At 45.0% G+C, this 71,829-nt stretch overlaps 3 protein-coding genes and 2 pseudogenes across 5 annotated transcripts in view; 3 read left to right on the top strand and 2 right to left on the bottom strand.

Annotated features, from left to right (window-relative positions):
- Window positions 1–20,759: 20,759 nt before the first annotated feature.
- Window positions 20,760–21,906, bottom strand: LOC123407940 (annotated as a pseudogene).
- A 14,908-nt stretch (window positions 21,907–36,814) lies between these two features.
- Window positions 36,815–38,539, top strand: LOC123407939 (BURP domain-containing protein 9-like). The gene is made up of 2 exons (XM_045101189.1): window positions 36,815–37,547; window positions 37,733–38,539. Exons 1-2 carry the CDS (start codon window positions 36,815–36,817, stop codon window positions 38,476–38,478), a joined length of 1,479 nt encoding a protein of 492 aa, XP_044957124.1. The 3' UTR covers window positions 38,479–38,539.
- A 13,780-nt stretch (window positions 38,540–52,319) lies between these two features.
- On the top strand, window positions 52,320–54,201 carry LOC123408717 (geraniol 8-hydroxylase-like). The gene is made up of 2 exons (XM_045101768.1): window positions 52,320–53,229; window positions 53,449–54,201. The coding sequence occupies exons 1-2, from the start codon at window positions 52,333–52,335 to the stop codon at window positions 54,052–54,054; spliced, it is 1,503 nt and encodes a 500-aa protein (XP_044957703.1). The 5' UTR covers window positions 52,320–52,332; the 3' UTR covers window positions 54,055–54,201.
- A 10,152-nt stretch (window positions 54,202–64,353) lies between these two features.
- On the bottom strand, window positions 64,354–68,859 carry LOC123407261 (disease resistance protein RGA4-like). Of its 2 annotated transcripts, none has more exons than XM_045100358.1 (4): window positions 68,024–68,859; window positions 65,778–67,822; window positions 65,332–65,661; window positions 64,354–64,858 (listed from the first exon to the last, which is right to left on the bottom strand). In XM_045100358.1, exons 1-4 carry the CDS (start codon window positions 68,845–68,847, stop codon window positions 64,797–64,799), a joined length of 3,261 nt encoding a protein of 1,086 aa, XP_044956293.1. In that variant the 5' UTR covers window positions 68,848–68,859; the 3' UTR covers window positions 64,354–64,796. The 2 variants fall into 2 exon arrangements, with proteins under 2 accessions (XP_044956293.1, XP_044956294.1); XM_045100359.1 differs by lacking the exon at window positions 64,354–64,858 and adding an exon at window positions 64,870–65,026.
- An 833-nt stretch (window positions 68,860–69,692) lies between these two features.
- LOC123407260 overlaps window positions 69,693–71,829 on the top strand; it is a 5,220-nt pseudogene continuing 3,083 nt past the window's right edge. The window contains exons 1-4 of the transcript XR_006612574.1: window positions 69,693–69,843; window positions 69,939–70,055; window positions 70,221–71,145; window positions 71,265–71,829. The exon at window positions 71,265–71,829 is cut by the window's right edge and continues 1,542 nt beyond it. The product of XR_006612574.1 is annotated as a disease resistance protein RGA5-like (transcript). The remainder of the gene's footprint in view (window positions 69,844–69,938; window positions 70,056–70,220; window positions 71,146–71,264) is intronic.

Below are 71,829 nucleotides of genomic sequence, written 5' to 3'. Positions count from 1 at the left end.
ACCCTGCAAAAACAAGTTAGACGTCCTCTAATTGTTGTTGCATGTTTTACGTGGTGACCAAGGGTATCTAGTAGGATCGCATCTTACTTACGCAAACACCACAACGGAGATATATGAGTTGCTATTTAACCTCATCCAAGGACCTCCTTGGTCAAATCCGATTCAACTAAAGTTGGAGAAACCGTCACTTGCCAGTCATCTTTGAGCAAAGGGGGTTACTCGTAACGATGAAACCAGTCTCTCGTAAGCGTACGAGTAATGTCGGTCCAAGCCGCTTCAACCCAACAATACCGCGGAATCAAGAAAAGACTAAGGAGGGCAGCAAAACGCACATCACCGCCCACAAAAACTTTTGTGTTCTACTCGAGAAGACATCTACGCATGAACCTAGCTCATGATGCCACTGTTGGGGAACGTCGCATGGGAAACAAAAAATTTCCTACACGCACGAAGACCTATCATGGTGATGTCCATCTACGAGAGGGGATGAGTGATCTACGTACCCTTGTAGATCGTACAGCAGAAGCGTTAGAGAACGCGGTTGATGTAGTGGAACGTCCTCACGTCCCTCGATCCGCCCCGCGAACAATCCCGCGATCAGTCCCACGATCTAGTACCGAACGGACGGCACCTCCGCGTTTAGCACACGTACAGCTCGACGATGATCTCGGCCTTCTTGATCCAGCAAGAGAGACGGAGAGGTAGAAGAGTTCTCCGGCAGCGTGACGGCGCTCCGGAGGTTGGTGATGACCTTGTCTCGGCAGGGCTCCGCCCGAGCTCCGCAGAAACGCGATCTAGAGGAAAAACCGTGGAGGTATGTGGTCGGGCAGCCGTGAGAAAGTCGTCTCAAATCTGCCCTAAAACCTCCGTATATATAGGTGGGAGGGAGGGGGGCCTTGCCTTGGGGTCCAAGGACCCTCAAGGGGTCGGCCGAGCCAAGGGGGAGGACTCTCCCCCCCCCCCAAACCGAGGTGGACTAGGTTTGGTGGGAGGGAGTCCCCCTCCCTTCCCACCTCCTCCCCCTTTTTTTTCTTTTCCTTTGATTTCTTATCCTTGGCGCATAGGCCCCTCTTGGGTTGTCCCACCAGCCCACTAAGGGCTGGTGCGCCACCCTCATAGCCTATGGGCTTCCCCGGGGTGGGTTGCCCCCCCCCCGGTGAACTCCCGGAACCCATTCGTCATTCCCGGTACATTCCCGGTAACTCCGAAAACCTTCCGGTAATCAAATGAGGTCATCCTATATATCAATCTTCGTTTCCGGACCATTCCGGAAACCCTCGTGACGTCCGTGATCTCATCCGGGACTCCAAACAACATTCGGTAACCAACCATATAACTCAAATACGCATAAAACAACGTCGAACCTTAAGTGTGCAGACCCTGCGGGTTCGAGAACTATGTAGACATGACCCGAGAGACTCCTCGGTCAATATCCAATAGCGGGACCTGGATGCCCATATTGGATCCTACATATCCTACGAAGATCTTATCGTTTGAACCTCAGTGCCAAGGATTCGTATAATCCCGTATGTCATTCCCTTTGTCCTTCGGTATGTTACTTGCCCGAGATTCGATCGTCAGTATCCGCATACCTATTTCAATCTCGTTTACCGGCAAGTCTCTTTACTCGTTCCGTAATACAAGATCCCGCAACTTACACTAAGTTACATTGCTTGCAAGGCTTGTGTGTGATGTTGCATTACCGAGTGGGCCCCGAGATACCTCTCCGTCACATGGAGTGACAAATCCCAGTCTTGATCCATACTAACTCAACTAACACCTTCGGAGATACCTGTAGAGCATCTTTATAGTCACCCAGTTACGTTGCGACGTTTGATACACACAAAGCATTCCTCCGGTGTCAGTGAGTTATATGATCTCATGGTCATAGGAATAAATACTTGACACGCAGAAAACAGTAGCAACAAAATGACACGATCAACATGCTACGTCTATTAGTTTGGGTCTAGTCCATCACGTGATTCTCCCAATGACGTGATCCAGTTATCAAGCAACAACACCTTGTTCATAATCAGAAGACACTGACTATCATTGATCAACTGGCTAGACAACTAGAGGCATGCTAGGGACGGTGTTTTGTCTATGTATCCACACATGTAAATGAGTCTTCATTCAATACAATTATAGCATGGATAATAAACTATTATCTTGATACAGGAATTATAATAATAACTATACATTCATTATTGCCTCTAGGGCATAATTCCAACAAAGGAGTCCACTCCTTCCTTTCCACCTCCCTCTTTCCTTTTTTTTCCTTTTGGTATTTTCCACTTATGGCGCCATGGCCCTATTGGGCTGGCCTCACCAGACCACAAAGGGCTGGTGCTCCACCCTAGGGTCACTGGGCTCACTCCCGAATGGGTTGGCCCCTCCCGGTGGAAACCCGGAACCATTCGTCACTCCCGATACACTACCGATAATGCCCAAAACTTTCCGGTGACCAAATAAAACCAGCCTATATATCAATCTTAGTTTCCGGACCATTTCGGAAACCCTCGTGATGTATGTGATCTCATCCGGGACTCCGAACAACATTCGGTAACCACACATGTAACTCAATTATACTAAAACATCATCGAACCTTAAGTGTGCAGACCCTGTGGGTTCGAGAACCATCTAGACATGTGACAGCCCCAGTGCACCCCTTTCCTTTTATGTAACATTTCCATGTATGGCACCTTCCAACTTGGCATGTTGTGGTTGATATGAAATGAGATTGCCTACTTCTCTTGTGCATCATGGCATCACATCATTTCATCTTGTTGTTTTGTGTTTCACCTTCGGTGATTGAAAGTGTGAGTGCTTTGTGAGTGTGGCATTGTGATTGTTGTGTGGTTGGGTGCATCAAGGATTCTTCTCAAAACCCCTTTTGTTGCACCGTGGTTGCAAACTCTTTCTTCCATTTATTTTGTGGTACTTTAAAACCTTTCTGTTTTGACCCAATAAAAATGTTCCTCCTCTTTTAAAAACATTCTTATTATTTATGGGGCAACCCTCTGATTTTTATTTTATATTCACCTTTTGTTTTTATTACAAAACAGAGTCTTTTGTTTTTAAAAAGAATTTAATTTTTACTCTTATAAATTCCCAATTTATTTTTATAAATTGGGGCATGATTTTAAAAGCCCATATTTTTTTTGCTAAACTGTTTTCTTTTAGCCACTGGCAAGCTTCTTTAAGTCCAGCCTTTTTTATTTTTCTTTAGAAGGCCTGTGTGGGCTGTTTTCGCTGTGAGAGAGAGTGTCGGCCCACCTGGGCTTCCTTCGTTGCCACGGCCCAGTCATCCAGCGATGGCTCTTTCCCGTGTGGCTCGCGTTGGGCCCAGTGTCAGCGTCCTTCTTCCTCTCTTCTTTCTTCCCCTTTCCACCTCCCTCTCACAACGTCGACGTAGAGAGCAGCGAGCACATGGCCACCGTGGCAGCCACGATGACCAGCGCTCGGGCTATAAAGCCTCGTCGTCCGTGCCCCTCTGCCTAGGGTTTCCCTCTATCCATCTCCGCCGTCGCCTTCCTCTTCCTTCTTCCACCCTCCTTTGTTTCTCTATGAAGAATCGGGCGCAGGTAGGTTCAGAGACAGGAGCTCGATCGCCGTCGTCGCCGCGTCTTCGTCGTCACCTGCGGCTCGAGCTCCTCCTCGAGCACGTTCCAGGGTACACGGGGAGTCCCCGCATCCCGTTCCCGCCGCTAGGGTGGCCGGAGGGCCACCACACCGGCGACCCTGTGCTCGGCTCCGTCGGGCGCTTGAAGGGAGTCTGCAGCGCTAGCGTCGATCCGCTTCTCCGCATTGCCCCGATCTCCTCTCTGAACCCTTGGTGAGCACCTCCCCTTCCCCGTGCGTGTTTGCCTGCGCGTAGCCCTCGCCGTAGCCGTCCGCGTCGTCGGCCAGGAGTGAGCTCCGCTCGAGCTCGTCGCCTCCGCCTTGCCCCGCTCCTTAGAGCTTCGTAGCCCCGAGAATGGAACCCCCAAGGGTTCCCGCACCCCCGTCGTTCGTTCCTAGCCGCCGTTGTCGCCGGCGTCGACCCCTCCTCCTCTGCAGTTCCGATCTGGATATAGAAGAGGGGCCCGTGTGTTAACCTATTAGGGGTGGAACCCCTTCTGGTTCAGACACCCCCTCCACCAGGGGGTCGTGTGTTCGAATCCCCCCTGGCCCCTTTTTAATTTCGGTGTGTGTGTGTGTGTGTGTTGTGTTGTGTGTGTTGTGTGGTGTGTGCCTGACAGTGGGCCACAGGGGGCCACGTGTCATCCAGTGAGGGGTCTGGGCCATTGCCAGGTGGGTCCCCCTCCTTATTATTTATTTCCTATTTATTTTATTGTTTGTGTTTTCTGTGATAGATAGAAATATTTCCATTTCTGGAAATGTCCAGATATGGACTTGCCAAATTGGGCAGGCTCAAGAACAACCCTGTTCTTGATATAGCTCAATTGCTAGAGGCGGCCATGTTCTTGATATGGCCCAGCTCAATTGTTAGAGGCAGCCCAGGTGGGTGACGATGTGACCCCTTAGTAGTAGTGACAGCTCGCATACTCATGCTGCTAGTACATAACTACCTATAATGTCTCTTCTTACACCGCATTACCACTAAGTAGCAGTACGTCTTGAGCAAAAAAACAAAGAGGGGTTCATACCGACTATCGATTCAGATGAAATGGAAGTTGTGTGGTGTGTGGCTGACAGTGGTCCACGAGGGCCCACGTATCATCCAGTGAGGGGCCCTGGCCACTGCCAGGTGGGTCCCCCTCCTTATTATTTATTTCCTATTTATTTTATTGTTTGTGTTTTTTTTGTGATAGTTAGAAATATTTTTATTTCTGGAAATGCCCAGATATGGACTTGCCAAATTGGGCAGGCCCAAGAACAGCCCTGTTCTTGATATAGCTCAATTGCTAGAAGCATCCCTCTTCTTGATATGGCCCAGCTCAATTGTTAGAGGCAGCCCAGGTGGGTGCCGATGTGACCCCTTAGCAGTAGTGTCAGCTCGCATACCCATGCTGCTAGTACATAACTACCTATAATGCCTCTTCTTACACCGCATTACCACTAAGTAGCAGTAGCGTCTTGAGCAAAAAATCAAAGAGGGGTTCATACCGACTATCGATTCAGATGAAATGGAAGTTGTGTGGTGTGTGGCTGAGAGTGGTCCACAAGGGCCCACGTATCATCCAGTGAGGGGCCCTAGCCACTGCCAGGTGGGTCCCCCTACTTATTATTTATTTCCTATTTATTTTGTTGTTTGTGTTTTTTTGTGATAGTTAGAAATATTTTTATTTCTGGAAATGCCCAGATATGGACTTGCCAAATTGGGCAGGCCCAAGAACAGCCCTGTTCTTGATATAGCTCAATTGCTAGAAGCATCCCTCTTCTTGATATGGTCCAGCTCAATTGTTAGAGGCAGCCCAGGTGGGTGCCGATGTGACCCCTTAGCAGTAGTGTCAGCTCGCATACCCATGCTGCTAGTACATAACTACCTATAATGCCTGTTCTTACACCGCATTACCACTAAGTAGCAGTAGCGTCTTGAGCAAAAAATCAAAGAGGGGTTCATACCGACTACCGGTTCTGATGAAATGGAAGTTGTTGGTCAGGGTTCGTTCTTGCAACCAAGGGAATCAGACCAGTGGCAAATTGTGCTATCTAATCCCGATCTTATGTATGATTTGGCCGAGAAGGTGGCAGGAAATGATTGCTTCAGAAATCAGAATGGAGAATGGCCCAAGAAGACCAGTTCCTCGTGATGTTCACCATCTTTTTGTTGTGAATGGAACAATGGTTACCAAGGATATTTTAAAACTGAAAAACTTGCCACTAGTGGAGAAAGGGGTATTAGAACCGGTTGGTAAGGGCCTTTGGACCCGGATACACATCCGGTGCTACGTATCCGGGACTAAAGGCCCCCCACTTTAGCACCGGTCTCTTACAAACCGGTGCTAAAGGCCTCCACGTGGGCGCCGAAAAGTGCGCACAGGCGGAGGACCTTTAGGACCGGTTGGTAACACCAACCGGTCCTAATGCTTTTTTTTTTCTTTTTCTTTTCCTTTTCTTTTCAGGGTTTTCGATTCCGTATTTCGGTGTTTCCGTGTTCCGTATTTTCAGGGTTTTCGTTTACGTGTTTCCGGTTCCGTATTTCCGTTTACGTCTTTCCGATTCCGTGTTTCCGATTCCGTGTGTCCGTGTTCCGTTTTTTACGAACACGTAATCGGAAACACGTATCCGGAAACACCGATTCCGTGTTTGCGGTTAAGTGTTTCTCCGATTCCGTGTTTGCGGTTAAATGTTGATGCACCAAATAAAAGTACATATATACATGTAACACGAAGTACTGGACCGAATATCATTACATAATTTGAAGTTCGTTTCCTATATATAGCTCTATACTTGCATAGAGAAGGGAGCTGGCTATTGGTTCATAGGATGGAAAAATTCTTCGCCTTCATCTATGACTTGCGTGAGGAGAAATCCTGCCAATTCCTCTGCAACTGCCTTGCAACGTTGGATTGGTCTTAGCATCGCCCGCTTTCGTTGCAGCTTTAAAAGAAGTAGATGAAAACAATTAAGTTATGAACAAAACTAACATAATTGATGGCAACATAAATAAAGTTACGAAGATCCGGTTACGTACCTCTAGATTTCTGGAAGTACGGGATTTCTCATTGATAATCCTGTGAATGTACTCGCAAACGTAGTATCCACAATAATCAGTGCCCTGTGGTTGTTGCGGGACGCCCTATATACGAGAACATAATTCAGTCAAATTAATAATAATCAAGAGAATGGTAATGGTATTGAAACCAGGGTACGTAGTACTACTTACTTTATTAATCTGAAAGTGGAGCTTGTCTGCCCATGTACCGGGTTCTTCCTTGATGAACATTTGCCAAACCCTGGCCGACAAAGAAAAATGAATACAAGAGTTAATTATTACTTACTTGATATCAGGAAATGAACGAAAAAGAGGCCGATGAACGAAAGAGGCCGATATATATATACCTTTGAAGCATCTGACGCGCGCTCTTCCATTTGTCAGCGTCCCAGGTTAACGGGTCCCAGACTTCAACCACTCCTTGATCGATTCTAATGATGAACAATATGAAGTGGGACCTGCGCACGTGTACACACGCAGTCATGCATACTCATCAATTACACTTAACATCAGGTAAGCAAAATGGAATGTGTACAAGACAGTAACACTCACTTGAATGCGTAGGGCCAAAGTATTTCTTTTTTGGTACTTTGTCGCTTGAAAAACCTTAGCAAATCATCCGGTGTATCCTTGTTGAACTTTTCTATTGTCTCTTGATGAAACGAATACGGGTCAATGAACCCAAAGTCCCAGATTCCTGCCAGCCTGCATTCACGAATCTTCATTCTGCATAGTAGCGTACAAAAAGAATGTCTCGTGAGTGATAATTATACGGGCAATGAACGCGAGCTTAACTAAATAATTAAATTACACAAATAAATCACTTACAAACAATAGCAGCTGACGATAGCTTTGTCGAGGGCACGTTGATTGTACATCTGGAAAAAATCATCGAACCCAACCTCCACACCGTACTCTCCGAAGTAGTGTTGATCCTGAACTGCCGCCATGATACAGTCTCTCTTTTGCCTTGCGGCCTCCAAGTACCAACCATGTAAATTCCATAGTTGGGTTGTTAGAGCACTAGGATTTTCGACCAGAGGCTGCTCGGGCTTATATTTATATACCACATCAGCAATAGCGTAACCTACGTCGCCCATGCATGGACCGGACACTGAAGCCTGGTCAGATAACACCTTGAGCGGGGCAATTGACTGTGCTTCTTGTTGTCCGAGCTGGGGAACTTGTTTCCCGCATTTCGTCTGCTCCGCCTGCTTCATCTGCTCCGCCTGCTTCATCTGTGCGGTGTGCATCTTTTCAATGAACCGTTCATAGTCTGAAAGGGGCGGCGGTGGCGGCGGTTCAGGATAATATAAGTTGTCGATGGTGCGCTCAATTTTCCACTTTGGTACGTTCTTCAGAGTTTCCTTCCAGATGTCCGGAGGGGGCTTCAGGGGAAACCGTGCGAACCATGCTTTGTTTTTGGCTTTCACGGCCTCGTCTAGTTCCTCCGGAGTCATCAGGCCTGGTAACTTCGGGGGAGTCTTGACTTTATTGGGTTTCCTTTCTCTCTTCTTGGGAGGACTCCCGTTTCTTCTGAACTGCAGCTTCCGCTTTGCCGTACCCGTAGTGCGCGCATCCGTCGGCTCACTGGAGTGCATGGGCGATGGACACTCGTCCTCGGGCTCCCTATCTTCGTTGTGGGGTGGACTTGGAGGTGCGTTGGGGGGTGGACTTGGAGGTGCGTTGGGGGGTGGACTTGGAGGTCGTGCATTCTCTGTACGAAAGTGAAAAAACTATTAAAAATAGGCTTACATGTGGTGCAACATTCAGTAATTGTTGGAGGTGGTGCATAATTGTACCTGGAGGAGTCGGTGGCCTTGGCGCCGCGTTAGGAAACACGATGTGTTTCTTCTTCCACAAGATGATACCAAGCTCCATTTCTCCCAGTGTCTTCTCGCCTTCACCTCCAGGAATATCAAGCTCAATTGACTGGCATCCCGGCGTAATTGTTGACAACCCGACACGAGCATGGGATGCTGGAATCTGACCACCATGGTAGGTTGCTCCAGGTTGATTCGGTAAAGCATAGCCTGACGCCACCATGAAGGATATGTTCCCCATTGGCATATGTATCTCACAGTTTGTCTTCTCCGTGACATCATCCACGGGGTAGTGAGGCGCCGACGGTTCGACTGCAGGACCGTCTTCTAGCTGCAGCTGCGTGGAACCCACGCTGCTTCTATGCTGAGATGGGACGGCATCTGCTACAGGATCGTCTTCTAATTGCTGCCTATCAGCGTCAGGTGCAGGATCTTCTTCCTCCTCTTCAGTGTCAGGTACAGGGTGTCCCCCTTTCTTCAAGAGAAACGACACCTTTTCTTCTAATGTCGCTATCCGTTCCAGCGCCTTCCTCTTGCTTCTACCACGGCTTCTGTAAGTGCCAAGGTCCGCCGGAAACCCTTGGTTCCACGGGGTAGTGGCTCCAAAGCCTCGTGTTCGTCCCCACTTTTCGGGGTTCCCGAGTGCCTTCGTCAACTCGTCGTTCTCTCTATCGGGAACAAAAGTTCCTTTTCGAACAGCTTCTATTGCCTTCTCTAGATCTGATACGACTTGTCTTATTTTTTCCGACCATGGTCCCTCCGCAACAATCATCCCAGTCTCAGCGTCCAACGTTGCCCCATGCGCGAACAACCACAACTTGGACCTATCGGGCCAGTCATGTGTCTGTGGAATGATATTTCTTTTCAGAAGCGCATCTTCATAGCGTCGCCACCTAGGCAGGGAAGTCATGTAGCCACCTGACCCCAAAATATGGTGATATTTCTTCTTCTTCGCATTCTCCGTATTTGTGGCTGATCGGGATGTAAAGACACCCGATTTCTTGTACGCCTTAAAATCAGGCCAAGCGTCTCTTATCTTCACTAGGTGCCCAGTGAAAACTGGATCTTCGTCCTTATATTTCTTCCACAAGTCTTTCTTCCACCTCTGGAATTGTGTGGCCATCTTCTTCAAAGCCCACTCCTCGACTTTCTTCTTCTTATCTTCCGCTACGCTGAAATTTAGCCAGACCGTGTCGCAAAGCACTCTTTTCAATCTGCCATCGACATAAGTAGCTCCAACGTTGGCGCCGGTCTTCGGCTTATTCCATTCTATTAAGTTGATCGGGACCAGGTCTCTTACAACAACTCCGCACTGATTTACAAATTTGCGATAAGTTTCTGGGGGCTCCAGTGGTTTGCCATCAGCAGCAACTTTATCGATCGAGTACCTTGCAGTATCTTTCAACCTTGCGGCCGGGCCTCGTTTCGACTTTGTCTCAGTACTTGCGCTAGGTGTTCCGGAGGGCACCTAAACGGGAAAATAATGATTCGTTAGTAAGTGCAATACAAATTAATTGTTGCGTCAACAGTGACTTGAGATATACATTGGCAGAGTTTGTTCCGGAGGGCACTTCTTCATCTACTACATCTTCTATATTCTCAGCTCCGTCACCGGAGTCGTTCAAAAATTGATTGCTAAACGCATGCCCACCGTCGTCATCATGATATATGGCCGTTGCATCTTCAAAAATCATCTGGCACATGTATCTTTCCTTCTCCGCCTCACCCATTTCCGCGAGCTGATCGGCGTGCTGATCATGTGGTTCTTGGGGATCCATAGCTCAACACCTGCTAGTAACAAGAATTTAACTTAGCAAAATTATTTACGGAAAAGTTTTACGGAACCGGAAATTTTACGGAAAAGTTTTACGGAATCGTCGGAGTCGTAATCATCGCAAAGTTTTACGGAATCGTCGGAAAGTTTTACGGAATCGTCGGAAACTTTCCCCGCAGTTATGGAATTAATCGTCGGAATCGTAGGAAAGTTTTACAGAATTGTAATCGTCGGAAAGTTTTACGGAATCGTCGGAAACTTTCCCCGCAGTTATGGAATCGTCGGAATCGTAGGAAAGTTTTACGGAATTGTAATCGTCGGAAAGTTTTACAAAATCGTCGGAATCGTCGGTTTAGGGTTTTACGGAATCGTCGGTTTAGGGTAAACTATGAATCGTCGGAATCATCGGTTTAGGGTTTTACGGAATCGTCGGAATCGTCGGTTTAGGGTAAACTATGAATCGTCGGAATCGTCGGTTTAGGGTTTTACGGAATCGTCGGAATCGTCGGTTTAGGGTAAACTATGAATCGTCGAAATCGTCGGAATCGTCGGTTTAGGGTTTTACGGAATCGTCGGTTTAGGGTAAACTATGAATCGTCGGAATCGTCGGAATCGTCGGTTTAGGGTTTTACGGAATCGTCGGAATATGATGAAGGCGGCTTCACGTAACTTTTTATTTATAGGATGTCCTTACGTGAATATACGAAAATATGGATATACGAAAATATGGATAGACCTTTGACGACGGCGCGGCGAAGAGGCGGCGAGGAGGCGACGTTGCGGCGAGGAGGCAGCGCGAGGATCGGCGAGGAGGTGGCGCGAGGAGGCCGCGCGCGAGGAGGCGGCGAGGATCGGCGAGGAGGCGACGGCGCGGCGAGGAGGCGGCGAGGATCGTCGGCCGGCGAGGCGGCGCGAGGACGCCGCGGCGCGAGGAGGCGGCCGGCGCGGCGAGGAGGCGGCGGCGGGCGAGGAGGCGGCGCCGCGCGCGAGGAGGCGGCGGCGGCGCGAGGAGGCGGCGCCGTGCGAGGAGGCGGCTGCGGTGCGAGGAGGCGGCGGCGCGGCGAGGAGGCGACGGCGCGGCGAGGCGGCGAGGAGAGATCGAGGCCGAGTCGGGAAGGAGAGAAGGCACGCGCGGGAAGGCGAGAAGTTGGTGACCCCGGAGAGGTATAGGGCCTTTAGCACCGGTCTGTGTTAACAACCGGTGCTAAAGACCCTTTAGCACCGGTTGCTAACACAGACCGGTGCTAAAGGGTCCAAAATTCGGGCGCGAACCGAACCCACCTTTAGGACCGGTTGTTGTTACAGACCGGTCCTAAAGGTTTTTTTCCTTTTTCTTTTTTCCTTTTTTCTGTTTCCTGTTTTCTTTTTCTTTTTGTTTCCTTTTTCTTTTTCCTGTTTCTTCTTTTATTTTTCTTTTTTCCTTTTTCTGTTTCCTGTTTTCTTTTTATTTTTGTTTCCTTTTTCTTTTTCCTGTTTCTTCTTTTATTTTTCTTTTTTCCTTTTTTCTGTTTCCTGTTTTCTTTTTCTTTTTGTTTCCTTTTTCTTTTTTCTGATTCTTCTTTTATTTTATTTTTTGTTTTCCTTTTCTGTTTTTTTTACATTTATTTACAAATTGTCAAAATGTCATTTTTACACTTAAAAAATAAAAAATGATATTTATCAAAATGATCAAATTTGGTGGAAACTGGTTAAATTTTTAATATTTATCAAAATGGTCAACACAATTACATAAAAGGTTTAATACATTATTACACATCACCAACAACACCCCCTATCTATTTTTCTTCTTGCCTTTCTTCTGATTGCGCCATAACCATTGACTATCTTCATCATTTAACGGGATGCTTGGATCATCTTTGACTTTGAAGGGAGGAATTTCATCAAATTTATTGTAATCTTCTGACATGTCTGTCTTGTCCTCGACTCCCACGATGTTTCTTTTCCCTGAAAGAACTATGTGGCGCCTTGGCTCATCGTCTGATGTATTCGCTTCCTTATCTTTTCTTTTTCTCGGTCTGCTAGACATGTCCTTCACATAGAAAACCTGAGCCACATCATTGGCTAGGACGAATTGAACATTGCCGTACCCAAGATTCTTCTGATCCACTGTTGTCATTCCGTACTTCGGGTCTACCTTCACGCCTGACAGGTTGAACCATTTGCACCAGAACAAAGGGACCTTAAAGGAAGGTCCGTAGTCAAGTTCCCATATCTTCTCTATGTAACCATAGTATGTGACACTTTGCCCGTTGTTGTCTTTTGCATCAAACCGGACGCCACTGTTTTGGTTGGTGCTCTTTTTATCTTGGTCTGCCGTGTAAAATGTGTTACCATTTATCTCGTACCCTTTAAAGGTCAATACAGTCGAAGATGGTTGCTTGGCCAACAAGTATAGCTCATCTTCAACAATGTTGTCATTAATGAGACGTCTTTGCAACCAACCGCCGAAAGTCTTCGCGTGTTCTTTAGCAATGAAATCTTCAGGTTGCTCCGGGTATTCCGAGCGTAAAATATCCTTGTGTTCCTGGATATATGGAGCCGCCAAGCTGGAATTAACTAGAACTGTGTAGTGTGCTTGAGTGAAAGATTGCTCGTCCATACATGTTGTTGATTTCTTTCCTAGCGTGCCTTTTCCACGCAGTCTCCCCTCATGGCGCGACTGAGGAACACCGATCGGGTTCAGGTCAGGAATAAAGTCAACACAAAACTCAATGACCTCCTCTGTTCCATAGCCCTTGACCATGCTTCCTTCTGGCCTAGCACGGTTTTTAACATAATTCTTCAAGACTCCCATGAACCTCTCAAAGGGGAACATATTGTGTAAGAATACAGGACCGAGAACGGAAATCTCTTGGACTAGGTGAACTATGAGGTGCGTCATAATATTGAAGAAGGTTGGTGGGAACACCAACTCGAAGCTGACAAGACATTGGACCACGTCCTTCTGTAAACTTGGTAGAGTTGCTGGATCGATTGCCTTCTGAGAAATTGCGTTGAGGAATGCACATAGCTTCACAATGGGTACTCGCACGTTTTCTGGCAGAAGCCCCCTCAATGCAATCGGAAGTAACTGGGTCATGATCACGTGGCAGTCATGAGACTTTAGGTTTTGGAACTTTTTCTCTTCCAGGTTTAGTATTCCTTTTATGCTCGACGAGTAGCCAGACGGGACCTTGATACTGCTCAGGACTTGGAAAAAGATCTCCTTCTCTTCCTTGGTAAGAGCGTAGCTGGCAGGACCTTTGAAATTCTCTCGATTCATCAGGTCGTCTCGTTCGTGCATACGTTGGTGGTGCAGCCGTGCTTTTGGTGTATCTCTCGACTTCTTCCCATGCACGCCCAATAAGTTTAGCAGGTTCACGCAAATATTTTTCGTCACGTGCATCACGTCGATCGCAGAGCGAACCTCTAGGAATTTCCAATAGGGTAGTTCCCAGAATATAGATTTCTTCTTCCACATGGCTACGTGGTTGTCGGCGTCATTCGGAACAGATTGTGCGCCAGGACCCTTACCAAAGATTACTTTTATATCTTTGACCATGTCATATATATCAGTACCTTTAGGGAGGGTTGGCTTCCTCCGTGTATCTGCCTCGCCTTTGAAATGCTTTCCTTTCTTTCTTACGGGATACTTGTCTGGAAGAAATCGACGATGCCCCGGGTACACATTCTTGCCTATATGTATACTTTCAGTCTCGCCTAAACAGTGTGTGCATGCGTTGTATCGCTTGTTTGACTGTCCTGAGATGTTACTAAGAGCGGGCCAATCATTGATGGTTACAAACAGCAACCCTCGTAGGTCAAATTCCTCATGTTTGTACTCGTCCCACACACGTACACCTTCGTCAACCCATAACTCTAAAAGTTAATCAACCAGTGGCCTCAGGTACACATCAATGTTGTTGCCGGGCTGCGACGGGCCTGGGATAAGCACTGGCATCATAATGAACTTACGCTTCATGCATAACCAAGGAGGAAGGTTATAGATACATAGAGTCACGGGCCAGGTGCTATGACTGCTACTCTGCTCCCCAAACGGATTCAGGCCATCTGTACTTAGACCAAACCTTAAGTTTCTTGGGTCACGTGCAAAGTCCTCGTACTTATCGTCGATGTTTCTCCACTGCGACCCATCAGCGGGTTGTCTCAGCATATCGTCTTCCTTACGGTCTTCTTTGTGCCATCGCAGCAACTTGGCATGCTCTTTGTTTCGGAACAAACGTTTCAACCGTGGTATTATAGGAGCATGCCACATCACCTTGGCAGGAACCCTCTTCCTGGGGCGGTCGTCGCCCTCAACATCACCAGGGTCATCTCGCCTGATCTTATACCGAAATGCACCGCATACCGGGCAGGCATTTAAATTCTCGTGCTGACCGCGGTAGAGGATGCAGTCATTGATGCATGCATGTATCTTATGCACTTCCAATCCTAGAGGGCAGACAACCTTCTTTGCTTCGTACGTACTGCAGGGCAGCACGTTATCTCTTGGAAGCATCTTCTTCATTATTTTCAGCAGCTTTTCAAATCCCTTGTCAGATATTCCATTCTCTGCCTTCCATTGCAGCAATTTCAGGGTGGTGCCCAGCCATCTTCGCAATTTGGGTACAACAATTTTTTGTGATCTTCTAACATGCGCTCCAACTTCAACCTCTCGTTTTCACTTCCGAAGTTTATCTGTTCTTCACGAATGACCTGACGAAGATCATCATCACACTCATCAACAATGTCCTCAAGTTCAGGCTCGTCTTCCCCCATTTCAGTATCACCGTGTTCACCGAACATAGGATAGTTATCATTATCCTCTTCTTCTTCATTGTCTTCCATTACAACCCCTCTTTCTCCGTGCTTGGTCCAACAAAAATAACTGGGCATGAAGCCTTCTTGCAACAGGTGGGTGTGTATGGTTCTTGAGTTAGGGAAATTCCTCTTATTCTAGCATTTTTTACATGGACAAAAAATAAATCCATTCTGCCTGTTTTTCTCAGCCACATTGAGAAAACTATGCATGCCGTTAAGGAATTCGGGACGACGTCGATCACTGTACATCCATTGCCGGTTCATCTGCATTATATAAATTTATCAAAAACCATTATGCTAAATCATCATGACTAAATTAATTAATTAATACAAAAAGTTCATCACACGTTAAAACCAAAGTAGCGTAGTGACCATACATATATAGTTCTCATAAAAACACACACCGAAACCAACCATAAAAACTCTCTCTAATTAATGCATTTAAAAACAACAACAAATGCGATCAAAATCGCAACAAAGGTAACAATTGACCCGACGGCATAATGATATCAAGCCTCTTTACTAATTGCATATTTTCTAATCTTTCTAATCTTCAGACGCATTGCGTCCATCTCGCTCTTGTGACCATCGACGACACCGGCAAGAACCTTTTCCAAGGTCATCTTCTCTCTTTCAGTTTTTTCCAACCTTTCTTCAGTTTTTTTCAATCTTTCTTTCAGGCCAACATTTTCTTGTTCAACTAAGTGTAACTTCTCACCAATAGGGTCGATTGGCATTTCCGGTTCCACTACCTCCTAGATAAAAATATCTATGTCAAGTTGGTCGACGTAATTAATTGTCATATAATCAGGAAATGAAAATATGTAGTTATAAAAGATAATATACCACATCCGAATCATAGACTGGACGAGGGCCAACGGGGACGGATATCAAAACCATGGCGCTATACATATAAAAAAAATCTTACACAATAAGAAAATTATATACAAGTAAATATGTAAATCATACAAATCAAAATTTGTTTTGGTAAATAAAAACAATAGGCTCACCAAGGTTGTGTCGGTGACGGGGCGATCGACGGCGGTGAGGAAGGGGACAAGGCGCGCGACACTAAAAAAAACCACAAATCATAATTAAATTTGAGCTCAAATTGCATATGTATACATAACAAATGATGAACTCTCTCTAGCTTAGGCATTTCATCAAACACCTAGCTAGCACAACAAAAATGAAATGAGCAAGAAAACGAGCAAAACTTGCAATGCCGGAAGAGGGAATGTTGATGCTAACCGTAGGACCGATGGGTGCCAACAATCTTGACAAATGGTGAAGAAAAATGGGGATGGATTAGAGCTCCCAAGAGGAAGGAGAGAGCAAAAATGGAGTTGAGCTCGAGCTAGAAAAAATGGGGTGGAATATAGGGTGCTCGGGAAGGAAGGAGAGGAGGGCTTTAGGACCGGTTTGTGTCAAAAACCGGTGCTAAAGGGTCTGACAACGGGGCCCCGCAGTTGCTGCAAAAATGAGAAAACCTTTAGCACCGGTTTGTATCACAAACCGGTTCTAAAGGGTCTGTCCACTGGGCCCCCTCCCTGCAGCAAACGGTCCAAAAACCTTCAGGACCGGTTTGTGTTACAAACCGGTCCTAAAGGCCTTGCGGCCATTTGCTACAGGGAGGGGGCCCAGCGGACAGACTCTTTAGAACCGGTTTATATCCAATCCGGGTCCAATGTGGTTGGCTCAATGCCCTGTTTTCTACTAGTGTGCGCACTCGACTCATTCATGGTATGGAACGATCGGCACAAGCTAAAGCTAACAGATAATTCTTTGAGGAAGTGTTCGAGAATCTCCAGAAATTGCGAGTACTAGCCATAGAATACACAAATGAAGAAGAGGATGAAGTAATAGTGTTAAAAATCCCTGAATCTATTGGTCATTTAAAGCATCTGTGCTCCTTTTCTTTAGCGTTGTCAGACTATATATGGGTCCAAGCTGATTTTATCGAGTACATTCACCAATCTTTACCATCTGCAGGTGTTAATTTATGTTGGCAATATTTTTAGTGAAGTATATAAATTAGAATTTGCCGCTAATATAAATATGGGCAAGCTCACGAACTGTGGCATATCATCATTGCCTATCAAAAAAGGGCATTGCCCAACATTTGCCAGGCTAACATCACTCCAGACATTAGAAAATTTCACTGTAAACATGGGGAATGAGTATGAGATAAAGCAGCTGAGGGACTTGGACAAACTTCAGGGTCGTCTGTGCATCGAATTTCTTGATAATGTTAATAGCAAACAGAAAGCAGGTGTCGCAAAACTAGCTGATAAAGCACGACTGACGGAACTGCAACTACACTGGAATGATCTCCAGTACGACTTCACAAGATGTTCAAGCAGATGTACTTGAGGGTCTTCACCCACCAAGGGGTCTTAAAAGTCTAGTAATCTGGAATCACTTCAGTCCGAGGTAACCAAGTTGGATGGTGGGTGAGCAGAAAGGTGCCACATAAGCTCAATGTATGTGATAGTACCTGCTCGCGGACTTTTTGAGTGTTTTGTTCATCTTCATGAGTTCGAAGTTTCAAGCAGCAACTAGGAGAGCCTGCCAGACAAGGTGAAGAATCTGAGGTGGCTCAAGAAGCTAATGATTAATTGTCGCTTCCAGAACTTCCTCGGTCCCTTCAGGAGTTTGCAGTGCATAATTGCAGTGAAGTGTTTACGAAATCATGCACATAGAAAGGTCATCCAAACTGCCAGAAGCTTCAGCATGTTGAAGTGAAGCAAATTGGGTTTACACAAGCTCGCTCATCAACTTCAGAGGTAAATACATCTGTAAATCCCTTTGACGCCTCACTTTTTTCTCAAGTCAAGACCTGTCATTATTGTTTCTTAAGCTCTGATTCTGCAATACATTAGCTAACCTATCAAACTGCCAGGAGTTATACAAGGCACTGACGAAGAAGACATTTATGATATACTGCCAATTGACCGAGTAATGATTTCTGGCCCTAAGAATGCCTCGTCATTGTGCAATATACTCGTCCTATCATGCATTAAGACTGGGTTTATTCGTTTCATCTGGTTTGTAATAATGTGGGGTTGTGAACGCCGAGTTTGCTTGATTCCCTGGTTTGTAATATTATGGAACTACGGCCACTCGATCTGTTTGTCTCCTATTATCTGTAGCAGTTGGGATGATGAACACTGAATTTATCTGTTCGCAATGGTTTGTAATATTGTGTAGTAATATCAGAACGATGAACAATTGCATTTCTTTGTCTCCCTTTGTGTCATGTGCTCCCCCTCGGTTAGTTTCTTAATCTAGGCGAGATAGTTGCATTCTTGCATATGTAGGCTGGGAGTGATTGTTGTGAAATTCGAAAATGGCCAGAGTTTGTTACAGCAGATTACACGTGCAAGCGGTAGGGAGAGCGCAGAGGAACTAATAAATATCAACTCCATACAACATGGAGGCAGTCCAGCCAAGAGGATACCTGAGGGCCATCGCAGGGGAGTGTGGGCGCGGCACCGCCAGGGAATGCAGGCGGCCGACTCAAGTGTCAGCGAGGTGCCCAGCTCCGACAGAGGCTCAGAAGCTGCGGTGAACGGGCGCCCGATGACCGGCCTACTATGGTGTCTCATTAAAGAGGGAGCAGCTACATTCATCAGCGGAGACTATATACCTTCCATGAGGAGCCTGTCACGAGTGCGGACGTGGCCAAGGGCCAGGAGCCAGTAGAAGAACTGCCAATGTCCTTACGGTCTGCAACAATATATATATATGAGGAAAGCTGGGTTGCACCTGAAGCAAAATATTGTTATGCATTGTCCACGTAGCAACTCACCTGCAACGGCCCTCGGGTATCCCCTTGGCTGGACTGCAACGGCCCTCAGGTATGATAACATCGTCGTAACTATGGTGTATTGGTTTCTTGTTACCTTTGTATGTACAGGTGTCTGTCACCTTGAGTAGACGACCTGTATGTGCTTATTCGCACGGCGATTGCACGAGCCAAGTAAAAGAAGCACATAATAAAACTCGTGGCTTGTATACAAGGTAAATCCCTTGCTCCTCCTGAAGACATTTCTTGAGGCCAACCATGCCAAAGTATCTGAACGTCTGCTGCAGATTCCAAAAAGTATCTGCTCCTGTCGTCATATTTCTCAAGGCAGGCGGGATTAAATCCCAGGCACCTGAACAGAGGTGCCTCCTGCTACAAGTTTGACAAATATGATTAGCATTGTTCCCCGCTTCCATTCTGTACTTATTACTCTTTTTAAATCTTTGTCGCCATTTCATGTACGAAATTAACGATCTTGTCCGGAGGGGTCCTGATAGGTACCTCCTTGCAAGCTCTCAGTCAGGTAATAATGCTGTTACTCCCTTCTGTTCTTGTTGATTAGTTCATCGGCGTTATCTGCAAAAAGAAGAAGAGAGGAAACAGTCTACTTTGGATCCAACATACTGAGAAAGCCATACACAAGTAGGGAAAAAAACAAAAACACAAGACCAAGATTAGGCATGCTACTAACTGTACCTCTGCTCATTGTGGCAAATGTTCAGACTGACAAATGAATGGCTAGCTCTTTATGTATGTATATACAACTGTTACATGCTTCTAATTAATTCCATGCCAAGTTTAAAATAAATGCATAATCAGTTCCTAAGCAGCTGAGAGATTTCCTTGGAATAAAATGGCAATCATAAATAATTCATCTAGACTAGTTTCAGTTCATGCAGTCTATTTTCATTCGAGAGCTCAAAAAACACATTCAAGAATCAGGAATCATCAGACATACAGAAACAACGCTGGTTGAGCTGACTTAAACAGGGTAGTAACAAAGCCAAAACAATCAACAGAGCAGACATCAATCAACCACACCAAGAGGGCTTGTTTTTGGTGTTCGTTCAGAAGTTTTGGCAGACAAATATCATGCATGTCCTTGAAGCTGCATCTCTATAAAATTGTTGTTACCACTATCAGTAAAAAATCTAGTATACCGATTTCATTCACCTGCACGCTGCTATTTGTACAAGATTGCTTACTCCAAATTTATTTTGTTGACACTGATACAATCTCTTCTGATTAACAGAAACAGAGCTCTACCGAATTAATTAGCTACAGCAAACATACATAAAAGGAACTTGCTCAAAGGCGGTGTTTTACCAAAGTACTGAATGAATAAGGTCAATTAACATTTTAGTATACTAGCAGGTTCACAATCTGCACTCGGATTTAGGACAATCATAATAACTCACTGTTATGGAAAGAAAGACCGATTACAGTATAATTTATCCCCATGGGATTAATGATTAATCAGTACGTTTAGCAGGCATTTTTTCTGAACTGGAAATCATGCAGGCAGGAGCGTAAGCACCAGCAAATCGAGCGGCATTATTCAAGCAGAATCCAAAGTACACAGACAAATACTTCAGCCGACAGAAGAGACAATTCTTGGAGTAAACAAGGCCGGTTTGAAGGTAAAAAAAAATTACTGCCCATCTGTGTCTGCTAAGGGCTCTGAGAACAAAGGAACATAGCGTACAAACTGTTGTATATTTTCTTTCTCAAGATTAAGGATACATCCAACTTTCTGATGTTGCATATCGTACACTACCAAGTTTAAGAATTGGATGGCATGATTGAAGCAGATTCAGAGGTACACAAACAGGTAGTTCAGCCGACAGAAGAGCCAATTCTTGGAGGAAACACAGGTGCGGTTCGAAGGTAAAACTAGTGCTCATCAACATCTGCTAAGGATTCTTGGAACAGAGGAACATAGGGTAGAAACTTTTTTATACTATCTTTCTCAAGATTAAGGATACATCCAACTTTCTGATGCCGCATATCATACGCTACCAAGGTATCACCTCCAGATGAAACCAGGAAAATCGTGTCGCAATCCGGATGAATCTCAACCACCCCATACTTCTTCCCAGTCATGCTCATAAGCTTATTGGTGTTGGCGGTATGCTTCAGGACTAACTCTTTACTGTCACGATCCTTGAGGCACCAGAGTGTTATCTCAGAAACTAGGCTTTCATTGTTATCATCGAAGGGAACGACAGAATGTATAGAATAGTGTAAGCACCCCTGTGACAATCCAATTGCACCAATTCTTGGACTGTACGGCACGCGGATAGTCTTCCACACTTTCCCCTCCATGTCCACCCCCAGCAGCACATGCTCATACTTGCCGTTGCCGATCAGGTTGCCAACCACGTACATCATACCGCAAAGGAAGACAAACTTACTAAAGAAGCAGAGCGTCACTTTGTCAACCATCCCACGATCCCTGTGACTCCAAGCTCCTGTCCGCGACGAGTAGATGTTCACTGATGTGATGTAAGATCCCAGAAAGATCTGCTCGAATTGAAGAACGTAGAAATGGGATGAGACCGCAGGATCAAAAGCCAGACCTGCGGTACAGCTATATCTGTTTTCTGGCACCTGCGGTGAAGGGGGCAGCTCCACCCACCTCCCGGTGACGGGATTGCACACAACAAAACGGAAATCTTCCTCTGCCCAATTCCAGTTTGCCAACTTGTTGTTGCTGCTGCCGCGGTAGAGAAGGAGGCCATTGCAGGCGTCCACCTGGGCCATGTCCTTGTAGTACTTGTTAGGCTGCAGGCGGCAAGGGAGGGAAGGGTTGAACGGGGCTGCGCCGCCGGAGCCGCTGGCGAAGTGGTGGCGATGCCCGCTGTTGTCGGTGGTAAAGTAGAGGAAGCCAGCGAGGGTCTGCGGGAGCTTCTTGCGGTTGGCGGGGTCGGCGATGAGGTCGCGCCAGAGTAGGGAGACGCACTTGAAGCGGTGGACGGATCTAGCGGGAGGCGAGAAAGGATCTCCAGGATGAGGTCGTCCGACACGAAGATGAAGCCGATGGGGCAGGAGATAGGTCCAATGACGGAGAAGGTGATAGCTCCACTGATGGAGAAACCGGTGGAGAAGCCGGTGGAGAAATAATAAAGTCCGGCGAGGTATACATATGAAGTTCGACAATCACTTGTAATATGTGAAAAATATTGGAGATAGCTCTATATTGTATACATATACATTCATTTGACGGATGTTTCTCCCTCTTAGACCTCCACATCGAGCAAAGCTACGAAACAAGGCCCGACTAAAAAGTTGGATGCACGGACGCATTACACCTTTGAGGTGATAATGCCTACGGGCGAACCCAAGCTTCCTAAGAATGCTGCTGACACATTCAAGAAGCAATGCGGAGTTCTCGTTAGGGATCACGTCCCGATCAGCGTTCGGGAGTGGAACAAGCGCAAAGGGCAGCCGATAGTGACTATGTCGCCGAAAGGTACAAAGATAATCTTTGGAATGATCTCATGTCACATTTCAACCTGCGAGAATGTGAGAATGAAGACGCCGCAAAAAAACCGAGGGCCAAAGTCAAGCAGTGGACTCTAAAGAAGATGTCCGAACTGTTCCGTAGTTGGAAGAAAAGCTATGGAAAAATTATCGAAAGACAAAGAAAGTGCCAGTATTCGAGGGGTATCTAGCCAAGCAGGCGAATCACTGGAAGACATTTGAAGAGTACAAGGAGTTAGAAGATGGCAAGGCATTATCAAAAAAACAAGAAAAATGCCGACAAGAAAAAATATCACCACAAGCTGGGGCCAGGGGGCTATGAGACTGCCATCCCAAAGTGGATAAGAAAGAGCAAGATCTGCTAGCTAAAGGCATCATACTTGAACCACTCCGTGATGAGTGGGAATTGAGAGCAAGAAATTGGTTCCTTGCGCATGGTGGTTCGTACGACGAAGAAACAGGGGACCTCATCTGTAGTGACGGTCTTAGGATATCTAGGGAGAATTGGAAAAAGATAGTGAAAGAAATTAAGGAGGGAAAAAGACAGTTCACTGCAGATAGAGAGCAAGATTTGCTCACACTGGTCCTCGGCAATGACGAACATGGAGGACGAACGCGAGGCTTCGGTCCTTCTTACCCGTGGTGGCTTGGGTTTGCCAGAGACCAAGACACTTACAGAAGCCGAGCGAGAGCAAAGAAGCGACAACAGAATGAGGAGAATGACAAGTTCAACTAGTTGCTTGCCAGGATTAACGAGCAACAGAAGCAGATTGATGAGCTTAGAGGAGTAGCGCTCCAGGAAGATCCTGCACTCGATATTACCGGCGCCCCATCTAAGCGGAAAAGCAGCGTGGCTGAATCTGAGGCCCCGCCCGACGATGCACGAAGAATGATAGAGGGCGGTCCCGGCTACCCCGTGGATGGAATCAAGGAGTCAACATCATGTGAACTCCTTAAGAAATTCAAGAATATATCCATGAAGGTTGCCGTCGGACAAGCTTTACCTTCTGGCCCTGATGCACGCTGGCATGGCCGTGAGATTCCAGCTGGCTTTGCTAAAGTCGAGGTGGATGAAATCATGGCGGGGTTTCACGATATGGAGCTCGACATAGCTGGACCCGAAGATGAGAGGACACTCGGAGAAGTACTGGGTGGAGTCATCCTATGGGACAAGAACTACATCAAGCTTCCAGGCTCGGCCCCAAGGACAACACCACCTCCGAGTCGTCGCAGGTCACCTACACCTCCATCACCTCCAAGCTCTCCGCATGACAACGGCCAGCACAACACGAGTCCATCTCGATCACCGCCGCCGGACTTGGGTCGTCCGTCTCCGCCGCCGCCCGCTCCGGATACTAAGCGGAAGCGTGCCAGCAAGAACGCTCCGTCGATGATTTCTAAGCGACGGAGCTCCCCAAAGCGCAAACTGTCGCCCCTCCCAAAGGTACCTCATGATAATCTTCCTATCAGACCTTATGATCGTACCGCCGAGGAAAACGCCAGGATAGCAAAGGAACATCATGATGCGCAGATGAAAAAGAAGGAACCCGAGCCCCGCCCGGTATACACCGAGAAGCAAATAGCATTTGCAAAATACTTCACGACCCTTCCATCACAGTATGACTTACACCATAAGCCTGATGACTATACACGCACATTGCAGAAGAAAGGGAAAAAGAGCAGATCACGTGCAAGTGCAAGTGGGAGCAAATCAAGTTCAACTACAAGCAAAAAAAGATCAGATGTTCCTCAGCTTGGACAACAGGCCAAACAGTCGATCCCACCCCTCAGGGTGTTACCCGAGAATGTTCCCCTCTGGTGCAGGGGCAAGATTTGGAATTAGCAAAGAAGTGGGCGGATGAATGGGGTATCTCGGTTGAAGACGTTCTGGCTTCCCAAGACGACAGGTTACCCAAGGTTGTGGTAGCCCCTAAGCCACAATTTGTCATGGGAGCGCCTTTGGTCAGCAAAGATGATCTCCCAACAAATATGCGTTACTTGCATACATGGTACTTAAGTGAATCAAAGAATGAGAGAACGATGATCGTGGCGAGTGTCCCACGGGAGTACTACGGCCGCCCGGAAGAAATCCATATCGACTTTGATGAACTCTTCCAGATGTACAATGCCGACGCCATCGACAAATCGCTTATGAGTTGCTATTGTCTGTAAGTTTTTTAATTCATTGTCTACATATAACTTGTTTAGTTAGTTCAATTCATTGTCTACATATAACTTGTACTCTATTATGCAGAATGAAGATTCTATAATGTAAAAGTAGGAACATCCTAAATATTGGGTTTATTGACCCAGATAAAATACATATAGCGACGCTAACTGATAAACCCAAGGAGACGGAGGAAAACCTTCTAAGGTTTCTAACAGATCAAAATTTCGGTGACCACATACTGTTTCCATACAACTTCAGGTGAGGGTCTTTACTCTGTTGTGTCCATTCACTTATAAGTGTAATTGATAAGTTACTGACACACATATATATATACATGTGCAGCTTCCATTGGATTCCGTTGGACATTCAAATTGATAAGGGAAGAGTTGATGCCTTCGACCCATTATCGAGACCCTTGGAACAGTTCCAAAGCCTGCAGGACATGCTCCAAGGGTAATTTCAATCATTCTTGCGCTCTATCGTTCTCTTTCGATGATTTTCTGATATATCAATTAATGAAAAACTTAGCAAATCATTTTCCTTGTCGGGCAGGGTTTGGAAGCGGTTCAAGTGCGTGACTCCCGGTATCGAGCATGAGAAGCTGACCTTTAGAGCGGCTCAAGTAAGTAGTAGTATGATATACTTCTATTTTCAATACATTTATGATGCTAGATTATTATTTTGATTATATATATATTCTATTCTCGTAAAGTGCGACCAGCAGCCACGGGGGACGCATCTATGCGGATACTATGTTCGCGAGACCATTCGCACGTTTACCTCTGAGCACAAGGATCACAGATACGACGTAATCAATGAACATTACACCTCTATTTTTACCCGTCATTCATTGTTATCATGATTGATATTCATATTCATCTCCTCTTCTTATGTAGTACACGACCATGAGGGAGAAGGTCCTACCACAGCAACGCGCGATTGCTGTTGCAGAGGAGCTTGCGACCTTTCTGAGGACGGAAGCTATAGATGACAAATGACGATTTAGTGTAGCTAGGGGTCATTACTCATGTTGGTCCATGTAATCGAATAGACGGGCTCTAGTCCCGATAATTCAGATCTCCATATAATTGTATATATATGCTCGCCTGTAAGATAAGTTAATCTTATATATATATATATACACACATAAACATGTATATTTAGAATTATATGAAAACTAATTCCCAAACACCAAACGAGGCATCACGTTAATCTCCCGAACAACTAAACCCTAAAACCCTAAAATCGTAAAATAAACAAAATGTGCAGAAACTCTTTAGTCCCGGTCCATGTTAAGACCCGGGACTAAAGGGCCTGCCCCTGAGGGCGCTCCGAGGCGTCCACGTGGAGCACCTTTGGTCCCGGCTTGGAACAGGGCCGGGACTAGTCCCGGTTGGTGAACCGGGACTAAAGCTCTTTACGGGCCGGGACTATAGGCCCTGTCCCCACTAGTGTGCGTTGGCAGGGTCTTGAACTCAAGACCTTCTGACTCTGAAGCCATATTGAATAAATGCTCTAGCCAGCTGCTTCAAAAGTCCGGACTGATGGAGGGAGACGAGCAATATATTTCAACACATTTAACTATTTGTGCAGTTGGATTTTGAAGTTTATAGGGGATGTTAGAAATACCATGGCTGTTGAAGATGTTGCTTTAATTCAGACTATATGGGGATCTATAGATGCTGCCGTATTTAGAATATCTTTCCTATGGGTCATACTACTATGTGTTTTTAATTGTCATATTGATTATTGTCGTTGGCTGGTTTGCTGAAACGAGACCTACAAAACAAACATCGTTTGGGCTCACTGTTTCTGTCTTCGATAGAAACCGATGTTTTCCATCCAAGAAGCTGATGGGGGCATTGGTGTGCATCGGTTGGCAGATCCATGATGGATGATGTTGTTTAGTCTGGAGTGCCCATGGTTGCAAGTTTGGGTCAATCTTTCTCAGGAGTCGGAATATGACATAGGTTGGCATTTGATGTTTTGAGTCGCTGCTTCTTGGTAGGGCAATTAGTCTGTCTATGCATCTTGCATTAGAGGCATCAGGGAGGGACGAAGCTACATCATTCTCTCGTCGTGATCCATTGCTGGTCATACAAATAGCTTTCTTCTCTCGTCGTGATCCATTGCTGGTCATACAAATAGGTTTTTTTCTGCTTTAACAATGACTAAGACTACTGCACCTAATTACATCAAGTACGTTCATATCTCCCCTAATAATAAAGCGCGCAGCGTTTCTGTCGTTCGTCGGTGGTCATTTTACAGAAAAGCGCTTGCAGTTTCAGTTAATTAACCCGCAGTCCAACCTTAAGTCAGAACGAACCGTTTTCTGTCGTTTTGCAGAAAAGTCCTCACAATTTTAGATAATCAACCCGCGGTCCATATTTTAGTCAGAGCCAAACCGTTTTTTTGCATTTTACAGAAAACTCCCTGATGTTTCACGTAATCAACCCGCCGTCTCTATTTAAGTCAGCCGAAACGTTTTTTTGTTTTAACAAAAAAAAAACCTGACTTTTCAGTTAATCAATCCATATTTTATGTAAAACAAACTTATCCATATCTTTTAAACCGTAACTCCGATTTTAACATGTTATATATGAAATTTGATTTAAAAAATGTGTAGAATCTAAATAGGATGTTATTTTTAGCTGTTGAATACTTCTTAAATATTATTTTTGGTGCAAACTTAATGTGTAGTGCACGGTCTTTTTTTTCTCTCTTTCCGACGACCATACGAATCGCAATAAATATCCATTAAATTAAAACCAAATTGAGAGAAAAGAAAACATCGTTAACCACACATGCACACCTTTGAAAAATCTCGTGGGGAGAAACAACATATTTCTCATCTTATTCCGACTGATTGTATATTCAAACGCGTTTTCGTTGTGTGAGCACTGATGCCATCGTCGACAACACAAATGTGATGCCATGTGAAAATATATCACGTTCAAAGCGTGTGTTATTTTCTCTTCCGTTGCAATGCACGGGCTTTTTTGCTAGTAAAGATAAAGAAGAGAACAAAGCATCTGACTTATTTGATTTCTCGATGGAGTAACCTCCACGACATCTTCTCGACATGGTAGCGGCACAATGGATGTCAAGGATGGGCTGGCGCGGCGGCAGGACAACATAGAGCGGCGAGGTGGCGGTAGTTGGGTGACGACGGTGGCGGATCTTGCTGCGTGCATGCAGCAGCGGCCATGGCCGATCCCGTCACGGCTAAGGCGGCGGCGACCAAGAGATGGAGGCTCCTCTCGGACCTCGACGATGGCGACTCCTCTCGGATCTCGACGTTGGAGAAGGGCTCGGATATAGCGGCCAAGGTGTCCTTCACGATCCACATCGGAAACAGATGGGGGGGGGGGCTCGTTTGCTGATTGGACATGCATGAGGATTTTAATTAATGTAATTTCGGTGATGTACGGAAATATTAATTAATGTGATTGAACTACTTATTGTAAGATTAATTAATTTAGAATTGGTCTTTAAATTACCCATGATTGATTCTTTCACATAAAAACATTATTATATAATTTTCACCCGCATGGAATGTTCTGATTCATTTAATTTTTTTTCGTTCTGTGAGAGATGAGGTGAAAATAAACCACTGGGAGGGGATGGTGGGAGGACAGACAAAAAAACAATCGGACGAAAAAAAGGAGTGTACCAAGAAAAACGTGTACCGGCCTAAGAACTCCCTAATTAGGAATAGAGATTTGAGAGAGTTGAGCTGTTGTTTGGGGATAACACCTTGTACAATTAGTCCTCAAACTTATTTATTTGTGAGGCCAACTACCGGGCCTGTTGCGACTCGACCAGGTCGCATGCCAACCAACCCATCAGTAGTGCCACATGATAGAGTTTTATAGTAATCATACAACCAAAACCATTTATTAAGAAAAGGACATAGATTGTCAATAGGTTCAATCAAACCAATCAACTCAGTCTAGTCATACGGACCTTCTACAACAACATGTTGTTGACGTTGGATTGCTTTGTACTACCAAAAAATAAGTGATACTTATTCAGATTGCTTGCATTTGGTTTCAAACATTAATCGAGGCGTTAGATGTATAATCGCTATGCATTTGCACCATTCATGCGCCATTTACATTTTTAGCCGGCCCTGTATAACACTTTTCTCTAGTTTTCGGCGCCAGCCCAAAATACAATGGTCTAGCTTCTCAGAAATTCATTGAGGCACACATATACCCATTCATGCAGGCAACTTGATTGCCTCCCGAGCTGCAAAGTCGTTGGACCTCCACAAAGTTTAAACAAGTCTTAAATTATTGTTTCTCAAACTTACGATTTTGTCACTTGTAGGTTCTCAAATTTATAATTTTGTCTGTCGGTCGAACTAAGTTGTAAATCTCCAAGTTAAAATTTATGATTTTATTGGTCGCAGATTTTGAAACCTAGAATTTTTTGGGTGCTCCTACTAATTTCAAAAGTGAGAACTTCATGAAATTTTAAAATTCATCAAAATGTATTTAAAATGAATCTTACTTGAAAGCCCTCATCCCTAGAAACACGAATATAAAAACCAAACTTAATTTAGAGTTTTGTTCAAAATATATAGAAGATTGAAAATCGAAGCCAAAAAGAAAAGGGGTTGGTTGCATGCCCCGCCCCAGCGTGCTATAAATAGTTTCATGTAGATTCTCTCTATTCTAAAATTCAAAGTGATACAATATAATTTGATATGCTCAATCTCTCTCTCTCTCTCTCTCCCTCTCTTTCTCTCTCTTACATAAACACAAACCTCATATGCCACAAATTCGATGCAGTAGTATCTTGACGACATAACATCTTTTGCACATGATCGTGTCCATACCTACTGTAGATGAGCAGTCTGTCTCAAGCACCAGAAGCAAATGTATAGTCTCTTTCTCTCTCATTTCCATGGCTATAGATAAGGCAGATGAGCAGTCCATCTCTAATATCACGCACAAGACAGAAGCAAAAAAGGCTTGCTTCTTGGACTTAGCTGTTGTTATTTGTTTTTTGTAATTGGACTAACCTGGCACAGTCCTTCATTAAATTTTGTTGTTTCTGTTTGTATGAAATTTTCCCTCTTCCAAGTGGCGTTGTATACTTCTCAGAAACAAAGTACTCAATCCGAGTTGTTTATAAGTCGAAGACGGATTTTTTAGTCTCTGATTTGATCATTCAAAAATATACAATATGTCCCAAATTTTATATGATTAGGAACTACACTTGATAATGAATCTAATGATATATTTTTATACAATATGGCGGCCTGGGAGCAAGGGTTACGGCTTTCTCTACATGCGCCGAGCCGTTAACGTTGGTACAATCCGAAGATGGTGATCGATCGAGGTATGCATATCAGGTTAATGAGATCAGACAAATTCTGGTTAAAGAAAGGAACATTAGTCTAGCTAAGATTAGTAGGCATGTAAATATGGATAGTCATACCCTTGCTTGTATGGGTCGATTTGCAACAACACACAACGTGTTTGCTCGAAAACTCCCCTATGAAGATATCTAGAATTGTTGATTCTGAATGTACTCATCGTATTTGATTAATGAAATGTTCCTTTCCCGCAAAAAAAGAAAACAACAACGTTTTTCTAGTTTGAATAAAGACCTTAAAACCATGCCTTTTCCTTGAGCTATGGTTTCCTCCCGCCTGTACGATTTCTTGAATCTCCGTTCACATGATAGACCACACTAAAAAACAAACACACGCGCATAAAAAGAATTAGCCATGCATTTTTAGCATGGTCTTTTATTTATGGCACAGCAAGATATGCTTTAGCAAAACTGTTTTTTACTCCTCCTTTTCACCATGATTACATTCTTTACCCGACCATTTTATATATACACGTCCAAACCAATAGCAGACTTGGCCAAACACGCCATGGGAGTCAAAGTCCTTTTTCTATACAAACTAAGCTTAATTAGCCTAGACTAGTACCATCTGGATTCTAACCAGAACCTACACCGTACCAATCCAAATTGCACCTAGCTTAGAGCATTTTTTAACACGGACCCTTAAAAATAGCCCCGCGCAGACGTAGTTGTCCGGACCGAGTTTACAATCCAAGGCAGGACCCATCATTCAGTGAATGCGTACAATTGTCCGTATCCCACAAAATAGGCGATATTTGCGAACGTCCGGACCGGCACAACATACACGTCCGACACCCGGTCCAACCCCACAACCCTCTTCGTACAGCAAAACCCTCGTCGTGCGAAGTGATTGTCACATGAGATTAATATCAATCAGAATGACGCAACCGGACGAGGGGCTGTGCCGCTTCAATGCTGACACGGAGATCGAGAAGCCTATTGAAGTTGATTTCCGGCCCGTTTACATGGTTGCGCCTATTTAAGCACCGCTTTAAGTTGAGATATATTTTTGCCTGAATCAAAGTACCATGTGGTCAAATAAAGTACTATATGGTCAAATGTGCTGAGATGAAATTTATGTTAGTTGATGAATTATTTAATTTAAACTTTTCACAAAACAATGCAACGACATTACATTGTTGCATGCCTAAGGCTGAAATATGCTATCACCAAGCACCCACTATGGAAAATAACCATGCAATCCACAATACAACACATTCATCACAAAATTCATTCAGCTAATTCATTCAAAAAATGCATTCGGAAAAACCGGTTGCATGCAGTTCATTCATAAGTCATAAACACCATGATTCATATCACGGGCGTTTGTAGGGTTCATAGCTTTAGGTAGACTTAACTTAGCTATATAACTTTTTTAAAAACTAACAACAGAAGAAAAGCAAACTAATTCAATGGATGTACTTAGCGTATACTGTTAGAAAACAATGATACAACATAGCAACGAAAAACCGACTTGCTACTTAATCTTGATTAATTCTTCTATTCTCGCATACAAAGATGAACATCAACATACAATTCATGAGACAATCCCAACCATCGGTTGTAGCATTAGTTAGTGAATTGATAGATTATTTCCTAGAATGTACATGCTTAGATCTTTGACCACTAGTTTGAAAGCACTGGTCAAACCTTTTGGTTATTTCAAACTAAATATTATACCGCCAGGCTTAATAAATTCAAATTCCCGAGAATACACGTGATCACCGTAAATTGCACTAGCATTATATGATAACGAAGGTCTTCACTTTTTTAATTATGTATAGACCATAAGCAATTTTAAAAGTAGATTATATGAATACATACAACTTAACAACATATATCAAAAGAAAAAGAGAATAATGCTCTGTTGAATGTTGGTTGTGGGTGGGGGTAGGATTCACTGTTTTTTGACACGCAACTGCAATGCAACAAATATTATTGAGTAAGACTGAATATATCTGGGTAGTTGATGTTGCCTATTTCTATGAATCGACAGGAAAAAAAAATCTCTAGTTAATTTGAAGGTAATAGGACTATAAGTAACCTTGACAATGATGCATCACCTTCCACAACAAAGAGTGTGAAGTTTGCTATCCATCTAATACGGCCAAAAGAAGCATATGTCATGGGACATGAGAGGGCTGAGGCAGGATGGTCCCCTCTGCTCATGCTCTTCATCATCGTCATGGGACGTGTTGCCAGTGATGTTTGCCAAAGCGGAGGATATTGGCTTGTTTGTTCCTCTCGAGCGCTAAGGCATTAGGCACCGTCTCTTGTCAGATTAAGCCGTTCATTAGCAAGGGTGCTTTGGGACACATCGAGGTAGAGGTGCAACCTTACCAAAAGTTTTGCATCACCAATCTGTTGTGGCGCGGCAGATTTCCTTGCCTTCACCTTAGTTTTCGGATGCCCCATGAAGGAATTCCTCATGGGCTCTTTCGGGCTGCCGTTTCCGACTTGACCCATTTCCAAGACTGATTTTTAGCCTCTCATAGATCGAATTGCAGGCTATATGCCTTCCTGGTTCCACATATGCCTTGTCATTAGGCATTATATACTCCTATCATATGTCATGCACGGTGCAACACGTCATCGCTGTCAGCGCTGCCTGCAACCGGTAACCACCTGATTTATTCTTCATGGGGCAGGCAGCGATGACGTGTTGCACCGTGCATGACATATGATAGGAGTATATGACCGGATATGTAGTACTGTGCAGTAGTCAAACACCGGATTTGTTTTCTTTCTATGCTTTGTAAAAGTGAAGTTTGGGATGATGAGCACTTAATTGTATGTATTTCGAGTGGTTTTTAATATATATATGAAAATGCGTTGTACTTATCATGATGTCTAGCTAGACATGCATACTTATCATGATGCAAAAAAAGAAAAAAAAAAGACATGCATAATTATCCATTTAATAAATCAGTGCATGGACCCGGCATTATCTTCTTAGCTGCACGTACCTTTAGCAAAAAATCAAGGCCTCCACTTGGTAATTACCCTGTCAACGTGAAGTGTGTTACCAGGTTTCTCCCGACGCTTGGCCTCTACCCGGTGGACATGGTGCTACTCTCGGAACACGTGGAGGAAAGACAATTAGGGGGTAATTACACCTCGTAGTACTAAAAATATGTCATATATATATATATATATATAGTTTTTCCCCTGACAAATAATTTTCCATTCAAGTATATATTATTTATTTCTGAAAGAAAAATTTACAGCAAATTGTTTGTAGAAAAAAAAACTGTCAACGGTTGAATGAGTGCAACAGTATATATAGTTATTCTTTTGAAATAATTAAAATTAGTTGAATATATTATTTGTTCGACCTTCGTGACCCATTGGGCTAGCTACGCCATTGCCCAAAGGCTGATACCACACTCTGTTCAACATAAGATGTCACATGTGCGCATGTTATCTGCTGACTTAGGCATATAAGAATTCGACAAAGTGACTAGTGTAACTAATTCATCCTTGCGTACCCGGTCACATGTAAGCCAACCCATCAGTACCACATTGATACAATCATGTACTCCATGCGCCCTCATATAATTATTTTCTCTAGTTTGGTCACATGCCCAGAATAGACATTCGTGTAGCTTCTCTCTATTGTAAAATTAGTGTATCCTCAGCTAGAGGTGGACATTGGACATGTTCAACGGTCTATTATAGCTGCGTCGTATGCGTATGAAAAGATGGATTTATACCTTAAAAACGCAAATTCAATATGATACACTAGAATTTGATATGCTCAATCTTTTTTCTCTGTCTAACACGTCATATGCGATAAATTTGACACATGGTATTACTGACGTCGTATCATCTTTTTCACACGATCATGTCAACATCTATGGTAGACGAGCAGTCTGTCTCTAGCATCACAAGCAAATGTGTAGTCTCTTTCTCCCTCATTTTCATGGCTATAGCTATGGCAGACGAGCAGTTTGTCTCTAGCAGCATGCACAAGTCAAAAAGGCGTATGCATCATTGACTGAGATGCCATTTTTTTAATGAGAAGTTTGTCTCTAGCAGCGTGCTCATCATATCATTTTCAAAGCCATTGAAGCCCATAGTAGCCTAATCGAAAGCCCACGAGTGTGAAGCAGAATCCTTAATTAGATTTTCAGGGTATCCGTCTCCGTGAAGTTTCCCCCCTCCACTGGTATTGTATGCTTCCACTCGTAACATCGAATGACCCTCATTTGCGTGCCAGACTAATGATCCAGACGGAGGGGTACCTCTAATGAGGTAAGATGCTACAAAAGAATACATAAGGCTTATATTGACTTTGCATTTCTATAGATAATGAACTAAATTATCGATCATTAAATATACAAATAATTAAGCTACAATGTTGCTAATTAATGAGCGTTGCCTCCATTCATTCCAAGTGTAGAACCAGCCACCATTCTTCCCCAAGCTCATTGTCGCATAGGGTCTGGGATGCCATCTTTTCCATTGAGGCCCACTTCCCTGAAATCGTCACCATCCACATGTCTTCACTGAGCCCGACATCATCCTCGGCTAAGGAGGTACTCCTCCTCTGCGGTAGCCGCCATGCAGTGACTAGGGTGTGACAACTGTCTTCCCTGATCCCGCTGTCAAACATTCCTACACCATCTTCCTCCTCCGTGACAACTGACATGTAGCCATGCACCATTCCATGAGCCAGACCTGGTTCCGTGTCCATCATTCCCCTTTGTGAAATAGTGTCCCTCCTCTTCAACCTTCCTCCATCCTTCGCTCCTTGAGCCAGTTATCCGCGAACATGTCATCCTCCTCCATGACCTCGCCTTCCTATTTCTCGTCCAGCTGTTGTCCGCCACTTCCCAACCTGGTTATCTCTAACGTTGTTTTCCGCCCCTCCGGCGTGGCATATATCCTCACCAACCCCCACTCCTTGAGTTTGCCATCCTCGAGCTTGCACTAATAGATGACTATGAATTCAATTAAAATTCATATTTAGATTTCCATCAAAATTTATAGCTAATCTCAACAAAATGAAAATAATATTTACCTAAAGCCTAGGAGCGACACTCGGCAAATACACACAATGCTAATGGTCACAAAATTTTGCCGAGTCTCTACCGGGAAACACTCGGTAAAGACGGACGTTCTGTCACCCCATCATGAACCACGGCGAAAAGGGACACATGTTGAGTTGTTTGCCGTCTATCGGGATCTTTACCGAGTGCCCTGGGGTTGACACTTGGTTAAGATCAGCTTTACCGAGTGTTTTGCTTCTTACTCGTTATAGGGATCAATCTTTACCGAGTATGCAAAATATTACACTCGGTAAAATTGTAGAACTTGGTAAAGATGTGGATTCCGATAGTGACTTATCTATTGTCCTCGGAAGAAATGTAATCATCATCTCCCAACAGCTCTTCTCCCCGTCCCCCGGGCCAACACCTCTCCTCATAGCCCTATAAATAAGATGGCAATCCACCTTTTGCAAGCACCAAGCAGAAAGAACGTTAGACACAAAGCCATATGACAGCCATGATGTCAATCCTCTCCTTGTTCCTTTTGGTGAGTTGCATACAGACCTCTTGATCCTTGGGAATTCATCATCCATGCATGTCTACATATGCTAGCTAGTATTTCAGGCATCAAAATTATTTTGAATACACATATGTTTATCTCACAAGTCATGCTATTGCGTATACCTACAAAAGAGGTCCAATTTTTTCGAGAATACAAAAGAGGTCGGTTGTATATCGCATGAATGCAAAATTCCTTTCCTTTTCAATGAAACACTAGGCAGAAGTACTTCTAGTTCATGAATTGTAAGGAAAGCCACGCACACATTCTTTTAGACCCTGTAATAAACAAGAAAATTGACATGCGAAACTCTGCATGTACATGAAAGTAAGCTTTAGTTTTATTATGCATGTCTCGTGATGATGATATTGGTTATATACAGGTAACGACTGTTTGGGGAGGTCCTCGCGCAAATTTGACGAATGTTGAAGGGATAGTAGTCTCAAATTCGGCAGCTGAACTTACTGAGTATTGGCAAACAACTGTTCCCAACTCTCCCATGCCACTTGCCATACTTGAACTCCTTGACACATCTACTGGTCTCTCTCTCTCCCTCTCTCTCTCTCTCTCTCTCTCTTTCTCTCTCTCTCTCACACACACGCGCGCGCGCACACACACACACACACAAACACACACACACAAACGCGAGCGCGCGCGCACACACACACACACACACGAAGGTTCAAACAATAGTATATCGGGGTTGAAGCGGTTTGGCTTGAACATATGAGATGTCAGATATCAGGTTATATGTTGGACGATATGTAGACATACTCGAGAAAAAATATATAGATTTTTTAATACTCTTTTGAAAAAAAATGTCTTTTTATTTGAACCAAAATGTATGACGTGACTGCTCTATCATAAAAAAATATAGATTCCGAGTTTATGAACTAGTTGATTAAGAAACTATTAGCACAGATACGCAAAATGTTCACTCTATGATTAAAAATAATACATTGTATTCGTGCTTCTACTGAACATTATCCACGAGTTTGGCAATATGATGACGTTATAGTCTAGATGGATGGCTTCGGATTTGCTTTCTTTCTTGTTGTAGCAAGAAGAAAACGTATCAAGCAAACAAGGTGGCAAGTAGATGATAAAAATCGTAGAGAGTCACAAGACTCAACACGTTTTTTTTACATCCAGCCTGAAAACAAGGTTTAAAAACCCCGTGGGAAACTGTTCAAGAAGAAAACATAGTGCACATGGAGAGCATTTGCTGTTTTACAAATAGAACATACTAATCATTTTACAAGGAGACTTGACCAAACAAAGTATCTAAAATGGTAATTTGAAAAAGGGTATATAGTTAACTTACACAGTTTTGTACATCTTTACAGGCCATGATGATCACATGGGCAAACAAGACACCGACAACAATCGCACACCAAATAAATGGACCAACGAGAAATACGTTGGGGCATCCCTTCTTAACTCACGAAGATATGGTCTACACCCTAACATTGATGGAAAGGCTAGAACCAAAAGTGGCAACCAGAAGAATCAGATGTGGTTTTATGGATGGAGCCCACAAAAAGCCAACAACAAGAAGACCACGGAAGGTTTGGCAAGGGAGCCGGTCAAACAAATGAACGACAAGAAGAATCAAATGTGGTTTTATGGATGGGGCCCGGAAAAAGTCAACAACGAGAAGACCACGAAAGGTTTGGCAAGGGAGCCGGTCAAACAAATGAACCACAAGGAGAACCAAATGTGGTTTTATGGATGGAGCCCGCAGAAAGCCAACAATGAGAAGACCACGGAAGTTTTGGCAAGGGAGCCGGTAAAACAAATGAACGACAAGAAGAATCAAATGTGGTTTTATGAATGGGGCCCGGAAAAAGTCAACAACGAGAAGACCACGAAAGGTTTGGCAAGGGAGCCGGTCAAACAAATGAACGGCAAGGAGAACCAAATGTGGTTTTATGGATGGAGCCCGCAGAAAGTTGACAATGAGAAGACCACGGAAGTTTTGGCAAGGGAGCCGGTCAAACAAATGAACAACAAAAAGAATCAAATGTGGTTTTATGGATGGGGTCCGGTACAAATCAGCAACGACGACGGTGCACGTGAGTCGGCCGTGCGGGGTATGTTCCTCCGTTCCCAAATTAAATAGCTAGCATCGAGTTATTATATTCATACATCATGCATGCATAAAATAAAGAATATGTAAAATATGTATTCTGGAACAAGTGAAGATGCGTGTGCATGAACCCGAAATTTAAAAATTCATAGTGAATCAAGCTCCAATAACTATATATCTTGGTTCCTCATTTGGCAGAAGATGATGGTCACCAAGGAGAGAGCCACATCCATGGAGAATCTAGTGTGTCAAACATCATCTTCTTTGAAGAGTCCCTTAAACCAGGATCCACGATCGCACCCTACATCCAACCATCAGCTACATCGGGCGCTCCCTTGCTGCAACGTGACGTTGCCAACACCATACCCATGTCCACGGGGAACTTGACCGACATCCTGGCGATGTTCGCACCGGTGTCGCACGCCATGGCCAAGGACGTATGGATGATGCTGGATCTGTGCGAGCGCCCGAGCCTAGTCAAGGGCGAGAAGAAGACGTGCGCTAACTCCGTGGAGTCAATGGTAGAGTTCGCCGCGTACGTGCTCACCGGAGGCAACACACGTGGCCTCCGGGCTTTCTCGTCCCCCGACGTGCCAGCAGAGGGTGTGACGTCGGGCAGGAAGTATAAGGTGGTGGCGGCGCGGAGGGCCACGGAGTCTAGCGAGACCATGACATGCCACGGGATGAGCTTCCCCTTCGTGTTGTTCATGTGCCACGCGGTGAACCCTACCAGGACGTACGAGGTGACGCTGGAGAGCGAGGACCTCACGTCGACCATGGTTTCGCTTGCCGTGTGCCACCTTGACACGTCGGAGTTCGACCCCAAGAAGATGCCTGGGCACGCCAAGCCAGGGGACGCTCCGGCTTGCCACTTCATCCCCAGGGACAGCGTCCTCTGGGCTCCGGTTGCGCCCGCCGCCTCCGCCGCTGCTTAACTACGTATATCTGTGAAAAAATAACTACGTAGGGCGCATGCATGCATGCATGGCTCCTGCCTTTGTTTACGCGCGTGGACTTGGTTTGTGTGTACGTATGTTTGCTAGCTGCTGTTGTTGTATGTACGCCGGGGGCCTACGCTCTTTGCAATGTATATATGGCATTGCCATATACAGTATGTATTTTACAAATAAAATCCGTGGAGCATGTACTCCCCATTTCTCTTCAGTGTGTAATTTTACTTTATGATCATAGCCGGGAACCTATGTATTATCTACCGTCTTTGGGCGCCGTCGCAACAACGTCCTTTGCTCCAACGCCAGCATGGAGGTTGGGAGGTAGTCGAGGAAAGGATGCGGATGCTGCTCGGCATCGGTGGCATCTAGAAGGAAGGCAGTGTGTCATGTGATTGGTTCGTGGCTCGTGGCTAGCAGGCGCTTTGGGCGTGGCCACGACGAGGTCGTTGCGCGCCCACGCTCGCACTCCCCGTGCCGTCCTAATGGTCATCAGGGCGGCCGGCCGGACAACGGAGGTGATACCATGATGGTGCCGCTGCATCGGCGTCAGAGAACCCGGCGACGCCTGATCCTAGTGTGCTTTGCCGGTTCCTGGGCTCCATGACCTCCACTTCCCTCATTGGGAAGTGAGTATCATGGAAAGCGATACTATTAGATTGTTAGTGTGGACAACAATATGCTTGTGAAGTTGTATGTTACATTCCTCATTGTTTTTCTAGTCCAATAATATATGTTATTTATGTACCTATATCGTTTTAATCACTTAAACAAGACGTCTCATGTAATCAACACATTCCACACTTGAGCTAACCACATTGTCTTTCATTTAACCACATTAATATTCAAGCTATCCCTATTTCATTTTCTTGAATTCCTGCTCCAGCCAGTTGCTTTAAAAGTCCAAACTGAAGGAGGAAGGCGGGCAATATGTTTCTAAACTCTCGCTCACTTCTAGGCTATTTTAGTCCTTGGACGTGGGATCGATCTAAGTTGTAGAATCATTTTATTTTAATACTGCGTTGGCAGAGTGTTGAACTCAAGATGTCTTGACCCGGATACCATGTTCAATTCATGCTCCAGCCAATTGCTTCAAAAGTTTGAACTGATAGAGAGGGGCGGGCAATATATTTCAACAATGCCCCTCACGTCTAGGCTATTTTAGTCCTTAGAACTGGGATCGATGTAGGACACAAAATCGTTTAATTTTAGTATTGCTTTGGCAGGGTCTTGAACTCAAGACCTTCTGACTCTGAAGCCATATTGAATAAATGCTCTAGCCAGCTGCTTCAAAAGTCCGGACTGATGGAGGGAGACGAGCAATATATTTCAACACATTTAATTGTTTGTGCAGTTGGATTTTGAAGTTTATAGGGGATGTTAGAAATACCATGGCTGTTGAAGATGTTGCTTTAATTCGGACTATATGGGAATCTATAGATGCTGCCGTATTTAGAATATCTTTCCTATGGGTCATACTACTATGTGTTTTTAATTGTCATATTGATTATTGTCGTTGGCTGGTTTGCTGAAACGAGACCTACAAAACAAACATCGTTTGGGCTCACTGTTTCTGTCTTCGATAGAAACCGATGTTTTCCATCCAAGAAGCTGATGGGGGCATTGGTGTGCATCGGTTGGCAGATCCATGATGGATGATGTTGTTTAGTCTGGAGTGCCCATGGTTGCAAGTTTGGGTCAATCTTTCTCAGGAGTCGGAATATGACATAGGTTGGCATTTGATGTTTTGAGTCGCTGCTTCTTGGTAGGGCAATTAGTCTGTCTATGCATCTTGCATTAGAGGCATCAGGGAGGGACGAAGCTACATCATTCTCTCGTCGTGATCCATTGCTGGTCATACAAATAGCTTTCTTCTCTCGTCGTGATCCATTGCTGGTCATACAAATAGGTTTTTTTCTGCTTTGACAATGACTAAGACTACTGCACCTAATTACACCGTAACATCAAGTACGTTCATATAAAGATAAAGAAGAGAACAAAGCATCTGACTTATTTGATTTCTCGATGGACTAACCTCCACGACATCTAGTTGTTGTTAGCGCTCTTGTCTACCTGTCTGTACACTGCAGTGTCACCATGGGACTTCCTAAGCTCCACAACATGCAGAGAGGGGCCAAGCTCAAACACGTGCGACAAGAAAAGAAAAAGAAAAACAGCACCACAGATGTTGGCAGTTGATATGGTATCCATTGGTTACCCTTCCCACACGTTTCATCGAAGAAATGTTCAGCTCGCCGAATCATACCTCGGCACAGACTAAGAATGGTGTGGGGTTGTTCGGTCCATTGCAGTTGCCCGTTATTTTGAGCTGAAATATAAGTATATAACACGGCACATCATTTTCAGTTCCTTCAAAAGCTGTACTCAATCATGTGATGCTGAAAAACATTTACAATGAGAAGCTTCTGCTCCCCTTGCTATGCGCTCTCTGAACATGGAACCCCGACTGTGTCGCGGACACTTCAATCTTGTCGAACAAATCCTTCGGTGGTTGTGCTGACGTGAACCTGATCTTTCTCTGGGACACTCCCTGCAACAAATTCAGCTGGATCAGATGAGTTGTTGTATAACGCCTCAGTGGCAGCATTCAGTGATTATCTTGATCTAAGAATATGAAGTGTTTATCTTCAGAAGATATGCATATGATTTTTCTTCCCAGCTTTGCAGACCAAATCACTCTGAATACAGAAAGGGAGGAATTGGAAAATGTTTGTGCATACCTCTTCCTCAAATAAACCTGAAAGATCGAGGGAGGATGCCATTCCGATCAGCTGAAAAGCGTTCATCTGATGAGTGCTCTTGTCGCCGGGTGCTTCACTAATTTGCTTCAGGATAGAAAAATAGAAACCAAAATTCACCAATCAGTGACTACAGATACGGAACATATGATTCCTATATTAGATCATAAATTGGTCTTAGGCGTCATATAGTTTGTGTCATCTTGTCTTGTCATACCTGTTTGATAGGTAGAATTGCACCAAGCCGTACATCTTCATCATCGTCATCATATGGAGCGACAGGAATATAGTCCTTCTGAAACCATTCGTGTATTTTGATCTCTGCCATGCTAATCCTCTTCCTCGGATTTGGTTCAAGAATCCTCCGAAGAAGGTTTTGTGCACTGGGAGAAAGCCACTCCGGGATCTGAGTGTCACCCTTGAAAATCTACACGCAACCAAATAATAGTAGTGTCATTGGAATGGCTTCAGATAACTATCATAACAGAACAGAACACTAAATTTCACTTATTTTCCCTTTTTATGAATATCTACCTTCTGATAAAGAACAACCATATTCCGGTCATCAAACGGAAGGTGTCCTACGAGCATTATATAAAGAATTACTCCACAAGACCAGATATCCGACAATGATCCATCGTAACCTCTGATCTGCAGAACCTGAATATATTTGGCACAGAATTAGCAAATACACTGCAAAATAGACAATTGGTCTGAAGGTGGCCAGTCTTTTACCTCAGGAGCAATATAGTTGGGGCTACCACAGGTTGTATGCAGCACTCCATCATTCTGAAAGGTTGCAGATCTTAAATTCAATGAAATGGAAATATCCTCGCCGTCGCTGGAGCCCTTCGCCTTGGGCTTCTTCTTCTGCAGCGTCTTGGATATTATTTTCCGCAGCGATCTCTTCGCTTTCCTCTTCGGGGTGGCCGGATCTTCGCCGCCGGAGACGAGCTCGCGCCTCTCGGATGGCCGAGCGGAGGGGACGTGCTTCCGCTGTCGGAATCCGAGCAGCTAGATGACCGGGGCGCCTCTTCCACCTGCCGAATCGGCGAGACGGGGGCTCGGCCGCGCGAATCCGTAAGCTCCTCCGGGCCAGAGCGTTGTCGACACGCGGACTCGATCCAGAGCAGCGACGCGCCGAGCGGGGGCGGGCGGCTGCGCGAGGATGGGGCGAGCGATGCGGGCGGGGGCGGGGGACCTGGGAGAGGCGGGCGAGCGGGGCGATTGACCGCGAGACGACGTGGGTGGGCAATTAGCGCTAACGAAAACTGTTAGTTTCGTTAATAATGTTTTTAGGTCCTTGATGGTGTCATCAGACTGTTCAGATCTGTAGTTGGATCTGCCCTCTCGTACTCTTATAATAAAATACAGATAAATTAGCCGTGATGACAGTGTCCACCATCTGCACTTAGAAGAACAAAAACAGGATCTCGCATCAGAGAAAATTTGTGCTATATTAGAAAGCAGATCAGAAAGTAATATATTTTATATACAACAAAAGGCTGTGGCCGAAAATAGAAAGAAGAGCACACCGTTCACAGCAAAAAGATTCTATTTCAACTCAATATTGCCTCGCACGCACTGACAACCACCACACTGCATGTGAAAGTGCGCCAAGCGAATAGGCAGTTTCCAAATATAAGAATTTCGCCAAGCGATTAGAATCTCTTCTAACATTGTGAAAGTGCGCCAAGCGATTAGAATGTCTTATAACATTGTGAATGTTCGTTCTGTCGAGATGTAGCAGCACGTTCCAGCCTGAAATTCGCGTCCAATTAAGCAAAAATGTCTTGAGAAAGAAAAACGCTACATAAATAGGAGTATACGCACCATATTTCCCCTTATGTAGAGTCACCTCTTAAGAGGTAAGACAACAAAACTTGTCGCCCCTAACTCTTTCCTACTCAAGTTCCACTTTGCAATCCTGGGATTCATGTGCTCACACAACTTTTCGTCTCCACTGTCAATACGTATTTCTTCAAGAACCTTCGCGTTCTCGGCGAAAGTTTTGATCAGCTTGACACCAAGACAGTCCTTCTTCTCTAGCTGGAATTGTAAGTCCACTCTCCTCAGGGAGTTCTGCAAGCATTGGAACAAGTAGCGCGGACCTACCATGGCAGCCATCAGAATTTCCTTGCGAGTAGTTCCTTTCTGTTTGTGCCCCCCTTTTTTATTGGATGCGTCCTCCACCTCCTCTTCCTCCTCCTCGTACTTGGCGGTGAGGTTGATTCGGAGGGCACTGAGCACAGGACAGCAGTGCAACAGGTTCAAGATGGTGGTCATTGCTACAATCTTGTCTTTGGTCCAATGTCCTCCCTGAAACTCGAGACGCTCGAGGCGGCAAAACGCCGGCAGGAGCTTGACCTGCCTTGCCTCGCTGAGGACGGCGATATCCTCAAGGTGGTTCACCCTCAGCCTCATCTCCTTGGTGCCAGTGAAGTTGCGAGTGAATCGCCAAAAGGTTTCTAAGTCACGGTTTGGATCCTTTACCCTGTATCCTTGCTCGAAAAATTCCAGATCCACTTGTTCCAATTCTATAGGCTGTGGACTGAATGAGTAGGCGCGGAGTTGCCCCTTGTAGCTGAAGCAGCGCAGCCTCGTCGCGTCGATGTTCAATCGATCGACGGTCTTCTTAAAGTGCCACCTGCTGCAATTGTCAAGCACAAGCATGGTGGTTGCGGGGCATCGGAGGTGGCGCCATGTGGCCTCTATGGCTTCTTCGTGTGTTATGAACACAGACTCGAGTCGGACCACAGCGAGCGATGGCGCCGCGTCAATAAGGCGTTGGAGGGATCCTAGCTGCTGGGTGCAATGGCTCAGCCTTAGGGAGGACAGCCGTGGGAGCACGGCCTCCGTGTGGTTGATTAGTATTCCACTGCAGTTGGTGAGTTCCAGGATGCGCAGTGTCTCGAACCGCAGCGAGTCCAGGTTGACTGCGCAGTCGTATACCCGCCGATCATAGGGGTTGCTGGATGGATCTTTGGCGACGAGTCGGAGCTCCTCGACGCGGCGCACCGCCGGGTGTGGGAGCACATCGTCGACCATGTCGTCGTAGGACGTCGCGACCTGGTAATGGTCGGGGTGGCAGGTGATTAAACTGAGCTTGGTGACAGGGACGACGGCAGCGTCGAGCGCCCCCTTGGCCGCAGAGAGCATGTCGTCGCTCCTGGAGAAGAAGCGGGCATGGGAGTTGGCGTTGTCGTGCTCGTGCCCCGGTCGTCGGCGGTATTTCTTTTTGTCGGCGACGCCTGCCTCGAGGTTAACGGCGCCCGAGGAGAGCCAGAGCGGCGCGCGCCAACGCCGCGAGAGCGCAGTTGTGGAGGCTGCCTCCTTGAGTGGGGCGAAGTGGAGGATGCAGCGGAGGAGGTCGTCGGAGAGCGAGGACAGCCGGTCCACGCCACCGCCGGCCATCGCCTACGGCGATCGATCGGCGGCACGAGACGAGGCGATGCGATGCGATCGTGATCTCGATTCGATTCGATTCACGCGTACGTGGATGTATATATGTATACGTACGCACGTTCATTACTAGGAAAGATACCTTCTTTTTCTCAGAACAATTGGGCGGATCGAGCTGAATACAAATCGGGCGTAAGTTACCTTCTTTTTCTCAGAACAATTTATTTTTACTAGGAAAGATACCGTGCGTTCAACGTGAGAAAAAAATTCATCCCTCAAACATTAGCAAATCTCTTAACATTTTTCATTATACTATACCACAAACAAATTAATAACTGATGATCTGCAAAAACATTGTTGAGGTATACTCAAGGTGTTTCTAATTCATTGCGCAACAGAAATATCTACCTAGTTGTCGCCTTGCCGCATATGTTTACGTCTTTGTTGTCGTTTTTCCTCAATGATGCCCAACAAATATTTCACTATAATGAAAATAACAAGTATATTTTAGTATTCAATGATAACATGTGCATAAAAATATTATTTATGTTTTATTGATATATGTGTTTACAACTTTAATCCAAGTCGAGACTTAATTTGGTTTTTTTTTGCAGGAAAAATTCCGATCTATTCATTCTCAATCATGTTAGTACAACGAAAACTAGGAACAATAAAAATTACGTCTAGATCCGTAGACAACGTAGCGACGACTACAAGCACTGAGGCGAGCCGAAGGCGCGCCGCCGTCATCGCCCCTCCATTGCTGGAGTCGGGCATAACTTATTGTAGTAGACAACCGGGAAGTCGTCGTGCTAAGGCCCCATAGGACCAGCGTACCAGAACAGCAACCGCCGCAGATGAACAATAACATAGATCAGAAGGATCCACCCCGAAGACACACGAACACAGACGAACAACGACGAGATCCGAGCAAATCCATCAAAGATAGATCCGCCAGAGACGCAGCTCCACACATATAAATCCATCAAAGAGCAAATCCATCATAGATCGATTGACGTGGTGCAGCATATATACGTGAGTCAGATTGGGTCCTCAACGTATTGTGCGGATCGAGCTGAAAACAAATCGGGCGTAAGTTACCTTCTTTTTCTCAGAACAAACTTTTTTTATTAAGATTCCGTTCGGCGCTGAACAAGTTAATTAAATCTATGTTTTCTTTTTGCGGGGTCTTTGCTTTCTTTTTCAGGGTAATTTATCTTGTGCCATCTATAAATTCCGAACGTCAGATTTTGCATTCTGGGGCCGCACGTCCTTTGAAACCCTGGATTGGCGCACGAATCTTACAGCAGCAGAAATTAGGCACGTCAACCTTTTTTTCGTTCGGGGAAAAGGCTCGCCGCCACGAACAACGCTGGATTGACGCACGAATCTTACATCAGCAGAAATCCCGATGTATGGAAGTTCGTTGGCTGGCGTCCGCGGTTTTTGCACTTCGCCTTGACGGGTTTTCCACGGTAAAATCTTGTGTCTCCTGTGTTGATTTCGTTTTTCGTCGTGTGATTTGCGTATCGTATATCTAACATGATCTAGGGATGTTTTATTCCTTAATTTTTGAAGGCTCTGCTGCTCACGTCATTTGGGGGCTGTTGAGACGCTCCTTAATCTTAGATATATTGCTAGTTCCCTAGATGATTGTTTTGGGAGATGGTTGAAAGGCTTCCCAAAAGATAACAAAAATTGGTGTCGGTTGGGATAGCTGCTATTTTCTGGACTTTGTGGAGATGTAAAAATAATGTGATCTTTTATAAAAAAAAGTCTATAATGATCCAATGATATTGATTAGACTAACATGCCACTGGATTGCTGATTGGGCTATCTTGCAGACAAAGGAGGCCGCAAAAGAAGCAATGTTGGTGGAGGCAAAGCTTCTAGAACATGTAGCAGGTGAGGTTTACACCCTGCACAGGGGTGGAGACATGGTGCTGGAAGAGTTGGTGCTTGAAACCTGAAGATCTTCCTCCTCCTCTGCAGTCTGTTTTACTCCCCTCTGATGTAGTATGGTTTCGTTGATTTGCACCACTGTGGTGATGTAATTCAGAGTGTCCTGCAGCTTCTCTTTGATAGATTTGTGCCTCCTTTGGGGGTTATGGTCTGTAATAGGTAGACGCAAATGGTTCCAGGCGCCCCTCCCTCCCGTGGGAGTTGGCTGAAATTATTTTGATTTCGTTCCTCTGCATCAATCAATCATACAACCATTTTTATTAATTATTCAATATAGGTCTAACAAAAACATACATCAAGTCACCTAAAGCCATCACTCATACCTACAAACTTGATAATGTGGAGTGCTCTTAATTTTCATATCTAAAATCGATGTCGTCGCTTATCCATCCATATAACGTATCGGACCTAACAACCGGTGCAGGAAACCTAAAGCGTACACCAAATGCATACGTTTTAGAAGCCACCATCATCATCGAGCCGTTGTCTCATCTTCACGACAGAGATCCGCATCATCCTTGCCAGTCCGGCCATCCGTGAAGACCACCACGGCGCCCAACGGCTCCACCACCCTGCGCTCGTCCATCCCGACACGAAGAGTCTAGAGGATCTGTCATGCCTAGCACCTGCCAAACGGGCATGACACAGCATAGCACTTGTCGATCAGGCATGACTTGACATCTCCACCGAAGCTCCGTTCAAGATGAAACCGCTCCACCTCCTGCCTCTGTCTTCCAACGCAGCTCCGCAAGCGATGTTTTGAAGAGAGAAACGGCATCGTAGTGCCGTCATCGTTCGATCTGGAATACCAGATCCTAGGGTTTTCCCTGGAGCAGCACGAGCAGGTCGACAGTAGTTGCACTTTCATCAAGGTCACAATGCAGAACGTTATCATTGCCTGCAGTCGGTTCAGTTTTCACCGGAAGTATGTCTCCCCGACTGCAGCCGGGACTAGATGACCGATCTAGAGATCCGAGCATCCAGCCTCAGGCTGACCACCTCCGACGGAGGAGATGACCACCGCCGCCGGCTGCACCGGTCACAACAGATTTGAACAGATGTGTCGTCGAGCTGATCACCAGGCCCTCCACGCCGCTGCCGATTCGAAACCAGATGGCGCACCCGCCGCTGCCGATCGCATCGCACCGTCGCTCGAACCAGGACAACCGCCGGATGCCGCCACCCATGACCGGGCTACCCGACGTGCCTGCAGCTGCCATCACCCGAGGCAGGGCCGACCACCGCCACCGTCGCAGCAGCCATCGCCGCCGCTCCGCTAGATGGGTCGCTCCTACAAGCGTGTAGGGGCCCCGCACCACCCGTGAAACACGGGAGAGAGGGAGTCCCCTGCCACCGCCGTCGGGCCCCGGGCATAGCCCAATGGCTTCCTCCAACGGCTGCAGAGCTAGGGGAGGAGGGAGTGCATGCCCCCGGCGGCTAGGGTTTAGGCACCGCCCGAGTCACCATAGCGGGGGACGACGTGGGGCCTAAGGTAAGGTGAGGTATATGGGCCTCACACATACCCTGAGTAGTCTATCTAGTTTGAACCTTATGGTCTCTTTAAATGAAATTGGAAGGGAAGGCCCTTCTTCTGATTAAAAAAAGGATGATTTATTAGAGAAGCCATGGTAACTTGAATTCGAGAATTTCAGTTATTCAAAGCTATGAATTTGACTACCATGATGGAATTATGGTTTCCCTGGATCACTCCTTTGAAATCTTCTTGAGCTCATGGAATGCCTTGGCAAACTCCTTACGGACTGTCACCGTCTGCACCCGGTGTAGACAACGTGACGGATCAACACAACGTCCCAGAGATGGTCGCCCGGTGCATGAAGCGGTCGATGCAGTCCTCGATGCATGGCATGCGCCAGCTCTCGTATAGGCCTAGTTCTTTTCAGCTTTTGATTCTCTAGAATCAGCTTTTGAGAAACTTCCATCAGAATTAGCTTCCATCGTAATCAGCCAGAATCAGCCGTGGAGTTCTTTTCTAAGATTTTAGCCTGAGATTATAGGATGAGTCGTACGGTGAAATGTATATAATCTCCCTGAACTGAAACAAGTCAAAGGACAGCAGTAGCAGGCGATAGGCTCGTCGGGGCCGGCGGAGAACAGAAAGGAGGGTGGTCAGAGCCGGCGGGGCAAAGGACCTCGGGACCGGCGAGATGGGGGTCGGAGGAGACGACACGTAGGGCGGTCGGAGCTGGCGTGGCAGAGGACCTCAGGGGCCGACGGGAGGGCGGTGCTAGCCGGCGGACAGAGGACCTCACGGGCCAGTGAGATGGGGGGTCGGAGGAGGCGGCGCGAAGAGCGAGCGAGGGGGTGAATCGACGGGGGACAGGGAGCGAGCGGTCGGCGCTGGTTTTCCTGGCCACGCTCAATAGTTCTTTCGTAAATTACCCCTCAAATAGGGGTACTAACTTAAATCAAAACGTTTTGTTTTGTGGGAGCGTCCAAAATCGCCAGAAGCGAGGTGTTGGGATGATTTCGGATTGCACTACCGATTTTAGCGATTCTCAGATGATTTTAGACAATCAAAATGAGTTCTTTTAAGCTTTCGATTTTTCAAACACAGAATCACCAGAATCGAACGAAAAGAACTGGGCCATAATTTGGATCCACGCGCTCTGCACATGGTCGCCGACGGCGCCGCTCCTCCAGCAAACATCAGATCATGGGGTTTCATACAAGAGGCCAGGACGACACATGAGCAGCCATGGGTGGACAAAGGTACGTTACTACAAGTGCCTGCCAAGAGAATATCAGCCATCTCATCTACGCTTCAATCTACTGGAGCTAACTATCAACACTGTACATATGATGGTAAGCCAATACTGATTTTCTAACGCGGCCCTACCGATGAGCGAAGTCCGCCAATCATTTACGCTTTGAGATTGGTGCAAGAGCTATATCCGCACATTTTACGGTAAACTGCAAATACTCCTAAAAAGCAGAATACCTCCCATGCAATACTCTATGTTTACTTTTTATTTGTCATAATAAGTGAGAGAGTTGCAGAGAAAATGACGACGGTTGCATTCATACTTCTATAATCTAGTCACACAAATTTCAATTATTTCACTAAATTTATAGACATTTCAAGGTTGTATATAGTTTTGCCAATTATTTCAGATAAGTTACTAAAATTGAATCAAATAATATAGACAGATTCCATGAATCTTTGTGAAATTTATGTAAAAATACTGGAATGGAACTGAAACAAATTTGCGCAGCAACATTTGCATTGCGAGATTTTCTGGAAATAATGTAAGGTTAAAAAACTCGAGTCAAATAATCCATAAATGACCATATTCGGAGATCTAGATCTTTTAAGCCATCACCGAATTTCAAATCATTTTCAAACTGCTAAGATTTTCAGTACGCGTGACTAATGGTGGACCATAGCTTTGTATAATAAGGGAAATTGTAGAACTCGTCAGCTATTTTGATTCTGACAAGGCGTGATAGCGCATCAACGCCACTTTTTGAACAAAAAACACCACTATTTGAATTAAATAGCACAATCATTGAAGAAAAAGAGCGGTCCACTAACTATAATAGCTAAACTAAATGCAGATCATATCTTCAGCACTGACTACAATAATTGCACAAAAGAGCTATAGTACAGAAAGAGCAGTGCATTGTACTCCCGCCGTTTCAGAATGTATGTTACTGTAGCTTCGTAGATCCTGATGAACCGCTGGCTGTTAGCCAGCGATTCTACCGGCCGTGACAGCATCGATCAGGTAGGTATTAACTTGTACTTGCCTGATTATCTCATGAGACACACCCAACCAATTATTTAGTTACTCCCTCCGTCATGGTTTTAAAGGCACGGTTAAATTTACGTGCATTTCACAATAGATAAGGTTGAGGACGCATTGCATTTACTCCTACCAGCTAATTAGTGCCCTGTTGTACTATTTTTATATGCATGCATAGTGTGAATGCTATTTTTCAATACATCTCACAGCCGATCAATAACTATCTAGGTTTCAGAACATTTTCAAGCACGCCTTCTAAACCGTGACTGAGGTAGTACAACAGTTTGTACAATTTATTATAAAGTATCTAAGACAATTTAATAATAATACCTAGGTCGCAAAATGCTAGTGTTAGGTTCATCCATATGACTCAAGTATTTTGGGAGCTAGGAGCACTAATTATAGGTTCATCCATATAAACAAATCTAAGACAAAAAATTTGGGACGAAGGAAGCACTAATAGGCGTTCCTCTTTCTAATTATGCTATGACTCAAGGATTAAGAGAACACACAAACAATAATAAATTCCTTGATTTAAATATACTAATATAAACTTTTTCGTTCTTATCTATACACAAACATATATTGCCATACAACATGTGTGTTTGCAAACTGCAAATTCATATAGAATGAAGATGTGTCAACCAAGACATGTTATATGAATGCTATATTACCACTTGATATATTGTGGTGATTTATGTCTTGAGTGGTCATTCTGTCTTTTCGCCTCCCCCCCTCCTTTTCGATAAAAAGTATATATTAATATCAAAGAGATAACAATTACACCCAGCCTCTGCAACAACGCAATGCCCTAATGGCATGACGGATGCACACAGCCGAAAAACGAAGAAGAAACTAAAAAAGAAAAGTCTCGCTACAGAGTTTCAGTACTTGCAACAGCAGCACAACCACCACCAAGACAACACCTGATGTTCAAGTACTCCAAAAACGACGCCTCCAAAAAGGAAACAGTGCACAAACACCATCGTCGCCCGATCGTAAATCTTGGGTTTTCACGCTGGAGATAATGCCCGCTCTCAAAGCAATGTCTTCAATAAGAGCATTGCCAGGCACAACCAATTAAGGCGGACCTTGGATTTTCGTCATGAAAGGTAGGACCTTGAACTTCACTTGTCATGTCACCCCCACTTACATACCACTGCTACGAATCCCGAAACTCCAAGCAAATTCCTCAAACCCTCTCCTATGTTTAAATCATGGCTCCGCCCCTGTAGTGAACTGAGGGAGTATAAGCTTAGAAATTAATGAAACACAACATCATCATTGAATCATGCATTGATGGATCCCTTCATTACAAAAAATATCTCTTCATTTTTAGTCCGTTATTGTTTATACTTATTATCACTTGTTCTTTCTTATTTGAGCCAATTGACTTTTAGCGTCTGTCCTTGATCATCGGTTTTATTCAAGAGATTAGTTGAAATGTGTAAAATTGCAAGCCAAGTTTCATATACCTTTAGTGACAGAACACAATATAACAAAAAATATGATGTTTCCTAGATATTTTAAAACGAGGTAAATGGTCAAACATAACTAAATAGTGAACTAAGTCAAATAGAAAATCGGAGGAGGGGGTAGTATTAGTAAACACACTGTGCACTGATCATGATATTTTTAGGCATCGTTTTCCTCTGCAGTTATCATCATGCCATGCATGATTTCAAAAAAGAAAAAGAAAAAGAGTTAGGTTCGTAACCGAACGGTGGTGTCGATGCCATTAGTGTTGGAAGAAAGTATCACACAAGCATCATCATTCCTACGTACCCCCGACAGCAATGTTTACTTTTTCTCGAATATGATAACTACGAGTGGTCACTTTGTTGATTGCATTCCGTTTTGGTGCGATTACACGTACGTTTGCCTCCTATTCCTATCCTATATAACGTGCCCCGGGTCGCATGGAGCTCGACTCACCAAGCGTTCAACCAACCATGGAGCTCCTCTTCTTTTGCACAACAGTTCTCATCCTCATCGTCTCCTCTGTGTACCTCCTGGGCCTCTTAGCCCACGGCCGTCGCAACCTGCCCCCCGGTCCTGGCCCGCTGCCACTCGTCGGCAACCTCCTCTCACTGGGCGCCCTACCGCACCGCTCCCTTGCGCGCCTCGCGGAGCGCCATGGCCCGATCATGGCGCTCCGCCTAGGCACGGTCACCACCGTGGTCGCCTCCTCGGCAGACGCCGCCCGCGACATCCTCCAGCGCCATGATGCAGCTTTCTCGGGGCGCTTCGTCCTCGACGGCACCCACGTGTCCGCGCACTACACGCACTCCATGGTCTGGCTCCCGGCCAGCAGCCCCCGATGGCGCGCGCTACGCAAGGTTTGCGCCGGTGAGCTCTTCGCGCCGCACCGCCTCGACATGCACCAGTCCTTGCGACGGGAGAAGGTGCGACAGCTCGTCTCCCACGTGACGGAGCTGGCACGAGAGGGCACCCCCGTTGCTGTCGGCGGACTGGCCTTTACGACGGCGCTTAACCTGCTCTCCTCCACCATCTTCTCCACCGACTTGGCCGACCTCGACGACCGCCATGTCAAGCCTGGGGAGTTCAAGGCCATACTCGCAGAGCTAAACGTGACCGTTGGATTGCCAAACTTGTCGGACTTCATCCCGGAAGTGGCGTGGCTAGACCTGCAGGGCTTGAGGAGGCGCATCGAGGGCTTGTTTCACCGGCTGCATGCCATCATGGACGAGCAGATCGAGCGTCACATGCTGGACCGTGCCGCCACAGGTGACCCGACCAAGAAAAACTTCCTGGACGTGCTGCTCGACTACCGCAACACCGACGATGACAAGGGCTTCGAGCGCCAGACGCTCCTCTCATTGCTTTCGGTATCTATCCTTCAAGTACTTTATTTTAAGTACTCATTCTGTCCGACATTTCTTCTCGTTCAAACAGATATATTGATTCATCCGTTTGAACGACAAGTAATTTCGGACGGAGACAGTAGTATTCATCTGTGCTTGCTTCATATTTTTGCAATGCACACAACTATACCGATAGCAACAAATAAATACCTCATGAGTGGTACATGTTTCTTTGGTCATCAGGACTTGTTCAGCGCGGGGACGGATACAAGTTCAGCCACCGTGGAATGGGCGATGGCGGAGCTGCTACTGAATCCATCATCCATGTCGAGAGCTCGCGAAGAGCTCGACCAAGTGATAGGCTCTAAAGAGCAGGTTGAGGAGTCCGACATAGGACAGCTCAAGTACCTCCAAGCCATCGTGAAGGAGACGTTCCGGCTCCATCCTCCGGCACCATTCCTGCTGCCTCACGTGGCGGAGACGACGACACAGGTTCAGGGGTACACGGTTCCCAAGGGCACGCGCCTTCTGGTGAACGTGTGGGCCATAGGGCACGACGGCAAGGTATGGCCGGAACCGGAAAAGTTCATGCCGGAGAGGTTCCTGGAGAAGGAGGTGGACTTCAAGGGCCGAGACTTCGAGCTCCTCCCCTTCGGGTCCGGGAGGAGGATGTGTCCGGGGACGCCGCTGGCCGTTCGCATTGTTCATCTCATGCTCGCGTCCTTGTTGCATCGCTTCCAGTGGAGGCTTCCCGTAGACGTGGAGAAGAAGGGGCTGGACATGACTGAAAGGCTTGGTGTCAACTTGTCCATGGCCACGCCCCTTCAGGCTATAGCCACGCCAGTTTGAATGTAATCATCGTTCTAGGTGTGTTCAGTTTGAGGACGAAGTGAAACGGAATGTCATGGTTCCATTACATCGGAATGGGTGGGTTCCATTGCACCTGACGTTGTGCCATGAAAACATTATCAATGAATAAATAAGGAGTAACCAAAAGAGTTTGTCTTATGCTGCTACTAGAAGAACACGTACGCCTTGTCGCGATGGTTTCTCTATAGGGTTTCTGTTTATTGGACGACACGATTCTTCGCCTTTTCGGCTGCAGTTTTCTGTGAGCCGGCTGATATTTCTTGTTTTCCCGTGGCCCTTTCATCCCCTTTCTCGACCCTGAATTTTGGACCCGCAATCAGTCAACTTTGTGCCAATTGCATATCATATGCTTGAGGTTTAATCTATTTGGGTTATGAAGAATAAAGAAGATTAATCATACTATACTTGTTGTATACAAGGTAGCTCCCCACATTATTCATTTACTATGCGAGATATAGGACGTGAAGAGAGTGACTGTTGTGGTACCAGTAAGAACTCATGTTGATTTAAGGATTATATCTTTTTGGGTGGATTTTTCATATACATTACCTGTCTTTGTTCTTGTTATGCTATAGAAGATACAATATTAATAACCCAAGTTATTATTCATGTTCGCGTAAACTGATGGAGATAAGTTTTTTTTTTTTTGCATCCATATGATATTTCATTTGACATCTTTTTAGTTGCTACTTTTGTACTACTACTGGATTATGGTTCCATGAAAAAATGAATTTTCTTTTTGTGGGAATTTTTGATTCATTGAGAAATGGTCATCAAAATCATGATGGCGGTAGTACCGTCATCGACACTTTCCATCTAGGTTCAGAACCAATCATGAAGATTTGGATTTTTTCTTCAGACGAAGTTAAATTCAAGAGACAAAATTAACAAAAGGTCTTCATTTGTAATTATGAGTTTTCATTTTTGGATTATATCGTTTCAATGGTTTGCCCATCAGCCCATGTACCATAACCTCATTTAAGAAATTTATTTGTAAAAACTTAAAGCACGGATGGCACCCTCAAGTAAATGTAAGTGGTACATTCTTTTCAATCCGATGAAGCAGAGCATCCTCTCGTTCAAAGTAAGCACATCAAACATTAAAAAGGAGGTAATAGCACTGGGGATACTAGAACTTGTTAGCAATGTGATGGTTTGATCCTAAAAGTAGCAAAGTGCACCTATTTCATCCTAGAACTTGCACCTCTTGTGCACTTTTAGTCCACAGCCACTCACAGCGCGCCAAGTGGACAGAGTGGGGCAGTCTTGGTTGTTTTGCAAAGTAGCCCTTTCCTTTGTCAGTTATTAGTGTGTTGTTGCTATCTGAGAAACACCTACATTTAATAAACCTAGTAACTACTGTTGGAACGACGGGAGCAGTGTCTCTTTCTCCCTCGTGCGGTCGGTGCTTCCTCTCTGTTCTATCATTCTTCTCCCTCGTGCGCCCCTTTTCCTCTCTGTTCTTTCCCTCTGCTTCCTCGCGAGCGGCAGCTTATCTTCGGGTCATGGCGTCGCCGGAGTTCTTCGGCAGCCGGGAACCGCCTGCGTCGACACACCTCGTCCGGCCGCACTCTGTGTACCCCCCCCCCCCTCCCCAGATTATGGTAGGTCTCTTCTCCCTCGTTATCTCCTCCTCACTCTTTGGTTTGCTGCTGTTAGGTCTCTTCTCCCTCGTTAGTACATCTGATTCATGCCATTCTCTGGTGAGAAGAAGAGTTGGTGTGTAACATATGTTGTACATCTGATTATGGATTTAGGTTAGGGTATTTAGGCAGGCATCTGTTCTTGTGTTGTTGTTTGTTTCATTTTTTGTTAGATCTGGTGAGAAGAAGAGTTGTTGTGTTGTTGTGTAACATATGTTGTTGTGTGTTTCATTTAGGTTAGGGTATTTAGGCAGGCAGCTCTAGTTTTAACTGAATTTTGCCCTGTTTGGATGCAGTGTGTGATTCATTAATGGGAAAAAGTGTTTGCACTCCTTTTTTCACACTGGAAATTGAGCATGGTGGCATTTTCTTAGGAGCAGTAAGTGAACTTGAGTATTACAACTCTTCTGTGGAGGTGCTGGACTATTTAGATAATGGCAACTTCAGTTATGCATTACTAGAAGAGCACATAAACTGGTTGGGATATCCTAAGAATCAGCACATCATCTACTGGTGCTTGCCTGACAAGAAAATATGTGATGGCCTGGTGAGAATTACAGGTGATGAGGATCTACAGCAAGTGATCAGAGCTAGTGCTAATCATAAAGTTCTTGTAATAATGGTTGACCATTCAGATTTCATCAGTAATTTCAGGCAAGATTTGATATTGAAGGAGCCATCATTTGAAAGCCCTGTTAGAGTGGCCAACTGTTCTGTTGATGCAAGCAATTCAGGCACCATCATTTGTTTGAATGTTGATAATCCAATTTCAGAGGTTGCAGAAGCTAGCACAGAAGCAGACAATTTGCTTAATGATGCTACAAATCTTGTTACTGATGTTGTACACACACATGTGCTTACTGAAGCTGGTGCAGAGCCAAACTTACTGTTAGATGGTGGTGCAGAGCCAAACTTGCTTAATGATGTAGTTGCAGAGCAAAACTTGCTGACTGATGCTTTTGCAGACTCAAACTTGCTAAATGATGCTGCCCATCCTTTGCTGACTAATGTGTTGTTGGAAGAATCAGATATGAATGATAGTGATTATGACATTCATGATGGAGATGATGATATGTATGAAGACAACATTGACTATGATGTTGATGAAGAAGCTGAGCCAGATGTGGAAGATGTTGAGCCTGACTATTTACTTGAAGATGAAGATCTGAACCTCTCCATTGAACAACAAGAACAACTTAAGTACAAGTTCACAACATTCAATGCTAAGGTGGACATGAAATGCCCTGTTTTTACTGTGGGTATGGTATTTGCTGATGTGGTTGAGATGAGAAAAGCTTTAACTGCATATGCAATAAGAAACAGAGTGCAGATTAGGAAGGTGAAGAATGACAGGATAAGGTTAGAGGCAATTTGTCAGCCAGGGTGCCCATGGATTGTCAAGGCTGGCAATGATAACAGGACTGGAGGATTTGTGATCAAGGCATTGAATCCATTGCATTTGTGTCAAAAGAAATGGAAGTTAAAGGATTTGACAACTACATTCCTGTGCAAGACAATCATTGAAGAATTCAGAGATGACCAGAAGATGTCACTTGGAACATTTGCAAGGAAAATAACTAAGGAGTTTAATGTTACTCCTAACAGATGGAAGTTAGCTAGGGCTAGAACACAAGCACTTAAGCAAATCCATGGTGATGAGGAAGAACAGTTTAGTAGGCTATGGGATTATGGCCATGAGTTAAGGAGCAAAAACCCTGGCTCTACATTTCTTCTGACAACTACACTGGTGAAAGATACAAAATTTCCATTGGGCAGGAAATGTTTGAAAACATTGTACTGGTCATATGATGCATGTAAGATAGGGTGGCTAAAAGGTTGTAGACCCATTCTATTTATTGATGGTTGTCACATGAAAACAAGATTCAAAGTAGTTCTTCTTAGTGTTGTTGGAATTGATCCAAATGACTGCATTTTCCCCCATTGCAATGGGATGGGTGGAAGTAGAATGCACTGGTTCTTGGGAGTGGTTCCTGACAACTTTAAGAGATGATATGAACATCACCAACACTGCTCCTTTCACAGTAATGAGTGATAAACAGAAAGGATTAATCAATGCAGTGCACAAAGTTTGGCCAGATTCAGAACACAGGTTTTGTGTGAGGCATATTTATCAAAATTTTAATGAGAAACACAAAGGATAGGTACTGAAGCAGGATTTATGGGCCATTGCAAGATCACCAAACAAGGTTAAGTGGAGGGAGAACTGCCAGAAAATGGATGATCACTGCCCAGTTGCCTTCCATTGGACTGAAAGACTTGAGGCAAAGACCTGGTGCAAGTCATTTTTCAGTACATTTCCCAAATGTGATATTCTGTTGAACAATAACTCTGAAGTGTTTAACAGCTACATCCTGGATGGCAGAGAGATGGCAGTTCTTAGTATGCTTGAATATATCTTCTACAAGATCATGCATAGGATAGTTAGTAAACAAAGGGAAGGTATAGAAAAGTGGACAGGGCATAGAATATGCCCAAAGATAAGGAAGAAATTAGAGAAAAACACTGAGTTTGCTGCAAAATGCCATGTATCAGAAGCTGGCCAACAAATCTTCAGAGTTCAGTCTGGTAACTCTAGCTACACAGTGGACCTTAGCAAGCACACATGTGAATGCATGAGATGGCAGTTGTCTGGGGTACCATGTGGACATTCCATAGCTTGTTGCAGAGAGGAGAGGATTGACCCAGAGACAATGGTTCATGATTGCTATACAGGTCAAACATATCTGAAGGCATATGGATACACTCTTTTCCCTCTTGCAGACCCAAAGGATTGGCAAATACAGAATGCTTACAAAGTGCATCCACCAGTGTTTACTAAACAGTTGGGAAGGCCAAAGAAGAACAGGAAGAAGACACCAAAGGAGAAGATTAAACATGGTGTAAAGGTGTTGAACAAGAAGGGTGTTTCAATGCACTGCTCAGTTTGTGGCAGAGCAGATCATAACAGGAAGGGGCACTACAAATGGCAAGAAGCTCTCATTGAAGAGGGAGTGGAGGTGGTTGATGAAACTTATGATGACCCATCATTCCTACAGGTATATTAAACTTAAACTGAACATTTAACTTGCACCTCATATTATACTGAAACTGAACATTTAGCTGCACTTCATATTTGCAGAACATCTACCCCAACCAGGCAGATCCTCTTTTGGATCCAATTGAATCACCAACAAGTATGGTCTACAACATGGCTCATAGGGAGATTGCTAGAAGGCCTCCTAATAGGTTTCATGGTCCACTACCAGAGCAATCAACTTTTGTTGCTTCTGCTGGGGCTGCAATACCCCAGCCTAGGGTCACTACAGAAATGAGTACTGCAAGGCTGACCAGGGCTACCACAGCAATTGAGATAGGTCAAACATCTCAATCTTCTGCAAGAGCAAGGAGAAGGGCAAGAGGAGCTGGTGCAGGTGGAGGTAGAGCAAGAGGAGCTGGTGCAGGTGCAGGCAGAGCAAGAGGAGCTGGTGCAGGTGCAGGCAGGGCTAGAGGAGCTGCTGCATGCCCAACAGGAAGCAGAGGAAGGAGAGCATTTTTATCAGGAACAACAACTGGAAGGGGAAGAGGGGCATATTGGCTCCTCTTTGGAGATGATAGCAGCATCCCTGATCTTAATGCTCTTCCTGAAGATATGGTTCCTCCAACTGTTTGATTTCATGGAAGTTGTATGTGTCATCTTTTGCAAGCCCTACTATGGTGTAACATAATGGATTTAAGACATGCCTTTTGGAAGCCCTACTTATGATGTAACCACTAAACATGTTACTGTGGGTAAAAGAGTTGGAATGATGGTCCTAGGTTGTTAAGAAAAAGTGCATTGCATGAGATACTAGTGTTTTGCAAGCCCTACTATGGTCCTAGGTTGTTAAGAAAAAATAGAAAGAAAGAGAATGCAAAAATAGAAAAAAGTGTTTTGCCTGGGGCTTGAACCCAAGACCTGTAGTTCGCAAGATAGAGTACAATGCGAGTAGAATAGGAGTAGTGATTTGTTAGGCTACTGCCTTATGTTGTAGTAGAATAGGAGTAGTGATCTGTCCCCACTAGCACTATCACCCTGTTGTATTTATTACCACCGCTAACACTGCCCAATCCCCGTTACCACTCGCCGTTACTCTATCCTATCCACCACCGAACCCACCGCCAGCCATAGCCGCCGTCGCCATGGAGCAGAGTCTTGGCTGGCAGAAGGCAATCGAAGATCTCGCCGACAACCACGTGCAGCTACGTCAACAGTATGGGGAGATCGCGCACTGGTTCCCATCTGTGCAGATCATGAGGAACCATGCCCGCGGCCTTGTGAAGGTCATGACGGAGGCTGAGAAACTCCGTGCATTCCCCGGCGGCCAGAGCATCCCTGCCGCTACCGTCCTCCTCTAGGCTATGCGGGAGGTGACGAACTCCAACGACCCCCGCCAGCGGGCCCGCTGGTGGATGTACCGCTCATCCACCACGCCGCCGGTGCCGGATAATGAGCGGGTTGCTTCGAGGGCAGAGCACGTCGCCGACGTCGTCATTGCTATGCCAGCGCCAATCAACAATAGGTACTGGGACCGCCTGCATCCCTCTATCATGTTGGCGCCATCAGACGATTCCGACGACGAGTCTTCTGACGCCTTTGTCGTCCTCTCTGACGATGAGGAAGAGGCAGAGGTCGAGATGCTCGGGTCGGTCGTCGCCGCAGTGGAGGGGGACAAAGATATCCCTATTGATGTCGAGAAGTTGCCGGATGTTCAAGAAGCTGCTGTCACTGTCAAGGAAGAAGTTCAGGAAGACGACGAGTTACTGTCAGACAGGAAGAAGAGGCCCATCCTTGTCAAAGTGCGCCGCTCCGAGCGTCTGAAGAAGATGAAGAAGATGCAGAAGTGAAGATGCAGGAGTTACTGTTAGGTATGCTGTTATATGATAGCATATAAGTTAGAAATATTCAGTGATCTGTAGGTTAGATGTGCTCATATATCTGAAAGCACAAAAGTTACAAATATTGGACTCACTGCTAAGGTTATGTTATCTGTAGGTTAGGTATGCTGCTATATATGACAGCATATAAGTTAGAAATCTTTTGGACTCACTGCTAAGGTTATGTTATGAGGATCCTCTGGTTATTGCTATTGATATAAGTAGCAATGCATGGCTACTCTTGTTTCATTCTGCATGTGTATACATTGCTTCTTCTTGTGGTCCAATTATAAGTATGGTCCACTGATAAGCAAAGTGACTATATGGCAGCATGTGTACTAGGATATCTCTGGGTAGCATCTTCTGGATAAACATAAAGCATAAGAATTCAGCAAATAACACAGTTACATGATATAGGTTCACCAAATAAGCCAACATTACTAAGGTCTCAACAAATAATACATCCATTCATCACTCAAATTCATCTAATATCTCCCTGACCTTCCTTATCTTTGATTTTGTCTCTTCCTTATGCTTGAATAGGTCACCAATCATGTACTCTAATTTCTTTTTCTCTTTCTTCAACTCATCCCTCTCTTGCATTACTTTGTCCATCTCTTGCATTACCTCATCCCTCTCTTTCATTGTTTTCCCCCTCTCCTGATTCATGAGCTCAAGCTCTTGCTTGATCAGCTCAAGCTCTTTCTCTGCCTTAGCCCTAAATACCTGATGAATATTTGTGGCAGATTTGTCTGAAATCTTCTTCTTCTCTAACTCTTCCTTTAGGTCACTAAGAGCTATCTGTGTGTTTCCTAGCTGAGCCAATGCTTGCTCTTTGTCAGCTACCATCTTAGCAAAATCAAGCTTGAAAAACCTTAGATCTTTTTCCATCTTCTCCTTCTCTTTCAGCACCTTAAAAATTCCTTCTGCATTTGCAAGATTATCAGAAAGCCTAGTCTTGTTCTCATCTTCATACATGTCCCACAGCCTACCCAGTGTAGTCTTCAACTGAGGAGGCAACTCTGGGTCAACCCACTCCACATATCCACATTTAGGTCCTTCCTACAAAATACAAAAAAGAAAGACATTTCAGTTATCTGAATAAGGTGGCTTAAACATTATCTGAATTATCTGAATAACTTATCTGAAAGATCTTTCTCTAACTTATATGAATTAAACATTCTGACTATTACTAAGATAGATAAACATTCTGTTACTAAGACAAAAAACCTGATTCACTATCTGAATAATTAACATTTTGCTATCTGAAATCATATTTAGGAAGATAAAACCACATTACTAAGATAGATAAAACCTGATTCATTATGAACAAGGTTACATGAAAACATTATGTGCACAAGCTGTACATCTCAGCTACATAAACAAGTTCTGAACAAGCAGAGTATAGAAAATTTCTGTAGATCTGATAGTCCACTAACCTTTTGTGCACAACCTAAGAACCTTCTGTCACTATCCACTGACTGAAAAGCAACATATTTCTCACAAATGGCTTGATGTTCACATCTAGCACTTAGATCTGTAGCTAGGCTGTCCATTCCACGCATAAAATGCTTGGAGGAGCCTAAAATAGAATCTGGTGAGGAAATCCCCAATGTGCAAACCCTAAATGAAGGAGGAGGAGAAGAACATGAGCTAACCGGGCTGCTGATGTCGCTGTCCGAGGAGGAGGAGTATGATCCCTCGCTCCAGGATACCATTGGTGCTCGCGCGGACCTTCTTGGGGAGAAGAACAAAGGGGAGAAAAAACAGAGAGGAGCAGCGACGGGAGTGTGAGAGGGGCACCGACGGGAGTGTGAGGCCACTGGGGGCAGAGACAGGAGGGGCTTTAATTAATTCAGGTGTTCTTGGAAACGGCCTGGGTGTTCATTAATAACTGACAAAGGGAAGGGCTACTTTGCAAAACAACCAAGACTGCCCCACTCTGTCCACTTGGCGCGCTGTGAGTGGATGTGGACTAAAAGTGCACAAGAGGTGCAAGTTCTAGGATGAAATAGGTGCAGTTTGCTACTTTTAGGATCAAACTATCACATTGTGTGCAAGTTCTAGTATCCCAGTGCTATTACCTCATTAAAAAATACTGTGATTAATAAGTAATATCATCACCTTTTATATTCCGTGACAAAGCATGGGCATTCAAATAGTATGTGTAAATGTAAATGTCTTTGTTCGGTTTATATGAAAACCCGTATGGTTTACATGTAATTCATTTGGTTAATTAAAATAGGTTTTTCATATAATACAAACGCAGGGGTGTATATAAATGTACGTACACTTATTTTTATAAATACGTATATATACTTTATTTTTATAAATACTTTTAAAAAACTGAGCTAACATATCATCTGATTAGTTGAAATGGTTCTTAAAATGTATGTCCGCTGACTGATCCCTGGTATCTGTTTTGGGGTCGGTTGCCCTCTCCTCAGTTTGACCGGTTTTGACCATACTATCGTCCTAGGTGGCGCCACATCGGCCAGGCAGGTGGACGTGGGCCCACCTGTCTGTCATCATCCCCTTCGCCATCTCTGACCCCTCTTGTTGATGCACTCGGTCAGATCGGGGGCGCCGCCCGCGGCCAACCACCACCGCAGCAAGTTGCCGGAGACCACCGCGCTGCTCAGCTCAGTCCATCTCCTCGCCCGAACCGGCGACGGAAGCCCCTCTCCACCCCTCGGCTGGCAGCCTCTCTCCATCCACGCAGTTCGCACGCGCGATAGCCACCAGCACGGCCGCCGACGCTGCACTGCAGGGCCGCGCTCGATGTACCGCCGGAGGCATCGCTATCGGGAGGATCCCAGCCTTCTCCGGGAACGGCTACCCCTTCGGGATCAAACTCATCCCCTCAGCAAGCTCCGTCCACCTCTGGCCTACCCCCGCCGGCCTCCACCGAAAACTGCAGTCTTGGACGCCGATGATTCATTTAGGTACTTACTACTCGATAATAATGTTCGTACGAGCCTTGCACTAATAATTCCACTATGTTGGTTCAGGAACTGCAGTTTCCAACTGGTCAGAGAGATTCAGACATGGGACCAAACGGGAGTACCGGACCGCCCCCACATCGGTGCTCAATGCCAAGTCTGCACACTGTATTCGTCTGGCAATTATTGTGTTTGCAAGTAGGGTTCAATTTCAATGCAGATACTACTAATTAGCGCGCTGGCTGTGCATCAAATTCTACATAGTGTCTTGCTTGTTTGATGGTATTTGTTTCAAACTGATGCTCTTCAGAGTACTTCACGCAGCTCCGAGCTGAAGATGCTGGATGGCACGGGCAGGAGCGGCGTGTCAGCAAGATGGGAGAAGGAAACTCTGATGCAAGGATTGCAAGCAAGCCCATTGATGTCTCTGATGCTGCTCGGCGTTACTCCTGTCCCGCGGTTGCAGCTTATTTAACGCTGTGCACCTCCGGTGACCAGCACCACATAGGTTCTGTCGGTTGCAGCTGATTTAGCGCTGTGCACCTCCGGTGACCAGCAGCACATAGGTTCTGTCAGGTCAGCACAAGCTAGAACCAACCCGTTTTCTCTTGAACACTTTCTTTGTTAGCATTAGTTTCGTGCAAACTATCATATACCAGCATAATCATCAAACTATTAGTAATCAGGAAGCAAAATGGACAATGTCCATGGTAATGACCGTATACTAGCATGGGGAATCAAATTATTTAAAGAGAAAGCAACAAAAAAAGCTGTCCACAAAATGCAAGAACAAATATTATTGTCAAATAGATGGTCTTGTAACTGAATGAAGGATGGTTATAAAGTTCTTTGGAACACATGTCAAAAGTTAACTGGGACCAGATACATATCCAACAACATACATGTTGAACTCTGACACAGCTGAAACACACCAAATTGACATGCATGAAACTAAACTTATGTTGCAGTACAAGTAGAATCTTAAAGAAGAAGCTTATTGGAAGCACTTAACCATCTTCATCATAGCCGTATCATAGCAGCAGCTTACGGGAATTCAACATTACCATGAAAACGTGGCAGGAAATCAAAAGGCAGACCAGCTGCTGAAGCAACAACTACTTAGTTAAACACCAAATGCCAACCTCACACTCAATCGAGACCCAAGTCAGTGTCCCGACTCACGAGCAAGATTGACCCAAGCTTGCAAACTCCATACAGAATCTCAGTTTCCATCAGAGACAACGACCGCAAGCATAGGCGCTGTTTGTTTTGTTGGCTTCGATTCTGCAAACCGGCCAGCGGCAATAACCAATGTGGCGATTAAAAAACAGAGTATGATTGGTAGGAAAGATATTCTGAAGGCAGGAGCATTTCTAGATTCCCATATGGTCCAAACTACAACATCTCCGGCAACCATCAGATTTCTAACATCACCAGTACATCAGAACCCAACTGCACAGACAGTTAAAAAAACAGGAAGAATAGCCTGAATATTCAGTTTGCACTAACCACACTCCACAGATATTTAGAAAGATGGCACAGAAAGAATCAAAACTCATAGGAACATTGTCCGACTTCTCGTAGCTAGCTATAAAAGAACTACATCTAGCAGCTTATGTATATCTAATTACTTGAATAGATTTATTTACCTGAAGAATATTACTTCCGAACATAACCCCCCAGTTTTACTAGTTATGTCACTAAGAGAAATATTGGAACAACTTAAGACAGGTTGAAACTTGGAACTTGTAAATTACCTTGGACATCCTCCGGGTTCTTGCGCTTCACCCTATCAACAACCGTGTCTATTGAGTTGTCTTCACCAATGTCCAACCTTGCCCTCTTTCTTCTGTTCTCACCCACCACCAAAAGTACAACATTTTGATCAGACTCATCAGTAGATCGAGTGACATCCTCCATCTGCTGATCCTCTAAACCTATCATTCCTTCCATCCCCTGTTCAAAACTTCCATTGTTCATCGGAGGGTCCAGACAAGTTTTGCTAGCAAAATCCTCTAGGATATCAATTTTATCAGTATCTTCTTTTTCATCATCATCCTGTTGCTGATCATCACCATCAACTTGTACTGCACAATGAGAAATGTCACATAGATGCATGAAGAGGGAGTATATATAACTCAACACTAATAATTAACAGAAGTACCACCAATTAAGCAAAATAAGATACGGAACACTTGATTACCAGACTGTCCAGTAGCAATAGGTTCACCTCCCATATCAACATCTTCGGCCATCTCAACAAACAAGAGCTTGGGACGTCTGGGGTGTTTTCTCGCTGCTTCTTTCCACCTGTGTTTTGTTTCATCACTCACTCCATCATGGAGGGTGACCTCCTTAATACGCCGCAGGGACTGGATCGTTGTGCCACAAAAGCCATTTAGATTCTTACATAGCAGCCGGAGCGACTCAAGGAGTGGTAGAGCTCCTTCTTGGACTTCCAGCTCAGTCATGACTTCCACCACGATGCATAGGCATTGCAGGCTTCCAAGCGCACCTTGTACGATGACGAGTTTGTCCAGTTGAGATGCAATTAGTTTCAGGTACGCCAAGCAGCGCACCCTGCTCAGGGCAGCAAGAATATTCCCGCTCAGCTGACCAGGAGATGAAAGGCACAGCTTAGTGAGACCACCCAGCATGGTAACAAATGGAGGCAGGCTGCATATGTTGCCCCCTTGTAGCTTGAGCGAGCTAAGATAGCAGGAGGAAGCTTCTTCTTTTTCTAGGGACAAACTCACAAGCAAGTCTTGGAACCATTCCTCATTAAAATTCAGTGAGAGTGAATGACCTTTTTTCACGTCGGTGCTTCTCGTGATGAACCCCTTGATGGCCTTTGAGAGATGAGTGTAGTTGTTGTTGCTGCTGCTGCTGCCGCCACTGGCAAGGGGATCCTTACTATTATTACTGGACTGCTGACACCATATTTTCACCTTTGTCAAGTGTTTCATATGCTCTATGAGCTGTGCAAATCCTTGGCTCTTGTTTTCCACTACAAATCCTGCTACTGTTTCCAATTTGCTATTCTCTGAGAGCCAAGTCTGTAGCTTATGCATTCTCCGGCCTCCTACACCTTGTTGGAGCTTGAACTTTCCAAACAGGTGTATCAGGCATGGCAGCTCCATGACTTGTGTCGGCAGAATCTCTATGTTGGTTCTTCTTACATCCAGCGTCTCCAAAAGTTGAAGCTTCTTGATCTCTTTGGGGAGCACCGTAACCTTAATAGCAGCCCCGAGGCTTAGGTACCTGAGCAGCAACAGGTTGCTGCATATCTCCCTAAGGTGCTTGTCCTCCAAGTGGTTACCACATTCTTCTAGGTCCAAAACTCGCAGCAGTTCATATTTGGAAAAATCCAAGACAGATTCGTGTGCCCTGCCGAAGATTGTCAGAGACCGGACAAGAGATAGATCATTGGCTACTCTGGCACTCGCGTCATGGACGGAGAGCCAACGGATTTTTCTGGGTGGGGGTGGAGGAGCCAGCTGATCATATAACAAGGTAATGAAGTTGTCACACTTGGACATGTTCAGGATGAACTCGAGCATCATGCCGTGAGTATGGTATGTCTTCACCTGATCTGCGCTATTTTTTCTGCTTGCATCTGTACGCTGGATGATACTCCGGTTGACCAGCTCTTTGAAATTGCCAATAGCAGCATCCAGAGCATTACACATATAATCTCCTTGGATAAACCCTTCAGCGCACCATTTCCTTACCAAGCTTCCTCTCCTGACTGTACGACCTCTAGGGTAGATACCTAGATATAGCAAGCATGTTTTGACATCATGTTTAACAAGGCTGGTGTAGCTATGGACAAGCACACGCTTCATTCTTGCTAACATCTCTTTTGTTTCCAGATGTGCTCCCAGATTGTGGCACAATGTTGCCCAGTTTTCATGCGTCGGATTACCTGTGCTTTGCAAGTACCGGGCTGTTGTAACAAGAGCAAGGGGTAAACCATCACACTTCTTTAGTGCTTCTGAGCCAAGCTTGTCATCTTTATTTACTGGCGGATCGTTGTCTTGGAAAGCTTCCTTGAGGAACAACTGTCTCGAATGTTCATCAGTGAGAGTTTTCATTGTGTACACTTGATCATGAGCTACTGAGCTGCTGCACGCATTTGCTACTGACTGAATGGCCGTTGTCACCAGAACTCTGCCACTCAACCCCACAAAGGCATCTTTTATGTCATGCCAAAATTCTGTCCGCATGTCATCAATTACAATGAAGAACCTACCAGGAGTGGACATTAAAATGCAGAGGAAAATTTCATTTTGTATGCAAGATGATACTAGTGAGTCTAGCTAGGAGAATTGCTGGACGGTGCAAAAATATAAAAGATTCAGGCTGATGCAGATTGAGATCAGTTCATCAAACAGAGATGGGGTTGACAAAAAATACCAATATGGTTTGCAAACTACTTAAATTAATTACCTTTTGCTCCCAAGGTACAATCTGAGAATTGAGTGGAGCTTGCTGAGGTTGCTTCCGCCATTTGTGGGGATGTCAAATTGCCGGAGTATCTCCTTGAGAACATCTGTTGGCCCCCCTTGCTCTGTTGTAGAGACCCAAGCCCGAGCTTCGTATTGCTTCTCGACTGTGTCATACACATTCCTGGCAAGGAGAGTCTTGCCTATACCATCAAAACCAACAATTGAGATCACCTTGAGCTGCTGTTGCTGCTGCTGGATCAGCTCGAGAAGCTCGTCTCGGGGCACATCCATGCCCACTGGACTGACAGTTGAGAGGGTGTCATCTATCACCATCTGTGTTGCCGTCTCACATGCCACTGACGATGACGCCGCTGAGGAAGAGGAGGTGCCAGCACCAATGCTGGCGCTGTAATAAGTTTCTCTCAGCTTGGATGACTCCTGTGATATTTTCTTGAGCTCGCGGATTGCCTTGGCGAACTCCTTACGGACTGTCACCGTCTGCACCCGGTGGACAGCCTGACGGATCCACGTCGACGACCCAGAGATGGTCACCCGGTGCATGAAGCGGTCGATGCAGTCCTCGATGGCATGCGCCAAATCACGTATGATTTGGATCCAGGCCCTCTGCACATGGTCGCCGACGGCGCCGCTCCTCCAGCGACAATCATCATCTTGTTGGATGGTGGCAGAAATTAACGAAAACTCTCTTTGGATGTAGGTGATGTCGTGCTCCAGGTTCTGCCGAAGCTTGTGATTTGCAGCTAAGAACTCCAAGAGCTTCGGCGCGATCCTACCCACAAAAGCAGTGGCTGCCGCAGCCTCCATCTACGGTTGGAAGATCAAATCATGGGATTTAGTAGATAGAGAAAAGAGGCCAGGAGGACACAGGAGCAGCCATGGCAGGATCAAGGTAGGTAGCTACTGGTGCCTGCCTAGAGGATATCTTAACATCCATGGTCAGTCATCGCATCCACTCCTCCAATCTGCTGGAGCTATTTACTTACATTACATATATGATGCTAAGCTACCAACACACAAATGCTATTTTACATGCTGGGCAATTCCGACAGCGCGTGGTGGTGGGTTCCATTTGGTTCTTTCTTTCTCATTTTTTTGTTTGCCAAAAAGCACATGTGAACCCTCTGAGCACTGAAAAAAGGCACAAAAGAATCTGACAGTGCGTGGTGGCAGGCCCCACTTGGTTCTGTCTTTCTCTTTTTTTTTGTGGAAAGGCACATGTGTGGTGGATCCCACGATCACTAAAAAAGCTCCCTTATTGCAGAACAATGTGAATATATATCATATAAAGGCAGGAAAGCAGACCCCAAACTTAAGGAATTTGTGCCATCAACACCGCTCCGTGAATGCACTTAGCCTAAATCGGACCCATCAAAGTTCTCCAGTTTTTATGTGGATGCACTATCTATCACAAAATACAATTATAGAAGAAAGAGCTGTGCATTAGTTAGACTAAAGGAGGTTTCAGGCTTTCAGCACACGTCAGTGAAATCATTCCAGTGGCAGCAATGATCCTGAGGCGACCGCTGTGAAATGGACGACATGGGGGCACTCACAAAAGGCAGGTCTACCTGCATGGGGGAACTCAAAAAATTCGGTCTCCTTTAGGAGCTCGACATGTTGTTGGATCGCCAGAAACTAAGTTCTGATTGATGGACCTAATGGAGATGGACAAGGAGGAGCCGACGAGGCAGGTGCTGGATTCCATCAGGACTGCGGGGAAGAAGAGGAAAAAGGAAGATGATGGGATTCTTGAGGAGGATTACAAGAGTTTCTTGCTTGACTATCCAACCACAGTCACAGGTGGGCGCGTGTGAAAATCCTACTCGTCTCCTTAATTCTTCCAGCCAGTACTCTTACTTAATTACTAACTGATCTTTCATGCTTTCCCGTTTCAGTTTCTGATCTTGGTACCAAATCAAGCGCCGAATATGAAGTCAAGCAATCTGGTGCTCAACTGCCAGTCCTTGAGGAAGCTCGCTCATTCACATCATCTGATATCTCAACACTATTTGGTGAGTGTTGTTTGATCCATCTCCTTAGCTAGCTCTGCCTTTATTTCTGTCTGTATATATGGCAGTACAGCATCGACCCATGCATGTGCATCGCAACTAATCCATCCATTAATTGATGATCCGCACCTCTGTCTTATCTGTCATGTGTGCTCTTTGATTAATTAGATGGTTCAGTGAGTTCTTCGTTGGGCTCCATGAGACCCCTTGTTGAGAAGCTCGACAAATTGCTAGATCCTGCTCAGGAATACTACAGGAAGTTGCCGAAGAGGATCAAGGAGGGGATGCACCTTCTCAAAGATGATCTTGAAGTGATAAGCTCCTACTTTGATGAACTGTCAGAGGTGGAGGACCCTCCCCCGATGGCCATGTGCTGGATGAATGAGGCACGCGACTTGTCTTACGATATGGAGGATTACATTAACAGCTTATTATTTGTGCCACCTGACTGTTTCATCAAGAAGAAGAAGAAGAAGAGGAAGAGGAGGAGGAGGAAGAAGATGATGATAAAGAAGAGGCTTAAGTGGTACAAACAGGTTGCATTCACAGTGCAAGTGTCAGAACATGGTATTAAGACAAGTAAAATCATTCATGTTAATACCCCTCGTCTTCCCAGTAAGCCCAATATTGCAGAAAATATATCAGAGTTCAGGATCTATGTCCAGGAGGCTATTGAACGGCACGACAGATACAAGCTCCATTGTTACAGCAACTTGATGAGGCCTACATTCTTATCCACTGGCCGTATGCTTCCAGCGCCATATGAAGAAACTGCACAAATTGTAACCGATGGCCGGATGAACGAGTTTATCAACTCACTGACAGCTACTGATGCGGCCGGCAGGCAGCAGCCCAAGGTGGTATCTGTTCTTGGATCTGGATGTATGGGTAAAACTACACTTGCGAACACGCTATACAGCAGAATTGGGATGCAATTTGATTGCAGAGCCTTCATTCGAATGTCCAAAAAGCCTGATATGAAGAGACTTTTCTGTGACCTTTTCTCGCAACTCCAGAAGAAGCAGCCGCTACCTGCCAATTGTAATGAGCTTGGCATCAGTGACAATATCAACAACCATCTGCAAGATAAAAGGTACTGTTAACGCAGTTCCCTTATGCTATTTATTTTAGTTATGTTAACCCAGCAAACTTCAATTTTCCTATTAGTCTGGCACAATGTATCTGATATGCGTGTGAATTCTTGGCATGCAGGTATCTAGTTGTTATTGATGATTTGTTGGATGCGTCAGCATGGGATATTATTAAATACACATTTCCAATGGGAAACTGTGGCAGTAGAATAATAATAACTACACAGATTGAAGATGTTGCGTTAACATGTTGCTGTGATCAATCGGAGCATGTTTTTGAGATGAAACCTCTTGACGATGATCACTCAAGAAAGCTATTCTTTAACAGACTTTTTGGTTCTGAAAGTGCCTGTCCTGAAGAATTCAAACAAGTTTCAAACGAAATTGTTAATATGTGTGGTGGTTTGCCGCTAGCAACAATCAGTATAGCTAGTCATTTGGCAAATCATCAGACAGCAGTATCACTGGATTTGCTGACATACATACGAGATTCATTGAGGTCCCATTTATGGTCAAGTTCTACTTCGGAAAGAACAAGACAAGTACTGAACCTCAGCTACAGTAATCTTCTCGTCGTCTGAAGACATGTTTGATGTATCTTCATATGTATCCAGAGGGCTCCATAATCTGGAAGGATGATCTGGTGAAGCAGTGGGTGGCTGAAGGTTTCATCCCTACAATAAAAG

The sequence above is a fragment of the Hordeum vulgare genome, chromosome 7H, assembly GCF_904849725.1.
Source record: "Hordeum vulgare subsp. vulgare chromosome 7H, MorexV3_pseudomolecules_assembly, whole genome shotgun sequence".
Classification (NCBI taxonomy): domain Eukaryota; kingdom Viridiplantae; phylum Streptophyta; class Magnoliopsida; order Poales; family Poaceae; genus Hordeum; species Hordeum vulgare.
This window is presented reverse-complemented; position numbering and strand designations above follow the sequence as displayed.

Excerpts from the sequence above, each read along its gene's own strand:
- LOC123408717 (XM_045101768.1), top strand. The coding sequence starts at position 52,333 with ATGGAGCTCCTCTTCTTTTGCACAACAGTTCTCATCCTCATCGTCTCC. Across the intron at positions 53,230-53,448 it reads CGCTCCTCTCATTGCTTTCG|GACTTGTTCAGCGCGGGGAC; the intron begins GTATCTATCCTT and ends TTTGGTCATCAG.
- LOC123407939 (XM_045101189.1), top strand. The coding sequence starts at position 36,815 with ATGGGCAAACAAGACACCGACAACAATCGCACACCAAATAAATGGACC. Across the intron at positions 37,548-37,732 it reads ACGTGAGTCGGCCGTGCGGG|ATTTGGCAGAAGATGATGGT; the intron begins GTATGTTCCTCC and ends TCTTGGTTCCTC.
- LOC123407261 (XM_045100358.1), bottom strand. The coding sequence starts at position 68,847 with ATGGAGGCTGCGGCAGCCACTGCTTTTGTGGGTAGGATCGCGCCGAAG. Across the intron at positions 67,823-68,023 it reads TTGTACCTTGGGAGCAAAAG|GTTCTTCATTGTAATTGATG; the intron begins GTAATTAATTTA and ends CACTCCTGGTAG. Across the intron at positions 64,859-65,331 it reads GAACCCGGAGGATGTCCAAG|AATCGAAGCCAACAAAACAA; the intron begins GTAATTTACAAG and ends GCCGGTTTGCAG.